We start from the raw sequence: 70,451 nt of genomic DNA on the forward strand, positions 1-70,451 counted from the left end.
GCAATGTATTTCTATGGAAAATGAGGTCACAGTCAACTGTTTGAATAAATGCACCCTGTTTTCACTGTTAAGGGTTAATTCCACATGGTCAAGGGTAGGCTTGCACAGATCGGGAGGACCTTAGGAGCATTCCTTTGGTTGAATTGTGTTTTCTGGATGTCAATATTTTAGCCCAATAAACGTCAGAGCCTGCTGATCTTCACATATGTTGCTCTTTATATGCCCCCAACCATAAACTGGAAATATATTAATTTCAACACCTTGTGTGGGCAATTGTCTTCCAAATGAATATTCCTATATAACTTGCCATTCTCCTTGCATTATGTTGTTGGGTCAGGGAGGAGGGAGGTTGAAATGCTGGGAAGAATTTCTCCACAGAAGATACACCTAGCCTCTCAACGTTTTTCAAATGAGAGTAACGTTGCCCTTGGGCACCCCTGCAGCTTTGGTGACCAGGCAGGGAGTGCAGGCCTAGAGGCCTGGAGGTCTGTAGTTCCATGGAGTAAGCTGTGCACTCAAAAACCCCCGGATAAAAACCCTGTTTTCTGCTATTTACTGGTTCATGAGGGTTGCCTAATCACATGTGACATTTTTGAAGGATGTGACCTTTTTAAGCCCATTTTAAGGCACTTCCGGTTGAAATTAACACATATCCTCATTGGGACACGCTCTTACAGAATCCTGAGTTTCAGGTCAATACATGAAGAACTGAATTATTTACAGAGGGTTGAATGCAGTGTATTTCACTAACTGCAGGGAGTGAAATCAAAACCAGGTTTGGGTCAATCTTACCACTTCCGGTTGCTCCAGGAAGTTTAAACTCAACACAGGTAATCCTTATAGTGGCCTGGTGGGTTGACAAAGAAGACAGTTTGATATGGCAATCAAAACCCACATAGGCATCAAGTTGAAGTTAGGGCAGCAGAGTGTGAATAAATGCAGCCTGTTTTCACTGTTAAGGGTTAATTCCACATGGTCAAGGGTAGGCTTGCACGGATCGGGAGGACCTTAGGAGTGTTCCTGTGGTTGAATTGTGTTTCTAGCCTCAACGGTTCTCCCGCTGTCACCCAAAAGCATATAAATTTAGGTCAGGCTTCATTTTGGGCCTTTTTATTTGCACAGTCACTGCGGTCAGCCCGAGCGAGCTACGGTCAAGTGGGGCACATCGTTGAACTCGGAGCGGCCTATAGACAACAGTGATGCCATTCATTTGCCTCTAAACAGGAGCAGAGTTGGAGCATAACCTGTAAACCAATGTTGTCAAAAGGGGGAACAACTCGGATGGGTACATTTACATTTTACATTTACGTCATTTAGCAGACGCTCTTATCCAGAGCGACTTACAAATTGGTACATTCACCTTATAGCCAGAAAACTGAATGAACCGCTGCACGCAGCTAGAATAACTCTGTGGCTTGTCCACCCCAACCTCCCCCCGATGAGGGCGTGTCTCTGTGAGACCCAGAGGCCGCAATATGTCAAATCATGTTGAAATCACTACTAGTCAGGCTTCATTACGGGCCTACTTATTTGCACAGTTGCTGCGGTCAGACCGAGCGAGCTACGGTCAAGTGGGGCACCTCGTTGAACTCGGAACGGCCTAGAGACTACAGTGACGCCATCCATTTGCCTTTCAGTGATGATTTTAGCCTGACAATTTGGTGATGGTGACTCCCTGTTTAAACAGATGGGTAATGGAGAGTGTCTGTTTGCCATATGACATATTGCCACTGCCAATATTTTATACTGCAATTGGACAGTCAGCCATCAACTCAGCCATAAGTCCAAAGAAATGTCATACTGACACCAAACAGATAGATACTGACACCAAACTCACTTTGTTCAACTCGTTTTGTCCAACTATCACATATGTCAGAGCCGGACCAAAATACATAGCGCCTTCTGTTCGAAACCATAAAAAAAACATAAAACACGTAGTTACATTCAAGCTGCGGGTCCAATTCTGACATTATGTGTAGGCCTAGCTGAGGCGAACCGGAATCCCGAGTTTCGGATTGATAGGTCATTCCGAGCCCGAGCAGCGACCTTAATTAGTGCTGAAAAATCACTTATTTCAGGGGTTGCTACGGGGTCCCTGAATGAGCTATCGGCCAGAAACGTATAGGGTCCATTTCTATGGGCAGGGGTGGTTTCAATGCACCTAGTCTTGTGATTCTGGGACTTTTCTAAATGTTGTCATTTTCGTGATGATAAAAATGAACTGAATATATTGCAAATGGACAAGGCTGTTTCTCGGCTGGAGAACCTCCTAGAGCCACGTAACTCACTGTGCAGGACTGACTTAAGCTCTAGAACAGTTTTTTTAAGTTTCAGAGCTCTAGGTCTGACGGTTCTTTGATGGTTCGAAATCAGGTAACTATTGCAGGCTTTGTGCGTCTGTAAGCCCCACACTGTATCACTCCAGCTTGACTGTGTGTGTGAGTTTTTCTCGGAGGTCTGATGGCTAGTGTGAGCACTTGTCAGGCTAGAGCATGTCTCTATGGGTGCTTTCTCTGTGTCCTGGGCTTCTGGGGTGGTTCTTTGGGTCTCAAAAGAGTACTTGTGTTAGTCTGTCCAATTGCAATATTAAATATTGGCACTGGCAATATATGTAATGGCAAATGAAAAAATGTTACCCAGAAAATCACATAAAATCACAGAGATCACGTAGAGCTCTGAAACCTGCCTTAACGGATCCGCCTTAACACGCCTCAACTGGACCTATAACTTTTTTCTACAAGAAAAATATTTGTTTTATCATCACGAAGATGACGTTGTAAGATTTCTCGTAAACTACGATAGTTAAATTGCTGGTTCAATTTTTCCTTACACCGTAGGGTCATGTACTTTGACGTGCAGCGGTCAAATTAGCGCTGTATTACCGTTTTCGACCTTTAATCCCAGAAAATGTGCATTAACTCAAAGCTGTGAGTCTTTCTGGGTAAATCTCTAAGAGCTTTCCACACCTGGATTGTGCAACATTTGCCCATTATTCTTTTCAAAATTCTTCAAGCTCTGTCAAATTGGTTGTTGATCATTGCTAGACAACACTTTTCAGGTCTTGCCATAGATTTTCAAGTAGATTTAAGTCAAAACTGTAACTCGGCCACTCAGGGACATGCACTGTCTTCTTGGGAAGCAACTCCAGTGTAGATTTGGCCTTGTGTTTTAGGTTATTGTCCTGCTGAAAGGTTAATTTATCTCCCAGTGTCTGGTGGAAAGCAGACTGAACCAGGTTTTCCTCTAGGATTTTGCCTGTGCTTAGCTATATTTCTTTTTTATCCTGAAAAACTCCATAGTTCTTAATGATTACAAGCATACCCATAACATGATGCAGCCACCACCATGCTTGAAAATATGGAGAGTGGTACTCAGTAATATGTTGTATTGGATTTGCCCCAAACATAACACTTTGTATTCAGGACAAAAAGTGAATTGCTTTGCCACATTCTTTGCAGTATTACATTAGTGCCTTATTGCAAACAGGATGCATGTTTTGGAGTATGTACAGGCTTCCTTTTTTTCCCTTCTTTTCACTCTGTCATTTAGGTTAGTATTGTGGAGTAACTACAATGTTGTTGATCCATCCTCCGTTTTCTCCTATCACAGCCATTAAACTCTGTAACTGTTTTAATGTCACCATTGGCCTCATGGTGAAATCCCTGAGCGGTTTCCATCCTTTCCGGCAACTGAGTTAGGAATGACGCCTGTATAGTTGTAGTGACTGGGTGTATTGATACACCATCCAAAGTGTAATTAATAACTTCACCATGCTCAAAGGGATATTTAATGTCTGCTTTTTTTTCTTATTTTTACATCTACCAATAGGTGCCCTTCTTTGCGAGGCTTTGGAAAACCTCCCTGGTCTTTGTGGTTGAATCTGTGTTTGAAATTCACTGCTCGACTGTGGGGTACAGAGATGAGGTAATCATCAAAAAAATAATGTTAAACACTATTATTGCACACATTGAGTCCATGCAACTTATTATGTGACTTGTTAAGTACATTTTTACTCCTGAACTTATTTAGGCTTGCTATAACAAACGGGCTGAATACATATTGACTCAAGACATTTCAGGTTTTCATTTTTTAATAATTTGTAAAAATAAAAAATAAAAACATAATTCCACTTTGACATTGTGGGGTATTGTGTGTAGGCCAGTGACAAAACATATCTATTTAATCAAGTTTAAATTCAGGTTGTGTACACAACAAAATGTGGAAAAAGTAAAGAGGTGTGAATACTTTCTGAAAGCACTGTATATGTATATTTCAACTCAATAATGGTTGAATATAAGAAGTTTAAGCTGCCTATGTTTTTGCAACCTGCGGTGTATTAGTACGGAAACCGTTTACCGTTTAAGAACCAAATGGAAGCAAACAGGGCAACACGAGAGTTTCTATTGGACAAATTCAGGTCCCTCCCCGTTTCGTTACGTTTAAGAAACATTTTGCAACAGAATCAGAGTAATGACTACGCCAGTGGACAGCCAGTGAAAAATGCGCTCTTGCAACAGCTGCATAGTGCGGATCCCAGCCTATGGAATAAAAGTTTGAGTTCCTCCCTTCTAAAATCCCCCGTGGTATTGTGCTCCATACTGTCAACAACTAGTTGAATTTAAGAAGACCAGGAGTGGGGCTTTTATTTTCTTCATGGAAAATTACCATCTAGTTTTTCACATACAAATGGCACTTTTCGGTAGTGCTCAAAGCATAGATCAAGGGGTATAACTGGAAATCTGACAGACTCAGTTTTTTTTTTTTTTATGTGAAGATATAGCCTTCATCGTATTATTATCTGTAGTAGAAAGCAATGGGTTAGAAGAAGACTACATAAGCCTACATAATCACTAACCTGCGCCTCTTAAGGTGAAAGTAATTATATTACGTTACTGAGTTTGGGTAATCCAAAAGTTATGTTACTGATTACAATTTTGGACAGGTAACTAGTAAGTGTAACAGATTACATTAGAGTAACCTAGCCAACGTAGGCTACTCGCCATAACCACCAGGGGGCGTGGCCATGTAATGCACGGCATGCTGGTTTTTGTAGTTCAGCATTCACACTCAATCAGTAAGAAGAAAATCCTCATGTGCTTTGAATAAATAGGTTTTTATTAATGTAACAAATACAGCTGGGTTGATTAACTAGTTGTGCAATGGCCAAGATGTGTGATTTATAATCTCAGCTCTTTTTCTATCAATTTCTTAATCTATACGGGTTTACACCCCTCCAAGAAAATGGTATTCTCACATTGGTTTTATCTGTCTGTGCAACAGTTGCAATAGCCCTCTCACCAATCCTAATGCTCCATGTCAATCTCCTTCCCTTTCAAATCAAATCAAATTGTATTGGTCACATACACACATTTAGCAGATGTTATTGCGGGTGTAGCAAAATGTTTGTGTTCCAATATGTAAACATTATTAAAGTGACTAATGTTCCATTATTAAAGTGACCAGTGATTCCATGTCTATATGTACATATGGCAGCAGCCTCTAAGGTGCCGGGTTGAGTAACCGGGTGGTAGCCGGCTAGTGATGGCTATTTAACAGTCTGCTAGCCTTGAGATGGAAGCTATTTTTCAGTCTCTCGGTCCAAGTTTTGATGCACCTGTACTGACCTCGCCTTCTGGATGATAGTGGGATGAACAGGCTGTGGCTCGGGTGGTTGATGTCCTTGATGATCTTTTTGGCCTTCCTGTGACATCGGGTGCTGTAGGTGTCCTGGAGGGCAGGCAGTGTGCCCCCGTTGATGCTTTGGGCAGACCACACCACCCTCTGGAGAGCCCTGCGGTTGCGGGCGGTGCATTTGCCGTACCAGGCGGTGATACAGCCCGACAGGATGCTCTCAATGGGGCATCTGTAAACGTTTTTGAGGGTCTTTGTGAGGGTCTTTGCATCTGACAGTGTGTTTGGCCTTCTACATAGTATCCCTGTTGGGTGTATTGGTCTCCATTGGCTACAGAATTCGGTACATTGTTCCGAATAGTCGGTACTTCTATCAACAATGTCTTCACATATCAAATTAGGGATGGCTCATATGCAGATATGTGTGTTCTGATCCTTACGTTAAGACAGGGGCGCAACTTTGGTTTTAGAAGTGGGGGGGACATAACGACTTTTTATCCAGTCGGATAAACACTCCAAATAGCCTACCCGAATGCTCGGAGGCATCCGCATGGTCCTAAAGGACACTGTTGCCTCATTTTGTATCACATTCCAATGATAAAACTGGGGGACAAAAATGCTATTTCAGAATGTGGGGGGATATGTCCCCCTTGTCCCCAGTGAAAGTTACACCCCTGAGTTAAGATAATATATGAATATTATATACAGTATGAATATATGGCAATCTGTGTAAAAAACAATATATCAAAATACCTGCTATAGAGATGCTCTGCTCTGGGTCAATACTCTTCTGTTTGACTGACTATTTTCTTTCTTTCTTTCTTTCTTTCTTTCTTTCTTTCTTTCTTTCTTTCTTTCTTTCTTTCTTTCTTTCTTTCTTTCTCTCTCTCTCTCTCTCTCTCTCTCTCTCTCTCTCTCTCTCTCTCTCTCTCTCTCTCTCTCTCTCTCTCTCTCTCTCTCTCTCTTTTTCAGTGACAGATCATAAGCACAGAGATCATCTTTATAACTTCCTCTCTGTGTGTCTTGGCACTCCTTATCTTCCTGTCCGCCATGGCACGTTTTGCCCTGAAGTCCTCAAATACTCTGATAACCTAGCCTTCTATCGACTGACTCACCTTGACTCACCTCACCTTTACCTGTTTATGTTTTGTAGGTTGTTGTCCAGCTAATCCCGTCCAGCCGGCTGTCTCTGAAACAATTGAGACTGGGGACAAGAGGATATTATCCTGCCAGGTCTGAGTGAAACCTAAAAATGAGGAGACATACTGGTCACCTGATAATCTTCACTTCAGCAGGCTTATCTATAATCACCTACCAACAAAACGTGTTCCGATGGCTCCTGTTTTTGCATTCTACTCCCCCTAGTGGAGATGTATAGTTATAGCCAGAAATGGTCCTATAACTGATCAATGGAAATTATCATTAATAAGAACATATCAATTACACTGTACAGTAATCAGTGGTGTCATGCCCATAGGGGGCACAAGGGCATGTGCCCCCTCAGATTTGTCTTGTTTAAAAAAGAAATAAACAAAGAATTATACTATATACCAGAGTGGCAGTTGTACTAAACTTCTAAGGCTTAAAAGTTCTTAAAGAATCGATGTGCATCATTAACTAAAATGACAATTGTAAAGAGGTATGCTTTGATCAGTGGTTCTCAAATGGGGGTTGCGATGCCCCGAGAAGGATTTGGAGGATCGCGAGTGTGAAACTGAATGGAAAAATACATATTTTAAAGTATACCATTTGTTTTTTATGTTTATAAGTTTGCCTATTCGATCTGGTTAATAACATAGGCCTACGGTATGGTACCAAATTCTTATCTCAAAAACCTCTCGTGTGCTTCAGAACCAAAACCTTTTGCATCTTGGCTGTTGACCAATGACCAGTTATCAGAATTGGCACGCAAAGGCAGGCACACATATCCAGATTAGTGACCAGAAACATCTTGTTTCATTTTCTCCGGTTTTGTTTGGCAAAAACAGAGTAGGCCTTCGTTTATATTATCCATATAAAATTCTGTTTAGCAATCTGCTATAGACTCATCTTTGCCAGAACAATAGGCTACCTGGAGATTTCAATTATCATTTTCATATTTCAGGTAAGCCTAGTTTGGCTGGCTACTGGCTATGTCTAAATACGGCTGTAACATCGCACTGCCTTCAATACATACGGGATGAAGATGTACCATATTCTGGTGAATTTATGATGATATTTTTGAGGAAGAAAAAGGCTGCTACAGACAGACCATTCTTTCCATCCGATCCCGCAACCTCCGCTGCATTTACATTTTAGTCATTTAGCAGACGTTCTTATCCAGAGCGACTTACAGTAGTGAGTGCATACATTTTCATTCGTACTGGTCCCCCATGGGAATCGAACCCACAACCCATGCTCTACCAACTGAGCCACACGGGACCAGTATGAAGGCGGTATGATCCTGCTTGCTCTGGATTCCAGATAAGTGACATATCCCTAGTAGATATTGGCAGCTAACATTAATGACTTTCAGCTCAAAATGCAGGTGTTAAACGCTGTTTATTTCTGTATCTTGCATTTTGAAAATGCATCACCGTTTATGGCTGTAATGACAGGCTACTTTTGTGGAGAAATTGTGAACGTGTGTTTGTGTGTGCATGTGTGTGCACTGTAGATTCCCACACAGTTCCATCTCTGTGGAAGGAGGCAATCATCACCCCTCTTCCCAAAAAGTCTTCTCCCAAAGAAAACACACTGTAGACCTGTTGCTCTGACCTCCATTAATGATCATGGTGTGTAAGCTTCAGTCTGACTAAACACACTGTTGGACCCGTATCAGTATGCTTACAAATACAAACGTGGCACTGATGAAGCAGTCCTCAGCATAGTACATCTCATCCTGCAACATCTGGATAACCCCAAGGCCTATGCTCAACTGCTATTTGGGGATTTTAGTTTAAAACCTTGCAGCCACACATTCTACTCAGCAACCTCAGACAGAGGTCAGTCAACACCTATACCATCAGTTGGTGTCACTCATTTCTGACCAACAGGACCCAGCAGGTCCGACTGAACAAGATCCTGTCTGAGCCCAAGGTCATTAATATAGGTGTCCCCCAAGGCTGTGTGAGTTCACCCATGCTATTCACACTGCGCAAATACATGTAGAAGTAGTCACCCTGATAACTATATTGTCCAGTTTTCTGATGATACTTCCATTCTGGGTCTAATGTATAGACACTGACACTACTGTGTATAGGTCAGAGAGACAAATGTTTATGCAGTGTTGTGATGACCACCACCTCATCAGGCAAACTGAGAAAATGTTTTTTGACCCCAAATCTGTTGTTGACCACTCACCTGTGGTGGTCCATAATGTGAACTGATTATTGTCTCATCATTTGATTTGATTTATTAGGATCCCCATTTGCCGACGTCAATGGCGACAACTAGTCTTACTGGGGTCCGACACATAACAAAAAAGACATTACAGACAAAATACTTTACAATTTACATATACTAAACAAAAATATAAATGCAACATGTAAAGTTTTTCATGAGCTGAAATAAAATATTCCAGAAATGTTCCATATGCAAAAAAAGCTTATTTCTCAAAAATGTGCACAAATTTGTTTACATCCCTGTAAGTGAGTATTTCTCCGTTGCCAAGGTAATCCATCCACCTGACAGGTGTGACATATCAAGAAGCTGATTAAACAGCATGATCATTGCACAGGTTCACCTTGTGCTGGGGACAATAAAAGGCCACTCTAACATGTGCAGTTTTGTTACACAAGACAATACCACAGATGTCTCAAGTTTTGAGGGAGCGTGCAATTGTCATGCTGACTGCAGGAATGTCCACCAGAGCTGTTGCCAGAGAATTGAATGTTCATTTCTCTACCATAAGCCGCCTCCAATGTCATTTTAGAGAATTGGCAGTACGTCCAACTGGCCTCACAACCGCAGACCACTTGTAACCTCGCCAGCCCAGGACCTCAACATCCAGCTTCTTCACCTGTGGGTTTGTCTGAGACCAGCCACCAGGACAGCTGATGAAACTGTGGGTTTGCCCATCAAATTATTTCAGTACAAACTGTCAGAAACCGTCTTAGCGAAGCTCATCTGCGTACTCGTCGTCCTCACCAGGGTCTTGACCACACTGCAGTTCGGCGTTGTAACCGACTTCAGTGGGCAAATGCTCACCTCCGATGGCTACTGGCATGCTGGAGAAGTGTGCTCTTCACGGATGAATCCCGGTTTCAACTGTATCGGGCAGATGGCAGTCAGCTTGTATGGCGTCGTGTCGGCGAGAGGTTTGCTGATGTCAATGTTGTGAACAGAGTGCCCCATGGTGGCGGTGGGGTTTTGGTATGGGCATGCCTGGAAGCTGAAACTCAAATAAAATGTGTCACATGCGCCGAATACAACCTTACAGTGAAATGCTTACTTACAAGCCCTTAACCAACAATGCAGTTCAAGAAATAGAGTTAAGAAAATATATACTCAAAAATTTAAGTAAAAAATTATATTAAAAGTAACACAATAAAATAACAAGTAAAAAATAATATTAAAAGTAACACAATAACATAACAATACCGAGGCTATGTACAGGGGGTACCGGTATCGAGTCAATATGCGGGGGTACAGGTTGGTCGAGGTAATTTGTACACGTAGGTAGGGGTAAAGTGACTGTGCATAGATAATAAACAGCGAGTAGCAGCAGTGTAAAAACAAAGGGGGGTGTCAATTTAATATTCCGGTTGGCCATTTGATTGTTCAGCAGTCTTATGGCTTGGGGGTAGAAGCTGTTAAGGAGCCTTTTGGACCTAGACTTGGCGCTCCGGTACTGCTTGCCGTGCGGTAGCAGAGAGAACAGTCTTTGACTTGGGTGACTGGAGTCTTTGACAAAAAATTGGACAAATGTCCCAGTTCTTCCATGGCCTACATACTCACCAGACATGTCACCCATTGAGTATGTTTGCGATGCTCTGGATCGACGTGTACAACAGCATGTTCCAGTTCTCGCCAATATCCAGCAACTTCACACAGCCATTGAAGAGGAGTGGGACAACATTCCACAGGCCACAATCAACAGACTGATCAACTCTATGCGAAGGAGATGTTTCACGCTGCATGAGGCAAATGGTGGTCACACCAGATAGTGACTGGTTTCCTGATCCACGTCCCTACCTTTTTTTTAAAAGGTATCTGTGACCAACAGATGCATATCTATCTGTATTCCCAGTCATGTGAAATCCATAGATTAGGGCCTGATGAATTTATTTCAATTGACTGATTTCCTTATGTGAACTGTAACTCAGTGTGTTTATATTATTGTTCAGTGTACTTTTAAAAACATTAACAGGTAGTGTGTGTGCATCTATCAGTTATACATACAGTGGGGAGAACAAGTATTTGATACACTGCCGATTTTGCAGGTTTTCCTATTTACAAAGCATGTAGAGGTCTGTAATTTTTATCATAGGTACACTTCAACTGTGAGAGACGGAATCTAAAACAAAAATCCAGAAAATCACATTGTATGATTTTTAGGTAATTAATTTGCATTTTATTGCATGACATAAGTATTTGATCACCTACCAACCAGTAAGAATTCCGGCTCTCACAGACCTGTTAGTTTTTCTTTAAGAAGCACTCCTGTTCTCCACTCATTACCTGTATTAACTGCACCTGTTAGAACTCGTTACCTGTATAAAAGACACCTGTCCACACACTCAATCAAACAGACTCCAACCTCTCCACAATAGCCAAGACCAGAGAGCTGTGTAAGGACATCAGGGATAAAATTGTAGACCTGCACAAGGCTGGGATGGGCTACAGGACAATAGGCAAGCAGCTTGGTGAGAAGGCAACAACTGTTGCCGCAATTATTAGAAAATGGAAGAAGTTCAAGATGACGGTCAATCACCCTCGGTCTGGGGCTCCATGCAAGATCTCACCTCGTGGGGCATCAATGATCATGAGGAAGGTGAGGGATCAGCCCAGAACTACACGGCAGGACCCGGTCAATGACCTAAAGAGAGCTGGGACCACAGTCTCAAAGAACCATTAGTAACACACTACGCCATCATGGATTAAAATCCTGCAGCGCACGCAAGGTCCCCCTGCTCAAGCCAGCGCATGTCCAGGCCCATCTGAAGTCTGCCAATGACCATCTGGATGATCCAGAGGAGGAATGGGAGAAGGTCATGTGGTCTGATGAGACAAAAATAGAGCTTTTTGGTCTAAACTCCACTCGCCGTGTTTGGAGGAAGAAGAAGGATGAGTACAACCCCAAGAACACCATCCCAACCGTGAAGCATGGAGGTGGAAACATCATTCTTTGGGGATGCTTTTCTGCAAAGGGGACAGGACGACTGCACCGTATTGAGGGGAGGATGGATGGGGCCATGTATCGCGAGATCTTGGCCAACAACCTCCTTCCCTCAGTAAGAGCATTGAAGATGGGTCGTGGCTGGGTCTTCCAGCATGACAACGACCCGAAACACACAGCCAGGGCAACTATGGAGTGGCTCTGGAAGAAGCATCTCAAGGTCCTGGAGTGGCCTAGCCAGTCTCCAGACCTGAACCCAATAGAAAATCTTTGGAGAGTGCTGAAAGTCCCTATTGCCCAGCGACAGCCCCGAAACCTGAAGGATCTGGAGAAGGTCTGTATGGAGGAGTGGGCCAAAATCCCTGCTGCAGTGTGTGCAAACCTGGTCAAGACCTACAGGAAACATATGATCTCTGTACTTGCAAACAAAGGTTTCTGTACCAAATATTAAGTTCTGCTTTTCTGATGTATCAAATACTTATGTCATGCAATAAAATGCAAATTAATTACTTAAAAATCATACAATGTGATTTTCTGGATTTTTGTTTTAGATTCCGTCTCTCACAGTTGAAGTGTACCTATGATAAAAATTACAGACCTCTACATGCTTTGTAAGTAGGAAAACCTGCAAAATCAGCAGTGTATCAAATACTTGTTCTCCCCACTGTACATGTCAGTACATTAATTGTTTTATTTTATTTAACCTTTATTTAACTAAGCAAGTCAGTTAAGAACAAATTCTTATTTACAATGACGGCCTACCAAAAGGCAAAAGGCCTCCTGTGGGGACGAGGGCTGGGATTAAAAATTAAAAATATAGGACAAAACACACATCACGACAAGAGAGACGACACAACACTACATAAAGAGAGACCTAAGACAACAACATAGCATGGCAGACAACATAGCATGGCAGTAAATACACACAACAAGTAGGTCACATGGGGGAGAGGCGTTGTACTGTGAGGTGTTGCTTTATTTGTTTTTTGAAACCAGGTTTGCTGTTCACTTGCGCTATATAAGATGGAAGGGAGTTCCATGCACTCATGGCTCTGTATAATACTGTACATTTCCTTGAATTTGTTCTGGACTTGGGTACTGTGAAAAGACCCCTGGTGGCATGTCTGGTGGGGTAAGTGTGTGTGTCAGTGCTGTGTGTAACAATGGTTCGTTGTAATTGTGTAAACCCTCACTCCATTCCTGATAACGATATATCAGGTTGAATTGTGGACATCTTTTTCAGAATGGGGATATCTCTGCAATGCATGCAAAGGAAAGGATATGGATTACTGAGACAGCCAAGACCATGCATCAATGTTGACAGATATCAGGCACATAGTATGTGTACTGTATATACAGGACCTGACCGTAGCTCAGTATTTGTATTATTTATTTCATAGTCTTTTTTACAAATGTTTATCAAGGGTGCCAATCATTTTGGACCTGTGAGAAACCTTGCTTTGGTGGTAATCAACAATGGTTCAGTAAGTGGAATAGAACCCGGGAAATCTCTGCAGATGGTCTCCTCGGGAACCAATTCTTTAGGGAGTTATTTTTCAGTGGTAACACAGCTGCCAATTTCTTATGGTCATAAATGTAGTGTACCATCCTTTCAGTGTTTGGTTTCTTGGTGGGTACTCAGTGATTGGTTTCTTGGTGGATACTCAGCGATTGGTTTATTGGTGGATACTCAGTGAATGGTTTCTTGGCGGATAGTCAGTGATTGATTTCTTGGTGGGTAGTCAGTGATTGGTTTCTTGCTGGGTACTCAGTGATTGGTTTCTTGGCGGGTAGTCAGTGATTGGTTTCTTGCTGGGTGCTCAATGATTGGTTTCTTGGCGGGTAGTCAGTGATTGGTTTCTTGGTGTGTACTCATTGATTGGTTTCTTGGTGGGTACTCAGTTATTGGTTTCTTGATGGGTACTCGGTAATTAGTTTATTGGTGGGTACTCAGTGATTGGTTTCTTGGTGGGTACTCAGTGATTTGTTTCTTGGTGAGTACTCAGTGACTGGTTTCTTGGTGGGTACTCAGTGACTGGTTTCTTGATGGGTACACCTGGGGCTCTGTGAGGTGCAACTGTGAGGGGCTCTCACCATTGCAGTGGTTACACCTGGGGTTCTCACAGTTGCTCTGGTTACACCTGGGGTTCTCGCAGTTGCTCTGGTTACACCTGGGGGTCTCGCAGTTGTAGTGGTTACACCTGGGGCTCTCACAGTTGAACCTGGGGCTCTTGCAGTTGCATTGGTTACACCTGTGGCTCTCGCAGTTGCAGTGGTTACACCTGAGGCTCTCACAGTTGCAGTAGTTACACCTGGGGCTCTTGCAGTTGTACCAGTTACAGCTGGGGCTCTTGCAGTTGCATTGGTTACACCTGGGGCTCTTACAGTTGCACCGGTTACAGCTGGGGCTCTCGCAGTTGCATTGGTTACACCTGGGGCTCTCACAGTTACACTGGTTATACCTAAGGGATCTCACAGTTTAACCTGGGGCTCGCCTATGTATTGACTCACATTGTGGAATGTGTTTGGTAAAATCTCTCCTATTTACATAGGTATTGGGGCAGTATGGGCGGTGAAAATGCTTTGCTGCTCTGCACTCTAAATGGCATATGAAGATCGTATGAATATTATTATTATTATTATTTTAACACTAAGTGTTCATGGAAGGGAATGCAAATAGCCTGGCTAGCCTATTTCATGGTATCATGTGTTGATGGTAGCTGCTGACCCAGCCTAATAAATGGAAGACTAAGCTTTATGTGGCTAGTATGTGTAGCTATGTGTAGCATCATTATTATTTTTCTCCCACCCAAATTAGCTGTTTTCTTTCCATACACCCACGTGAGTTGATACGCCCGTTTATGTGAGTCATGGGTTACTGCATATGTAGTGTGTCAAAGTGGGCGTTGTGAAATAAGTGGGAGGATCAACATAAGTGGGTGTATGGAAACCTAACAGGTAACTGGGCTGCTTGCTGTTTCTTTGTAGCATTTTTGATAAACCTTGACCTCATTCTCCTAGCCTTCCACGTTAATTATCCTAGCCGGCTACATTAATTATCCTAACCTGCCATGTTAGTTATCCTAACCTGCCACGCCAATTCTCCTAACCTGCCACATTACTTATCCCGACCCGCCACGCTGCTTTTGATAAACCACTACAGCCAACATTGACCATTAGAGGAGTGCTTTTCTTTTCAGCTGAAATTACCTACCTCAAGGCTAGTCTCAAGGTACTAGCTAGCTAAGCCAGTTGGTCTCGCGATCAAGTCAACGGTTGTCACTAGTTAGCACAGCCACAAAATCGTAAAAGACCATGAAAACAAACATTTGCTTTTTGGTTTTAATTTAAGATTAGGGTTAAGTTAAATTGTAGAAATAGGCGGGTTTTAGCCATAATTATAATTATGACTTTGCGACTGTGGTAACTAGTGACAACCCAAGTGGTCAACGGTCGGGTTGACCATCATCGCATTAAGTATCGAGAGGAGCGCTCAGCAGGCCGCAGGTGAGTCAAACAAGCAAGTGCAAGAATTTTGTTGTGTCCAATTCGAGTCTACAATGGGTATTTGAGCTCTTACTTTGCGGAAATACATTGTCAATTAGCTAGCAACTTTACAATGTTGGAGAATTATTTCAAGGAGTCAACACTAAAAAGTTGGCTAACGCTAATATTGGCTAGCTAAGCAAAGGTTTTAGTAGGCCAAGCTACCGCTTACTTAACATCTTCCTCTCTTCCTACTGTATATATATTTTTATAAACTGGCTAGCTAACTTTACTTAAACCAAAAGTTTGATCACTCTGGGTTCATTTCATCATTGGTTGTAGCCAATTTTATTGGCTACCACCCTATTAACTCATCTTCTTCAAAATCATCCTTGCAGAGATGGACAGCACACAGGACGGACCTGATATTGTCACCAAATCCATCATGATTCTGGGCACTGCTACCAGAGACAGAAGGTTTCTGCGCTGGGTAGGCCAAGTGCTGAAGCTGAAATGGCTGAAGAACAAGAGCCAAGAAGTGTGTTACCAAGTAGCAATTCTTATAATAATAATAATAATAATATGCCATTTAGCAGATGCTTTTATCCAAAGCGACTTACAGTCATGCGTGCATACATTTATTTTTTGTGTATGGGTGGTCCCGGGGATCGAACCCACTACCTTGGCGTTACGAGCGCCGTGCTCTACCAGCTGAGCTACAGAGAACAATAATATGGCTGATGTTCACCCATGATGATATCCACCATCTATTTCTCAGGAGGTCAAGGTGATGATCGGGGAGCTGCTGCCCTCCTTCGCCTGTGGATGTGTGGAGAACAATGACTTCCTCTCGCTGCAGGAGATCCTGGAGAGGGTGAGGATTTCTTCACCACACACAGACACCTTACACATTGTCTGAGATAAACTCCTCAAACACACACACTCTCTCCCCCTTCCTCTTGCAGATGGATGTGAACTGTGGGGACTACGATGGCACCACCCCCCTCCACAAGGCCTGTGAGAAGGGCAGGCTAGATATGGTCAAGTACCTGATGGGTAAAGGAGCCAGCACCCAGCTCGAAGACCGCTTTGGATACACACCGCTTCACCTGGCCATCAAGAACAGGTGCAGTGTGAATGCATTAGCTGTTGTGTGAATAATTAGAGGATTTGCTTTTGCGATATGAATACCAGCTGACTGACAAATAAGCATACAATTGTGTCTGTCTAAAATAATTTGAAATACATGTTCCTGGAATGACAAAGTAACCCATTGTAATTGTTCCTTCCAGGCACTTTGACATCATCCGCATCCTGCGTCTGAAGGGAGCCCCTCTGTCTCTGGAGCTTGTGAGGATCGGGCTGGAGCTGATCAAGTGAGTCTACCTCTTATCTAGCTACACGTTTGGTCACAGGATATACAGCTTGCTTATCTGTCAGTGTCTATAAGCCAATTAGGGTGTTATGCTAATCCTTAAAAATTCACTATGCAGAAATCTCTCCGTCAATTCCTGGTTGCTAAAATTCTAATGGTTTGCCTAATTTCAGTTTGTGACAAAACAATCAAGTATAGTGTAGAGAATCATTGTACCATCTAAACCGCTGTTAAATATATTTTCCATAACCAAAAATATTGTATTTTCAGCTGTTTGAAGCTGGTGAACAAAACAAAACTTTAAAACGGGAAGCATAGAAATAGCGCACATAGAACAGATCACTTAGACTTGCTTTCAATGACAGATCTATAACTCACATTAAATGTGAATTGTTAGGTCACCCAAAAAGTTACATATTGCAGCTTGAAGATATTCTGTAAAGAAAGTGTCTAGAAGTGTTTGTGTATGAAAATATCAATCAAGTTTCTTTTCAATTAAATTGTAGATTTTATGTGTGGGTACATGTCCATGTATTTGTGTTTCGATCAGGGTTGTCCAAAACAAGGACTACCAGCTGTTGCAGGCCTGGTACCTGTCTGGGGTGAACATGGACCAGAGTGACTATAACGGCCGTACAGCGCTGCACATTGCAGTCAGGCTGAGGGAGAGGACCATGGTGTCCAGGCTGCTGGATTACGGAGCCACCCCTCTGGTACTGTCTTGTCTGTAAATATGAGAAGGGTTTAGCGGTTTATTACTGCAGTGATATGGTGGCTGCAGTCCTGGGGCAGCATTAACAGCTCAATGACCTCACCATTTAGCGCTCATTGTTATGACCAATGTTAAAATGTTTCCATTCCCAGTTTGTAATCCTTTCCTACACAACCCTTAGTTTCACTCCCTCCCCCCGAAACCCTATTTGCACACTTCAGGAGCGTGACGTCTGGGGTTGGACTGCGGTGGACGAGGCCCAGAACAACAACCTACCCAGCATCCTGAAGCTGTTCCACCCCTTCACTTAGCAGTTCCTCAACAAACAGGCCTACCCGCTGCACCTGGCCAACAGGATCGTCCCAGCCACTTCCCGTCTCTACCCATCTCACATCAAATTCACTTTAAGTACACACACCTCAGGAACTTCACCCTTTTTATCCAGCCAATGACCCTAGACAGAGTTCAACATGTTCATTCTGTACATTGTTTAGGTCATACTTTTGGCAAAAGGTGTTATCGTACAATGCTTTGCCTATTGATAAAGGAATATACTGACAATCCCCTTAAGTGTTTTGTCCCCAACAGCATGACACTTTTACAACGGCTTGGTCATATACCATTTATTTTATTTACTCCAGAGAATAACTTGTACAACTGGATTTGTAATTAGGGAATGTCATCATGGAAGGGAGGGGACCAGTAAGACCAGACAACCCAGCGGAATAATTTCCTGCTCCGTGTACAGGTGACACATTTCTCATCAAGGTTGTGTTTTGTGCTCTAGTTAGTAGACGTAGTTGGCTGTGTGCAGGGACTGCATGGAAGCCTGGTCAGCGCTGCTGACCGCTGTGTACTTTCCCTTGGAGGCCAGACCGTTGCTCTGAAATTGACATTTGTGATTCAGTAAACAAAAAGGTATGTGGTTCCAGAATGAAGCTTTGAGAGAGAAAGGAGACCACAAATTGGAACCTAATTCATTCAGTAGTGAACAAGTGGCCTCCACCATACAATAGCTTGTAACCAGCACCTCTAAGCAAGGCGTCCACCCTACCCTAGAATAGCCCCGCCATCTTACCTTGGCTCTGGAGGTGAAGGCATCCTGTGCTGCCTGCTTGTTGGCGGCCATGCCTTTCCAGGCGGCGAGGGCAGAGGCCTGGAGTGCGCGGCCGTAGGAGAAGGAGAGCTTCCAGGGCCGGTGGAGGGCCGTCTGGTTCATTGCGTTCAGGTTCTGGGTGGCCTCCTCCTCGCTCTGACCTCCAGACAGGAAGGTGATGCCTGAGTGTGGGGGGGGGTGGGGGTTAAGCAATTTGGTGGTGGGGTTCATTTTGGCGTCACCTGATAGTAACCAAATATACAGTTTTTACTCCTTTAAATCCACCTAACCCATTTTTTGGGGACTCATTCTGTTGATCCCCATCACCAACCCTACAACCCGGTCTCACCAGGCACGGCGGCAGGAACGGTGCGCCTCAGGGCGGTGACAGTGGCCATGCCAACCTCCTGGGGGGTGAACTTCTTGGGGCAGGAGTGTCCAGCAGTGACCATGTTGGGCTTCAACAGGGTGCCCTCCAAGTAGACGTGGTGGTCGTTCAGAGCCTTGTACGTGGCAGCCAGGACCTGGTGAGAAGGAGGGTTGGGTTTAGAGAGGCGTTCGGTTCAGTGATGTAAATTGGAGTGTGACTAAGAAGAGATTTGGAGTGAGGGATGGGTTTGTAATTTCATGCTGTTAAACAAGTCCAGCACTGGCTTTGTGGAAGGGAGAGAAAACGATGACTGAGAAATGTGATTCAAATAACAGTTGGTGTTAACTGAAGGCCGATTTGAGAGTATAACAAGGTTATGAGCTCACCTTCTCAGTGACATACTGAGTGCGCAGCAGGTCGTGGTCGCCGTCAGGCAAAATCTCTGGCTCCACGATGGGCACCAGGCCGTTCTGACGAGAGGAGAATTAACATCACATGGACACACTTATGTAGACAAACCTGGCCATTAAGGAATTTCTCTGATCATTTGTTAGTTTTTGTGAAGTCAGGTACAGCAGTAGTACTGTGCGTCTGACAATTTCCCCTCTGGGACATTAACGTTCATCCTATCCTAGGGTACTGGGCACTATAGTTTTAGAAGGGAGAAGTTCTCATGGCATGCACAAACACCTGTTGGCAGATACTGGCGTATCTGGCGAGGACATTGGCATTCTCTGCGATGGCAAGGGCAGAGGGGCAGGTGTCGGAGATCTTGAGCACACACCTCCATTTGGCGAAGTCACAACCGTCCTTCTTGTACTGAGCACAACGCTCAGAGAGTCCATCAAGACCTGATGAGAGAAGGATGATATTATACTGAAGAAAAATAAACGCAACATGCAACAATTTCCAAGGTGTTACTGAGTTACAGTTCAATCAAAAAGTAGGGGCATGGATCAGAAAACCAGTCAGTATCTGGTGTGACCACCATTTGCCTCATGCAGCGGAACATCTTTCGCATAATTGATCAGGCTGTTGATTTTGGCCTGTGGAATGTTGTCCCACTCTTCTTCAAAGGCTGTGCGGAGTTGCTGGATATTGGCCGTAACTGGAACGCGCTGTCGCACACGTCGATCCAGAGCATCCCAAACATGCTCAAAGGATGACATGTCTGAGTATGCAGGCCATGGAAGAACTGGGACATTTTCAGCTTCCAGGAATTGTGTACCGATCCTTGCAACATGTGCATTACCATGCTGAAACATGAGGTGATGGCGGCGGATAAATGTCACGACAATGGGCCCCAGGAGCTTGTCCCAGGATCGCTGTGCATTCATTTTACCATTGAAAAAATGCAATTGTGTTAGTTGTCCGTAGCTTATACCTGCCCATACCATAACCCCACCATGGGGTACTTTGTTCACAACGTTGACGTCAGCAAACCGCTCGCCCACACGACACCATACACATGGGCTGCAGTTGTGAGGCCGGTTGGACGAACTGCCAAATTCTCTAAAATGATGTTGAGGCGGCTTATGTTAAAGAAATGAACATTACATCCCTGTTAGTGAGCATTTCTCCTTTGCCAAGAGAATCCATCCACCTGACAGGTGTGGCATATCAAGAAGCTGATTAAAAGGAATGATCATTACACAGGTGCAACTTGTGCTGGTTAAAGTAAAAGGCCACTCTAAAATGTGCAGTTTTGTCACAACACAATGCCTCAAGTTGAGGGAGCATGCAATTGGCATGCTGACTGCAGGAATGTCCAACACAGCTTTTGCCAGAGAATTGAAACAAATTTGTACATCACATTTTTGAGAAATTAGCTGTGTGTGTACGGAAAATGTCTGGGATCTTTCATTTCAGCTCATGAAACATGGGACCAACACTTTACATGTTGCATTTATATTTTTGTTCAGTCTTCTTTGCTTTCATAGTCATGCAACGCATTTAACTGACGTTTTACAATCCATCGTGTCAAACTGATTCAATGTGGTCTTGGGAGATTTGAGAAACTGGTTTCAAAGCTGTAATGATGTCATGTCATAGTATTGTGGGGACAGAGGTAGAGTTACTGGATAAGTGATTTGGTTCCACTGAGTCTACATTCCTTGTGTCAAAGTAGATTACTGATGTTTAGTTTAGGGTAGTATGATTGATGGACAGGATGTAGTGACCCGGGGGCAAAGGGTAATAACAGAGACAGTGAGGCCTATGATGGTTTCCAGATGTATGTGAAAGGAATGAGAACCAAGGGTATATAAGGTAGAGTGTCTCCTTTGTTCAAGTGGGTTCAACTGACGAAGGGCAAAGCCATGTCCGTTGGTTAGATGAACCCACGAGCTCGTGATTCAATAAATACTTGGTATGAAATCTCCACAGAATGTCTAAGTATATCCTTGCATCCTTGATTCTTTGATACCCGAGAAACTCATAACAAAAGCGTTTCAGATTTGACATTAATGGCTATAACGCATTTGTTACTTACAGAGTTGCAACAGAAATTAAGAGCGTAATCTTACCCTGTGTGGTAGTCTCTCCATCTGTTCCGTTCAGACCAGCTGTGCCTTTGTCCACCTAGGAACCAAATGTTCAAACTATAACCCCTTTCCCAGTAGTGTGTAATTGTTAGTGTCATTATATTAACATCACACATCCAATCTTGACAAGTGAAGCCAGTATAGCAGATACTCCAGTAATTAGTTGTTGGCTGGATGGGCGTGGTCATAATTGTCTTCACTCAACCAGTCTTATCAGTAGACTATGAGAAGAGAGTCATTCATTACAACTGCAGCATAGCCTCAGGTCCTGTCTGAGTACCTCTCCTGTTGTTTTCACCAATCAAACTGTCCCAGATCAAGGATGGTATTCAAAAAGGGATCTGACATTGCTGGTCTTCTCACCTTAATGCCGACCACGATGCCCTTGTCCTTGATGACCTGGGGGAAGAGGACGCCCTTGTCCGACTTCTGGTACAGCGTCTCGTGGAAGAAGATTATTCCGCCAATGCAGTTGGGGTCAACTGCAGAGAACAGGAGGTCACGGAAAGTCCGACGGTTCTCCTCGTTGTTCTCCACGTTGATCTTCTGCAGGCGCTTACCCATGGTGCCTAGCCGGAGAAATTATGGGAAAGAATGACAGATTCCTATAACTTCTTAACGTCTACATCTAATAACACTCCCCCTTCAGATGGCCAACACCGCTACTTGCTGAGAAAATACAACAGTAGTTTCTTCTCCCCCCCACTCATCCAGTCATCCATGCCCAGCATGGCCTCCTCACCTGTGGACTCATCTGCTGCTAGGATGCCCTTCCCTGGAGCCACAATCCTCTGGGCGATGTCGGAGAGCTCCTTCTTCTGCGCCGGAGAGAGGGATGGGAACTGGGTAGTCATCCTGTGGAGGAGAGAACGCAGAAGAAAACAGAATTCAATCACTTCAGTCCATTAACCTAAATCCAGTTATGTAGGCAAGTTAGTTCTGGTGGTTGTTAAAGTGTTGCATAGTCTCAGACACTGACAGTATATCCACCACCAGGACCCTTCACCCTCCCAAACTCTGTCAATATTTGGCTTGTCTGCAGTTTGAACTTTAGTCTGAAAGCTAATAAGTTACCCTCTCCCTGCCTAAGACAAATAGGTTCACAGTTCACTATAGAAGTCACTGAAATCCCTGACACCATACAGATGGTAAATATCCATCAAATGTGATCAGATTCAGGAGGACTCAACGTATATATTTTTTAGCAGTTACACAATCTCACGCTACATTAACAAGGCCATGCATGCGCTAACTAGTTACAGAACCTGTGTTTTCAATTAAACAAGTTTACATATCTACCTTAATCAGCTAAACGTGTACATTTGCCATAAAACGGGTTGCCTACAAGGCATTAAAATTTGACTAGAAGTGGCGAACATAGGCTGCAGAGTTCCGCATACCTCATGGAGCCTCAAATGTTGCAAACATCCAAGAGATTCTTGCAACATCGGGTTGAAACATTGTAACCTTAATTCCATTGCAACATTTAAGAGCCTCGGTTTTAAGCGTTGTAGCCCAGCAACAGGGGGAAACCTTTTTGCCATTTGTGAGCCTTTCCATTGATAAAAGTTAATCGTCAAAATGATGCAAGTATGAAGCTGAAAGTAAAACTTACTTGAATATATGACAAAGTTAACACCAATAGCAGAAAATGAATAGACAAACGGCCTCTCCTGCCTCCCAGTAATTAGGAATAATTGAGAAGAAGGACGATTTTTGGATACAAAGTGCTATTTATCCGACCGGTGACGGACGCTGCGTGATGTGGCACGGGCGTGCATCCCCACTGGATATGCTATTGGTCGAGACAGTCGGACGGGGGCGTGTTTGTGTATAATGCATCTTTTGTGGACTTTGAGTTGTATCAGAACTTGAAAGTATTACTTCGAGATAAAAGGGTCATCCCTCTGCAAATCCTTTGTTATACATAGCAGCGTGCGTTGAGTGCATGATGATGGTGTGTGTGCTTGCAGAGAAATGCAGGTAGTCCTTATTATCAAATCAAATGTTTATTGTCACATGCTTCATAAACAACAGGTGTAGACTAAGTGAAATGCTTACTTATGGGCCCTTCCCAACAATGCAGAATACAATAATAAAACAAGTATTATAATAGAAGAAGAAAAATTGACATGAGGAATAAATACACAATGAGTAATGACAGCTTGGCTATATAATGTTGCTTTTCAGGTTTTCATGCTGTCTTGTGTCTTTCCTGCTGTTGTGTGTGTCTGTTGGTATGTATGTCTGTACATCTCCGTAATATGTCTGGATATGTCGGTTTGTGAATGGGGTTATCATCTACAATGGATCGGTGTCAAATGACAGAATCCCCATTATGAAATGGACATGTGACTTATTCTTACTTTAATATTACAGCCCCTGACTCAGTGAATAGCTCATGTGTGTCTCTGTCTAGGTCAACACCTATTTGATATATTGCTCTCATAAGGTTCCTGTAGAATCATACGGTAGCCTACCACTTTACAACCGTTAAGTAAGACTGTAAGGTCAACTGATACTGAAGTGTACAAATGTGTGCCAACCAAACTGTATAATGTGAATGGTGTATTATTTTACTGGCAATGGACAGGGATAAACCTAAATTCCTGTTCCCTCTATAGGCATCATTCATAAAAGATGTACTCAGAGTGATGGAGATAATGGGCTAAAACAACAAAGGAGTGTTACAATGGCATTGGGAGGGGGCGCTCTGCTACACAGTAGGGGCTGTGTGAATGACTGCATCAGACAAACGTATTTGAACCCCGGGTATGAGGTAGGCAGGGTGGAACACTAACGCACAACCTATTACAAATCAAGCTTACACAAGATGGACCATGGAACCGCCAACAATGGTCTCACAAACACTCTGGGTCAGAGTCTATTCCCATCATCCTCTCATTCACTGGAGAGAGAATGAATGAAAGTGTGTGTGTGTGTGTGTGTGAGAGATCGTGAAAGCACAAATGAGGCACAAACTTTATTTCTCTACTTTGATCCTCAAAACCAGAAAATGCTGTTACAGTCTTTAGTGTTGTTTACCTGCTGCCACAAATAAAACAGAGTGAGATAATATGCCACCTGTAGCAGCTACCAACATTTATTTATACAGTACTACATACTTCACTTCTCCATCCGCAGATAACACCTACACTTTCTGCCCTCACTGACCTGGTCACATTCCTGCCCTTACGAAAAAAAGATTGCATTCAGAGTGCAGTATAACTTCAGTACATTGCTGTATAACTGCAGTTAGAGTGCATTATAACTGCAGTATCCTGCAAATACTGCGTCCAAAATAGCACAGTTTTTTTACTGCAGTAATTTTGCAGTGTAACTGCAGTTAGAGTGCAGTTATTCTGCAATTACTGCGTCCAAAATACCACAGTCGACTGCAGTTACTGCACTTTTACTGCAGTTTCAAAATTGCAATTTTTTTTGTAAGGGTGGTAGCAATATAGTAGTCTCTAGTTCTCCAAATCCAGTCTGCAGTTTAGTCTGTATGATTCTGAATGTAATTTCGTCCACCACGGGGTGGCGCTCTTTAAATTGATGAGTGGTTCGATTTTCAATGTCAGTGGCTACTTCCGTTTCCGGAAGAGAGCCAAAAGAAGCCGCAACATCAACATTCACAGACAGAATTAGTAAATAACACTATTTTAAATAAATCGGTAAGGAATTTAAATCAAACCAATGACTCTACAAGAAATAACAGATCAAATGTATTGATGTAAAGTGCCCCAGTCAAGTTTTCTGTTTAGAAAGGCTATTTTATAGCGTGTGGTATATTTGAATTAGCTAACTGGCTAACGTTAGCTACTGCTATCTTAAACGTATTTGGGAATTAGCTAGCTAACTGGTAAATTTAACATAGCCAAATAGCTGAAATTGAATTTTAATTAAAACAAATGTCTGCTCTTTCGAAATGATATAGTAAGCTAATGACTGTAGCTAGCTAACGTTATGTGGCTATGTAGCTACGTGGGGTTTCCTACACGAAGATCCAATACGTAAATTAGTGTTATCTAGCGAGCTAGAATCTCAGTGAATACGTATTTAATCTCTCCCTATATCTACTGCAGCGGTGTGACGAGCAGGATGTCGGGACAGAAGCGTCCGTGTGACTCCAGCGTCCCTTCTTCCTCGTCCGGGGCGCCCCCCGAAAAACGGAGGGAGCGAGAGGGAGGAGAGGACGGGGTTCCCGGGGTCAGCGCTACTGCTGGAGGGAGCACTGCCGTGGAAACGGTCATCAAACTCGGAGGGGTGTCCAACTCGGTGAGAGAGCTGCAAAGTACCTAGCCTGTATTTATCCTATCTATGTCTGTCTGCCTTTACATATGGTAGTTGTTGTGACTCTCAGCAGTGTCATTGATTGTGTTGTTCTCATCTGTTCGGTCTCTTTCTCTTGTGTTCAGGAGGAACAGGATGTCAAAGCTCTCCAGGTGAAGAACAGGAAGTTGGGAGAATCCCTCGATCAAAGACAGGTATTTAGTCTCTCTCTCTCACACACTCACACACAAAAACAAATACACAGGCACACACAAACCTACAACTTTTTTCACTATATACATTCATAATGAAACCGTTGCTCTGCAGGTGATTGAGGATGAGCTGAGAGAGAGAATCGAGAGACTGGAGACTCGTCAGGCTACTGATGATGCCAGCCTGCTGATCCTGAACAGATACTGGAATCAGGTAACTATTCATTCATTCAAATAATGAAGAATATGCAATTAAAACATTGCACATAGATAAACATCTGCATATTCTAAATAACATCTACTTCCGCCTCTCTCCTTCTCTTAGTTTGATGACAATGTGCGCCAGATTGGCAGGCGCTACGACCAATCAGGAAGTGAGCCTGTGGAAACCCCGTCAGGAGAGGGGAGGAGCCTGAAGCCTGACACCCCAGAACCTGACGGCGACTCCAACCAGGAGAGAGCCAAAGAGAGAGGTAAAGAGGGAGAGAGAAGTATATAGATATAGATACAGTGCTGTGAAAAAGTATTTGCCCCTTTTCTAATTTTCTTTACTTTTGCATATTTTTGATACTGAATGTTATCAGATCTTCAACCAAAACCTAATATTAGATAAAGGGAACCTGAGTGAACAAATAACACAAACAATGATTTACTTATTTCATTTATTTCATAAACAAAGTTATGCAACACCCAATGCCCCTCAATAACTGGTTGTGCCACCTTTAGTTGCAGTGATTCCAACCAAACGCTTCCTGTGGTTGTTGATCAGTCTCTCACGTTGCTGTGGAGAAATGTTGGCCCACTCTTCTATGCAGAAGTGTTGCTTTTTAACCATATTCATGTAGACTTGATTTGGATCAGTCTTGCTGCATGACCTAGCTGCGCTTCAGCTCACAGACGGATGGCTTGACATTCTCCTGTAGAATTCTCTGATACAGAGCAGATTTCATGGTTCCTTCTATTAAGGCAAGTCGTTCAGGTCCTGAGGCAGCAAATGCATCCCCAAACCATCACAGTACCTCCCCCATGCTTGACCGTTGGTATGAGATTCTTACTGTGGAATACTGTGTTTTTCGCCAGGGATAATGGGACCCATCTCATAAAAAAACAAAACATAGACCATCTTTACTCCACACACAGAGACACGTACAAAGCTCTCCCTCGCCCTCCATTTGGAAAATCTGACCATAATTCTATCCTCCCGATTCCTGCTTATAAGCAAAAACTAAAGCAGGAAGCACCAGTGACTCGGTTAATAAGGAAGTGGTCAGATGACGCAGATGCTAAGCTACAGGACTGTTTTGCTAGCACAGACTGGAATATGTTCCGGGATTCTTCCGATGGCATTGAGGAGTACACCACATCAGTCACTGGCTTCATCAATAAGTGCATCGATGACGTCGTACATACCCCAACCAGAAGCCATGGATTACAGGCAACATCCGCACTGAGCTAAAGGGTAGAGCTGCCACTTTCAAGGAGCGGGACTCTAACCCGGACACTTATAAGAAATCCCGCTATGCCCTCAGACGAACCATCAAACAGGCAAAGAGTTGAATCGTACTACACCGGCTCCAACGCTCGTCGGATGTGGCAGGGCTTGCAAACTATTACAAACTACAAAGGGAAGAACAGCCGCGAGCTGCCCAGTGACACGAACCTACCAGACAAACAAAATCACTTCTATGCTCACTTCGAGGCAAGCAACACTGAAGCATGCATGAGAGCATAAGCTGTTCCGGACGACTGTGTGATCATGCTCTCCGTAGCCGATGTGAGTAAGACCTTTAAACAGGTCAACATTCACAAGGCCGCAGGGCCAGACGGATTACCAGGACATGTACTCCGAGCATGCGCTGACCAACTGGCAAGTGTCTTCACTGACATTTTCAACATGTCCCTGACTGAGTCTGTAATACCAACATGTTTCAAGTAGACCACCATAGTCCCTGTGCCCAAGAACACTAAGATAACCTGCCTAAATGACTACCGACCTGTATCACTCACGTCTGTAGCCATGAAGTGCTTTGAAAGGCTGGTCATGGCTGACATCAACACCATTATCCCAGAAACCCTAGACCCACTCCAATTTGCATACCGCCCCAACAGATCCACAGATAATGCAATCTCTATTGCACTCCACTCCACACTGCCCTTTCCCACCTGGACAAGAGGAACACCTACGTGAGAATGGTATTCATTGACTACAGCTCAGTGTTCAACACCATAGTGCCCTCAAAGCTCATCACTAAGCTAAGGACCCTGGAACTAAACACCTCCCTCTGCAACTGGATCCTGGACTTCCTGACGGGCCTTCCCCCGGTGGTAAGGGTAGGTAACAACACATCTGCCACGCTGATCCTCAGCACAGGGGCCCCTCAGGGGTGCGTGCTCAGTCCCCTCCTGTACTCCCTGTTCACTAATGACTGCATGGCCAGGCACGACTCCAACGCCATCATTAAGTTTGCGGACGACACAACAGTGGTAGGCCTGATCACCGACAATGATGAGACAGCCTATAGGGAGGAGGTCAGAGACCTGGCCGTGTGGTGCCAGGATAACAACCTCTCCCTTAACGTGATCAAGAGAAAGGAGATGATTGTGGACTGCAGGGGGAAAAAATAGGACTGAGCACGTGCCCCATTCTCATTGACGGGGCTGTAGTGGAACAGGTTGAGAGCTTCAAGTTCCTTGGTGTCCACATCACCAACAAACTATCATGGTCCAAACACACCAAGACAGTCGTGAAGAGGGCACGACAAAGCCTATTCCCCCTCAGGAGACTGAAAAGATTTGGCATGGGTCCTCAGATCCTCAAAAAGTTCTGAGCTGCACCATCGAGAGCATCCTGACTGGTTGCATCACCGCTTGGTATGGCAACTGCTCGGCCTCCGACCACAAGGCACTACAGAGGGTAGTGAGTACGGCCCAGTACATCACTGGGGCCAAGCTTCCTGCCATCCAGGACCTCTATACCAGGTGGCGTCAGAGAAAGGCCCTAAAAATTGTAAACGACTCCAGCCACCCTGGTCATAGACTGTTCTCTCTGCTACCGCACGGCAAGCGGTACCGGAGTGCCAAGTCTAGGTCCAAAAGGCTTCTTAACAGCTTCTATCCCCAAGCCATAAGACTCCTGAACAGCTGATCATGGCTACCAGGACTATTTGCATTGTCCCACCCCACCCCCCCTTTTACGCTGCTGCTACTCTGTTTATTATCTATGCATAGTCACTTTAACTCTACCCACATGTACATATTACCTCGACTAACCGCTGCCCCTGCACATTGACTCTGTACCGGTACCCCCTGTATATATCCTCCCTACTGTTATTTTATTTGACTGCTGCTCTTTAATTATTTTTCATTTTTTACTTAACAACACTTTTTTTTTACAATTGCGTTGTTGGTTAAGTGCTTGTAAGTAAGCATTTCACTGTAAGGTCTACACCTGTTGTATTCGGCGCATGTGGCAAATAAAATTTGATTTGATTTGAAAGGTATAACATTTAAAGGACATGGGTTCTGCATGGAAGATTGGGCCAAAATTCCTCCAAAGCGATGTGAGAGACTGATCAACAACTACAGGCTGCATTTGGTTGCAGTCATTGCAGCTAAAGGTGGCACAACCAGTTATTGAGTGTAAGGGGGCAGTTACTTTTTCACACAGGGGAATTGGGTGTTGCATAACTTTATTAAATAGATAAAATAGGTATCCATTTTTTAAATTATTTGTAAACTCAGGTTCCCTTGATCTAATATTAGGTTTTGGTTGAAGATCTGATGAAGTTCAGAATAAAAAATATGCAAAAATAGAGAATCAGAAAGGGAGCAAATACTTTTTCACGGCACTGTATATAGATATATATATATATATATATATATAGATGTAGAAAGGAGGGAGGGAAGGATGGAGAGAGGAGGATACTAAGAGGTAGGGTTGCACGATATACCGAAACTTCAGTACTTTTTCAATACTAGAACATGAAAAACGGTTTGGTACTACATTTGTCTTACTTTCGGTACTTCTGTTAAATGTGTCTCTCAGATCAAGCCTGTCTATCAGAGCAGCTGACATCTTATCATAGCGCGCACCCTGCCTGCTCCACTTACTCATTGCTAGCCTGCACTGGGAGTCTGGGCTGCATCATGTTAGCTCCCCACTCATGAAGTTAACACAGTCTTGAATAATGCGACACAAAATGTTGAAACTGTTAATTACTGTTCACAAAACAATGTCCATACAGGCTAGAACGCTTTACAATGGAAGAAGATACCAGTAGCTTCCAGCTTTGTAGGCTTACTTTTCTTGCTAGCTGACAGCTAAAGCTAACATCAATTCACAACCCTAGTACTTTTGTTTGTGATAATATGCAAACCATAACTCAAAATATGCTGATTTCAAAGCTGATTGGCACCAAAAACTTTATTCATTCACTTATTCGGTCTCTCTCGCACATCTCTCCCAAAGATTATCCTATTATTATTAGCCTCAGCGAACTGACTGCCTCCTGAATGACTGCATTACTGGTTAAAGAGACGGCGCACATTTTTATAAAATAAGCTACTTCTATGCTAATGTTGTTGATCAGTCCAATAAAATATGTCCCAAATGGAAGGGAAACAGATTGTAATCTGTAACCCTATGAAATCAGCCAAAACAAGCTCAATAACTCAATGCATGCACACACTTATTGAATATGCATTCACCTGTATTGTGGATAGGCCTAGGCTACATCTTGATTTACCTAGTTTATCAATAGAGATTTACCATTAAAATAAATGATTAAAAACTAAGTCAAATGTATTGTTTGATTGAATCATTAATGCATACATGGATGTAAAAAAAAATATTCAAATGTACTGATATTTAACTCAAAAGATACCTCACGATTGAACAGAGCAGTAGCTGAGTTTATCTGTCTGGATCAAGTGCCTTTCTCTAACTTTAGCTAATACGGCTTCTTTTTTTGCTGTGGTATCGTTTTGTTATCGAGTATCGTGATGGTTTTGAGATACTAAACCTTGTATCGAAGTCAAAATTATGGTATGGTGCCAGCACTACTAAGAGGAGAGTTGGATCAGGAGTGAGGGACAGAGGAAGAGGGTACTCTGAAGCGTTTGTGACAGGGTGCCTAACACATGATGTAGTGTAGAAGACGACAATACATAGAGATTGATGAAATAAAGCCTATTTGGTAGTGAATACTAGCTCCTGTCTGCACTTTGTGGCTGTCCTCCAGGCCACCAGGGAGAAACAACCACGTCCTTCCTGGCCACGCTGGCCAGCAGCAGCAGCGAGGAGATGGAGGCGGAGCTGCAGGAGAGGGTGGAGTCCAGCCAGAAGCAGGCCAACCGCGTGGTGGAGATCTACGATAGCTTGAAGACCACCGTGGAGCAGCTGAAGAAGGACCAGGACTCTGGAGCAGGTGACGGGGGACGGGGGAGAGAGAGGGGCTGGGGGGAAGGTGGTTTGAGAGGAATGAGGGGAGTGTAGGGGGTGAGAGGAAAGAGGGAATGAGACGGGAAGGAGGGTGAGGATTGTGGGTAGGTGTGAAAAGTTGGAGGTGAGGATGGTGAGAGCAGCAAGGGTGTAAGTGTTTTTTGTTGTTGCCATTTTGGAACAGAAGCTAGTATTAGCATTTAGTAAGGTAATTGTTGTGAGAAAAGTCAGGAGTAGTAATGTCATGACATCATGTCTTGTATTTCCAGAGGGCTCTGTGTGGCAGGTCGCCGTCCAGCTCAACACCCTCCTGTCCAATGAGAACGACCGGCTGCGTCAGCTGACCGATGACCTCCAGCAGAAGCATAGTCACATGACTAGCGAGGTGATTTGATGCATAACATCAGGGATGGGCAACTTTGATGTGGGCCACAAAAAAATCTGAACTCATCATGAGGGGCCGCAGTTGCTCACAGGCCTGCGTACCCACATCCATAATATGATATCTGAATGAGACTGACTAACAAAATCAATGGGGGCACCCCGGCAGGTAATTCGACCATGATTACTAAATGTAGATTGCTAAGGTAGTCTAGCCAGCTATCTAAAACTGTTAGCTGACATGGGCTAATTGACTGACTATCAGTGACTGACATAACAACAGGAAAACTGCAGATGCACAACCACATTTCGAAATTGCACCTTGTGTATTCTACTATTCTAACTCGCAACAGTAAGTTGAGTCCCCGACTGAGTCCCTAAAAAATTAAAGGGCGGGGGGGGGGCCGCCAGTTGCCCATCCCTGTCTTACATCAACACTAGTACTGATTCTCTGTTTGTTGATCTCTACACTATGTACCTTACTAGTGGATTACCACCACTCCCACCAGCCCCCATCATATTGACAGTGACTCTGTCCCTGTAGTCTCGTTCTCTGGGCCGGGCGGTGGCGCGGGCAGACACACGGGTCAGTGAGCTGCAGGGCCTCATCGAAGAGCTCCAGTGGGACATGGAGAAGATCAGACGCAGAGAGACCCGCCTCAACACACACCTGGGAGAAATCCTGGAGAGGGTGAGACTGCCGCTGTGTGTTTTTGTGAATCCAAGTCAGACTGGGAGTCCCTCTATCTCTCTGCAGCAGTGTGTTTGACAGCCACTAGCCTATGCTTACCATTTTGTAATGAAGTATTTCTGTGTCATGTGGTTTATATACCACAGCACTATATCTATGTAAATGTAAATGTAGCGTGTTTATTCAATGTGTTATTTCTCCCAGGTGAACAGTAAAGGCTACAAGGTGTGTGGGGAGGCCAGCAGTGTGTGTGGAACCATCACCATCAACAAAAGAAAGGTATAAAACATCCTCTTTCTTCTGCCATTTGTACTTGTCAGAAACAACATGGACCTGGAGTTATAACTCTTTCATTTCCCTTTCCTCCTGCCTCCCTCTTTCTCCGCCTGCCCACTTTTTCTCTCCGTCTCTCTCTTCTCTCCCTCCGTCTGTCAGTTTGAGGAGATGAACAGTGAGTTGGAGGAGAACAGGGAGCTGGCGGAGAACCGTCTGAGCGAGCTGCAGCGCCTTCAACAGGACCTGCAGACGGTCAACCAGGAGAACAACAACATGAAGGTGAGCCTGCAGGGACTGACCCAGGGACAGACCCAGGGACTGACCCAGGGACAGACCCAGGGACAGACCCAGGGACAGACCCAGGGACAGACCCAGGGACAGACCCAGGGACAGAGCCAGGGACAGACCCAGGGACAGAGCCAGGGACAGACCCAGGGACAGAGCCAGGGACAGACCCAGGGACAGAGCCAGGGACAGAGCCAGGGACAGACCCAGGGACAGACCCAGGGACAGACCCAGGGACAGAGCCAGGGACAGGGCCTCTTCTCCCCCAACCCAGCCATTGGATTACCTGAGGTCCCACATCCTTACTCAGTCAACCAAACCAGTCAAAGGAAGGTAAATAGATGGGTGGAGGTTCTTGTTTTTCTTTGTTGCTTTGCTCACCACCACTCTGTCTCCTCTCTCTCTCTCACTCTTCTCCCTCTCTTTGCTCTGTCATTCTCTTATCTCTCTCCTTCTCTCTCTTTCTTCACCTCGCGCTCTCTCACTTCATTTCTCTCTCAATCCATTTGTCATCTACATTTCTCTCTCTCTCGCTCTCTCTGTTTCTCCTTCTCTCCCTCTGTTTCTCCTTCTCTCCCTCTGTTTCTCCTTCTCTCCCTCTGTTTCTCTGTTTCTCCTTCTCTCCCTCTGTTTCTCCTTCTCTCCCTCTGTTTCTCCTTCTCTCCCTCTGTTTCTCTTTCTCTCCCTCTGTTTCTCCTCCTCTCCCTCTGTTTCTCCTTCTCTCCCTCTGTTTCTCTCTGTTAGGTGGAGTTGTTGAGTCGTGCTGAGGGGGTGGTGAGGGAGAGCTCAGAGTACCGCTGTCTCCAGTCCCAGTTCTCTGTCCTCTACAATGAGTCTGTGGGCCTCAAGTCTCAGCTGGACGAGACGCGCACACGCCTCAACACCACCAGAACGGCACGCCTCCGACAGCTAGAACACATGGAGGTGAGTGTGTGTGCGAGCTAGAGCTATGAACTTTTTAAACGTTTAAACAAAATTAGAATCCTTAACACTATTTATGAGAAGAAAAATACCCCCCTATAGTCAATCTAATTAGCATAATTTAAAAAATCCCCATCAAAATCTGTCAGTTTAAGTTAGAGATCTACCAATGGCAGCCTTTCACATCTGCGGTGAAAGGTGGCCGAGCTACAGCGGTGTTTGTCAGACCATGAGACATCCCAAAAATTGGTCTTCTCATGAAAACGTCTGTATAGTTTGGCCTACAACGGTTTGGCCTACAAACTGTTATGACCACTCTATGGAAAGAATAGACTCTCAAGAACATGATGGTGTTTTACGACCGCCACAAGCGTCACGGGACTCGTCTGAAGTCGGTACCGCTGATCTGCCAACTTCTGTCTGTAATGTCTGAACAGTTTTTGGCTACACACTAATATGACCCCTCTGGAAAGGTGAGACTCACGAACACGTACATGTCAGTTGTTTTGCTTTAGGTCGCCCACAAGCCTCACATGTTTAAAAAAATAATAATAATGAATGGAAGTATATATGGAATGAGTTTAGTGCCAAAAAATTATTGTTAAATATGGGTAAAACAATATATACAAATTATTTCCTCATCTTCCTTATATCTCTCAGATATAGGACAGACACTTTAAAACAAAGTTTGCAAGCCAAGAAATTGCGAGATCCAGCTTCTGATTGCCGATAGATAGTCCTAGTGTACGGTTCTGACTGCCGATAGATAGTCCTAGTGTACGGTTCTGACTGTCGATAGATAGTCATAGTGTACTGTTCTGACTGTCGATAGATAGTCCTAGTGTATGGTTCTGACTGCCGATAGATAGTCCTAGTGTAGGGTTCTGACTGTCTGCCTGGTGGCCGTGATGCCTACACTGTGACCCTCCCCCCTCTCTTCGTCCCTCGCTAGCTTGCTATGAAAGATGCAAGTGTTTGTTCTCGGAAGTACGACAACTAATCAGTCTCCTCCGTTCCAAAAATACTGAATCTTGACACTCAGGAATGGGAGTTGACGCCTGGAGTGGAGGAATCAATAATTTTGGAATCCACTCTCCACCACTACGTCATCGTAGTTAACAGTTGGAAAAATGGCAGAGAAAGGCAAGTGACAGCAGGGAAGTCCTGTATGGCAATACTTTGACAAGTTAAATGACAAGGAAATGCTAACTTAGCGAGGTGAAATTGAGGTACAGTAATGATAGTACAGGTCCAATGCTTAACCATCTGAAAGGGACGCACCGTGAGACCCAATGCAGCAGGGCAGCTGCATTGTGAATTCACATGGAATTTTATAAATGTTTCTAATTGTTTTAACGGAAAACTGATAAAAAATGTCTCTACGTGCAGTTTGAAGGAAGTTGCTAACTAGCGCTAGCGCAATTGATAGCTAGCATTAGCGCAATGACTGGAAGTCTATGGGTATCTGCTAACATGCTAGTAGATACCCATAGACTTCCAGTCATTGCGCTAACGCTAGTTAGCATTGGTTCACAAAACGACCTCTAACTTCCTTCATACTGGACACAGAGACATACAAATGGTATCCACAAGTTCATCTGACTCTGGAGAATTGGATAAAGGGCCTCATTGCCAAAATCCCAAAGTATCCCTTTAAACGCAATGGGTTTGTGTGTGTGTGTAGTAACTGTCTCCTCTCTCCTCCAGAATGATGAGGTGTCTCTCCAGAGGAAGGTGCGTACCGAGGTGTTCCAGCTAGAGGACACTCTGGCCCAGGTCAGGAAAGAGTACGAGATGCTCCGGATCGAGTTTGAACAGACCCTCGCTGCCAATGAACAAGCAGGTCGGCGTCTTCACCTCACATGAAAACAAATATGGCTTTACGCTCCTCCTTACCGGCTACTGTTTACCTGCCGTTTCAGATCCTCCTTGAAAACAGCATCTCTCATCCATTTCTTCCCTCTCGCTCTCTCTCACTATCTGTCTCTCTCTCTCTCGATCTGTCTCTCTCAGGTCCTATCAACAGGGAGATGCGTCACCTGATCAGCACCCTGCAGACACACAACCAGCAGATGAAAGGAGAGGTGGTAAAATACAAGCTGAGACTGAGAGAGGCACAGACTGACCTCAGCCAGGTGAGAGACAGACAGAGGAAGAGAGAGGAGGTAGGGAGAGTGAGGCATGCAAGGAGGAGACTGTAAGAGAGACTAAGGGAGTGAAGCCCATTAAGAGAAAGAGAGAAAATCTATATCACATATCCTGTCATCTGAATTATGTACAATTCCCTCCTCTCATAGGCTCGCACTACGAAGGGCAGTGCTATCCTCCAATCACAATCCAGTACAGAGCTGGATGTGAAGGAAGAGACCACCTCTCCCCTGACGCCCGCTGCCTCTGGTGATGTCACCATCAAGGTGGAGTCTGACAACGGATCAGCCACGCCCACCAGCACTAGTAAGTGTTATTAAGTGTTTATTAACTATTTATTAACTCTTTATTAACTCTTTAACTGATATTCATCCTCTCTCTGTAGGTACCTCAGTGAAGACAGAGCCTGGGACAGAGACAGAGGGAGAAATCAAAGAGGAGGAGAAAGAGAAGGAAGTGAAGAAAGAGGAGAAGAAGGAGAGAGAGAAGGAGAGAGAGAGGCCAACCCGTGGAGGGGGTGGGGCATTGAAGGAAGAGAAGGAGAAGGCTGGGACCAGCAACCAATCGGAGGAGGTGGCTCTGGAGCGCCCGTCTGTGATTGGAGGACCAAAGAGGAAGGAGGTGGAGCAACTAAAAATTGTCAGGGCAGACCTAAAGTAAGTTTGATGATGATGACAGTCATGATTTATGATGGGGGTTATGATGATATTAATGATGAAGATGACAGTAGTGGTGGCGATGATGGTGATGATTATATTGATGATGATGTCGTCGCTGAGGAAGGCTCTGCTTTGTCCCCATGTAGGAAAGCCCAGGAGTCTCAGAGGGAGATGAAACTACTGTTGGATATGTACCGGTCAGCACCCAAAGAGCAGAGGGACAAGGTCCAGCTCATGGCCGCTGAGAAGAAGGCCAAATCAGAGGTACACACTTAGCTGACGTTACTAACAAAACAGTGAAACTTTGCTAGCAAGCATTGTGTGGGAAGTTCTTCAATTGAAGCATATAGTTGTTGATAGTATTGAATTATTTGTGTATTATTGATTGGTTAGTTATTTGAAGTGATGGTATGATAGTAATACTAATGGTAATGGTCTGTGTGTTAGGTTGTTAGTATTGAGCGGTAGTAATTGATTGATGGAATAACTGTGGTAACCGCTGTGTGCTCTGTGTATTGAGTTACTATTGGTTATTATAAACTGGGTGGTTCGTGCATACCACGGGTATGACAAAACAGTTCATTTTACTGCTCTAATTACATTGGTAACCAGTTTATAATCGCAATAAGGCACCTCCGGGGTTTGTGGTATATGGCCAATATACACTACATGACCAAAAGTATGTCGACACCTGCTCTTCGAACATCTCATTCCAAAATCATGGGCATTAATCCTTGGCGTATAATGGTCGCACCCCCGCGGAAATTAAATGAACATAATACAAAAATCCAGATCAAAATCTGTCTGTTTAAGCTAGAGATTAATTTTTTGCATGGGTTGCGTCTCAATCCACCACGTCCGCCGATATCACCCTTACGCATCTGCGGTGAAAGGTGGCAGAGCTACAGTGGTGTTTGTCAGACCATGAGACATCCCGAAAATTAGTCTTCTCACGAAAATGGTCTACAAACCACTCTGTTGAAAGCTGAGACTAGTGGGCCTCCAGAGTGGCGCAGCGGTCTAACGGCGTCACTACAGATCCGGGTTCGATCCCGGGCTGTGTCGCAGCCGGCCGCGACCGGGAGACTCATGAGGCCGCGCTCAATTGGTCCAGCGTCGTCCGGGTTAGGGAAGGGTTTGGCTGGCTGGGATGTCCTTGACCCATCGGGCTCTAGCGACTCCTGTGGCGGGCCGGGCGCATGCACGCTGACATGGTCGCCAGGTGTACGGTGTTTCCTCCGACACATTGGTGCGGCTGGCTCTCGACCTTCGCCTCTCCCGAGTACGTACGGGAGTTGCAGCGATGGGACAGGACTGTAACTACCAATTGGATATCACGAAATTGGGGAGAAAAGGGGGTAATTTTTTAAAATGTATATATATATATACACTACCGTTCAAACATTTAGGGTCACTAGGAAATGTCCTCGTTTTTGAAAGAAAAGCAATTTTTTTTACAATTAAAATAACAACAAATTGATCAGAAATATAGTGTAGACATTGTTAATGTTGTAAATGGCTATTGTAGCTGGAAAGGGCTGATTTTTTTTATGGAATATCTACATGGGCGTACAGAGGCCCATTATCAGCAACCATCAGTCCTGTGTTCCAATGGCACGTTGTGTTTGCTATTCCAAGTTTATCATTTTAAAAGGCTAATTGATCATTAGAAAACCCTTTTGCAATTATGTTAGCACAGCTAAAAACTGTTGTGCTGATTTAAAGAAGCAATAAAACTGGCCTTCTTGAGACTAGTTGAGTATCTGGAGCATCAGCAATTGTGGGTTCGATTACAGGCTCAAAATGGCCAGAAACAAATAACTTTCTTCTGAAACTCATCAGTCTATTCTTGTTCTGAGAAATGAAGGCTATTCCATGCGAGAAATTGCCAAGAAACTGAAGATCTCGTACAACGATGTGTACTACTCCCTTCACAGAACAGCGCAAACTGGCTCTAACCAGAATAGAAAGAGGATTGGGAGGCCCCGGTGCACAACTGAGCAAGAGGACAAATACATTAGTGTCTAGTTTGAGAAACAGACGCCTCACAGGTCCTCAACTGGCAGCTTCATTAAATAGTACCCGCAAAACACCAGTCTCAACGTCAACAGTGAAGAGGGATGCTGACCTTCAAGGCAGAGTTGCAAAGAAAAAGCCATATCTCAGACTGCCAATAAAAATATTAGATTAAGATGGGCAAAAGAACACAGACACTGGACAGAGGAAGATTGGAAAAAAGTGTTACGGACAGACGAATTGAAGTTTGAGGTGTTCTGATCACAAAGAAGAACATTTGTGAGACGCAGACCAAATGAAAAGATGCTGGAGGAGTGCTTGATGCCATCTGTCAAGCATGGTGTAGGCAATGTGATGGTCTGGGGGTGCTTTGATGGTGGTAAAGTGGGAGATTTGTACAGGGTAAAATGGATCTTGAAGAAGGAAGGCAATCACTCCATTTGGCGCTTGATTGGAGCCAATTTCCTCCTACAACAGGACAATGACCCAAAGCACAGCTCCAAACTATGCAAGAACTATTTAGGGAAGAAGCAATCAGCTGGTATTCTGTCTATAATGGAGTGGCCAGCACAGTCACCGGATCTCAACCCTATTGAGCTGTTGTGGGAGCAGCTTGACCGTATGGTACGTAAGAAGTGCCCATCAAGCCAAGCCAACTTGTGATAGGTGATTCAGGAAGCATGGGGTGAAATCTCTTCAGATTACCTCAACAAATTGACAACTAGAATGCCAAAGGTCTGCAAGGCTGTAATTGCTCCAAATGGAGGATTCTTTGACGAAAGCAAAGTTTGAAGGACACAATTATTATTTCTATTAAAAATCATTATTTCTAACATTATCAATGACTACATTTCCTATGCATTTTGCTATATTTCCTATTCAAACTCATTTCATGTATGTTTTCATGGAAAAAAAGAAATGTCACTGTGGTCACTTAGACATTGCTTTGTTTTCCATGAAAACATACATGAAATGAGAAAACTGAGCCTCTCACGAACACGATGGTGTTCTCCGTTTTGCTCTAGGACGCCCAGAAGCCTTACAAGACTCGTCTGAAGTTGGTATAGCCTCTTCTGCCAAGGCAAAGGGTGGCTAAATATTGATTTATTTAACACTTTCCTGGTTACTACATGATTCCATATGTGTTATGTCATAGTTTTGATGTCTTCACTATTACTCTACAATGTAAAAATAAAGAAAAACCCTTGAATGAGTAGGTGTGTCCAAACTTTTGACTGGTAGTGTATATATTTTTGATACCTTAAGGGGTCTTTAAAATTCAAAATCAAATAGATAAATGATCCTTGGGATGACCATCTTAGAACAATTCCATATGTTAGCTTAGTAGCGTTAAGATTTCCCTTCACACAACTGTGGGAAGCAATGGCGTCAACTTGGGACAGCATTCCTGTGGAACGCTTTCAACACCTTGTAGAGTCCATGCCCAGACGAATTGAGGCTGTACTGAGGGCAAAATGGGGTGCAACTCAATATTAGGAAGGTATTCCTAATGTTTTGTGGACTTAGTCTATATTGAAGGTATTTTCTAATTTTGATTGAACAGATAGTGAGAGAGAATGACTGTGGGGACAGATAGAGGTTGAATCACAGGGAAGTAGGCTGGATTCATACTGAAGATGTGTGGCGGAGCCTGTGGCATTACTGCTAGACCAGCCAGGTCACCAAACTTACTGTTGGGTGATTAGAAGTGATTTATTGATTGTGATGATGGCTGTGTTTTCTGTGTGTCAGGCGGAGGAGCTGAAGCAGCGTCTCAGGGATCTGGAGGAGAGGGAGAGAAGAGAGGGGAAGAAGATGGCCGACGAGGAGGCACTGAGGAAAATCCGCTCTGTGGAGGAACAGATCAACATCCTCAACAAGAAGCTATCCCTGGCCAAGCAGGTGTGTGTGTGGGTTGTGTGTGTGGGGGGGGGTATTTACATATGTACATTTAAGCATTTTAAATACACTAATTTCTCTCACCATCATATCCCCCCCTCTCTGCTCCTCCCCCCTCCATCCATCCTTCAACCCCACTGTCTCTGTCTACTACTCCCTCTCTACCACCCCTCCTTCTCCTCTTCCACCACCCCTCTCCCTCACTCCTGTCTCTCCCCTCCACTCCCCCCCGTCTCTCCCCTCCACTCCCCCCGTCTCTCCCCTCCACTCCCCCCGTCTCTCCCCTCCACTCCCCCGTCTCTCCCTCCACTCCCCCCGTCTCTCCCCTCCACTCCCCCCGTCTCTCCCTCCACTCCCCCCGTCTCTCCCCTCCACTCCCCCCGTCTCTCCCCTCCACTCCCCCCGTCTCTTCCCTCCACTCCCCCCGTCTCTCCCCTCCACTCCCCCCCGTCTCTCCCCTCCACTCCCCCCGTCTCTCCCCTCCACTCCCCCGTCTCTCCCCTCCACTCCCCCCGTCTCTCGCCTCTCCCTCCCCCGTCTCTCGCCTCCCTCTCCCCCGTCTCTCGCCTCTCCCTCCCCCGTCTCTCGCCTCTCCCTCCCCCCGCTCTCGCCTCTCCCCCCGTCTCTCGCCTCTCCCTCCCCCCGTCTCTCCACTCTCCATTCCCCCGTCTCTCCCCTCCATTCCCCGTCTCTCCCCTCCATTCCCCGTCTCTCCACTCCCCCTGTCTCTCCTCCCCCCGTCTCTCCCCTCCACTCACCCCGTCTCTCCACTCCTCCCTCCCCACTCCTCCCTTCCCATCCTCCCGTCTCTCCCTCCTCACCCTCCCCCTCTCCCTCCTCCTATCCCCTCCCCCCGTCTCTCCACTCCCCCCGTCTCTCCACTCCGCCCGTCTCTCCCCTCCACTCCCCCCATCTCCCCACTCCTCCCTCCCCACTCCTCCCTTCCCATCCTCCCCTCCCGTCTCTCCCTCCTCACCCTCCCCCTCTCCCTCCTCCTATCCCCCTCCCCTCTGTCTCTCCCCCTATCCCCATCCCCTCCCCCCTGTCTCTCCCCCTTCTCCCCAGGAGGAGGATGCGTTGCTGAGTGAGATGGATGTGACGGGCCAGGCCTTTGAGGACATGCAGGAGCAGAACATCCGGCTGATGCAGCAGTTGAGGGAGAAGGACGACGCCAACTTCAAGCTGATGTCGGAACGCATCAAGTCCAACCAAATCCACAAGCTGCTCAAAGAGGAGAAGGAGGAGCTCGCCGACCAGCTGCTCACGCTCAAAACACAGGTGAGAGGAAGTGATTGAAACGGTGCAGTAAAATGATTTGAGCGTCAAAATGTCAGCGGCACAAATTGAGAGATAAAGTTTGGGTTAGTGAAAGACAGTAACTTGACAGTAGCAAATAATCTCTCTCTCTCGCTCTCTCAGGTGGATGCCCAGCTGCAGGTGGTGAGGAAGCTAGAGGAGAAAGAGCGCCTCCTCCAGGGCACCATCAGTACTGCAGAGAGAGAGCTGGCTCTGAGGACACAGGCTTTAGACATGAACAAACGCAAGGTAGGTAAAACACACGCCTGTGTAAAATGACACTTATGCACACACACACACACTCTTACTAGGCTTAGGTAACTGCACAGGTAAACAAACACAGTTATAGATAAGCACCAACACAAAGAACACCTATTTCCTTGAAAAATGCCAACATACAACATATCTGCTTTCGAATCCCCCTCCTCTCTCCCTCCCTCCTTCCCCTCCTCTCTCCCTCCCTCCTTCCCCTCCGCTCTCCCTCCCTCCTTCCCCTCCGCTCTCTCTCCCTCCCTCCTTCCCCTCTCCAGACCCAGGAGTCAGCGGTGCTGTCGGAGGAAGTGCGTAGTCAGCTGGACCAGGTGCAGCAGAGACTGGGCACCGTCAGGGAGGAGGTCATAGAGAACAGCATCTCCAGAGAGAAGGAGTCCTTCAACGCGCGCCGCGCACAGGTCAGGCCACACACACACTCGCCATGTTTAGGTAACTGCCCACGTGCACATGTAACCACACACACGATTCAAATCCACTTTAACAGAATTGAACTTTGGTTTATTTAAAGATTGCAGCACCCTGCCTGACCCTGCTCTTCTTATCCTTGTTGTGTTTCAGGAGGACATCTCCAAACTGCGGAGGAAGATCGAGAAGGCCAAGAAACCAGCCGAGACCGTCCGCAACGGAGACGACATCCTCAACGAGGAAATCAATGATTACAAGGTATACCAGGTGTACTGTATGTTTAATTAAGCAATAAGGCCAGAGGGGTTGTGGTATATGGCCAATATACCACGGCTAAGGGCTGTTCTTAAGCACGTGCCTTATTGCTATTATAAACTGGTTACCAACGTAATTAGAGCAGTAAAAATAACTGTTTTGTCATACCCTCAGTGGTGGAAAAAGTACCCAATTTTCATACTTAAGTAAAGACCTTAATAGAAAATGACTCAAGTAAAAGTGAAAGTCATCCAGTAAAATACTTATTGAGTAAAAGTTTTAAAGTGTTTGGTTTTAAAGGTAAATGTAACTGCTAAAATATACTTAAGTATCAAAAGTAAAAGTATAAATCATTTCAAATTCCTTATATTAAGCAAACCAGTGTTTTTATTTATTTACGGATAGCCAGGGGCGCATTCCAACACTCAGACATCATTTACAAACGAAGCATTTCAGTTTAGTGAGTCTGCCAGATCAGAGGCAGTAGGGATGACCAGGATGTTCTCTTGATAAGTGTGTGAATTGGACCATTTTCTTGGCCTGCTAAGCATTCAAAATGTAACAAATACTTTTGGGTGTCAGGGGAAATGTATGGAGTAAAAAGTACATTATTTTCTTTAGGAATGTAGTGAAGTAAAAGTAAAAGTTGTCAAAACTATAAATAGTAATTAAAGTACACATACCCCAAAAAACTACTTAAGTAGTACTTCAAAGTATTTTTACTTAAGTACTTTACACCACTGCATACCCGTGGTATACGGTCTGATATACCACGGCTGTCAGCCAATCAGCATTCAGGGCTCGAACCACCCCATTTTATATTATGTAATAATGCAACTATAATTCACCTGTTTTATCAATCTCACTCCCCATCTCCCTCTCCCTCTCTTACTCCCTTCCCAGGCACGTCTGACGTGCCCGTGCTGTAACTCCCGGGTAAAGGACGCCGTCCTGACCAAGTGTTTCCACGTCTTCTGCTTCGAGTGCGTCAAGACGCGCTATGACACGCGCCAGAGGAAGTGCCCCAAGTGCAACGCCGCCTTCGGCGCCAATGACTTCCACCGGATCTACATCGGCTAGCGAGGGAGGAAGAAGAGGAGGAGGAAGGGGCCAACCTGACGGCAGGGAGCGTAGGGGTTAGGATAGTGGTGCCGGGAGGTCAGCAGTATCCACACACCGGGCTTTCTCTCCAGCCAAACAAAACTGTTATCACCCCTCTAGAGAGTGAGGTGGAATGAGACTAGACGTGGAAATCTGAGAGGTTTGGATGGGCATGTAATCATTACGGAAATCTATCCACCTTGCTCTCTGATAGGCTATGTGGAGTTGCTAACACCTATTCAGTACTCTCAGATCTCCACGATACTGGGGGGAGCTAAGGGTTGTTTCTGGATTGGGTGTACATTACATTGTCTTATAGAGATCATGATCATGGTTATATTTGCTGGCTGTGCACTGCCTGCCTTGCTGGAAGAAAAGCCTGTTGGAGAGACTGCCTGTGGCTCAACAATAGGATTACAGTACCTAGGGCCTTGTGTGGGGGAACAGTGAGGTTTGACTTGAAGAGATCCTCGTAGATAAGCTTTTCCATAGTTGATGTAGCTATTTAGGGGGATGTTTTTTTGAACTATCTCCTCTCACTGAGTTGGTGGAGAGAGAGATACAGACCTCTTTCACTTAATAATTCCAGTCCTGAAGGGCTGCAGTGATGTGCTGAAGACCCTGATAACCATTTTATAATGACTGATATTGTCAGCTTCACTCCCCAGTACTCCTACCCCTGGGAACTAGACACCAGATAACCTTCCTCGGGCTCTGGATTTAGACTGGTGTGTGTGGGCACGTCAGTTTACACACGTGTGAGGGAGAAGGAAAAACAGAGGAACCATTTGCTTAGATGGTTAGAAAATCAATGGTGAGAGTCCCTGGACCAACATGGACCCTTGCTCCACCTGTACTCTGTCTGTGTGACCAGTCAATGTTGTCCTTGTATTTCTCTTTTTGTATTTGAAAGCTGCCTCATCAGGCCATAGACAGACATGCTACCAATACCTTGAACTGATGCCGATGTGTAATATTGCTGCTCTGAAAGTTATTAAACTGCCATCAAATCTAGAAGCTTGTCTTGTGATCAGTTATTTATCTGTAAAGTTTGTGCATTTTTATTAGCTACAGTATATCATTTAATGTCATCATCAAAATCATCTTCATGTTCTAACCCTTAACCTACGTTATAGTGACCACAAATCCCAGCGTGCAAATCACAAATCTGTTTATGCAGCCTTCTAAACCCACCCCCTGTAGCCCCCCAGACCGGTTTGAAGGGAGATCTGTCAGATTGAACTAAACCAGAAGCCAACATCGCTTGACTGAAAGGAGCGCCCATCGAGTAGTAGCGGCTTTTTTGCAAGACAATCCATCGTGGCGTTGAAGTTGATGCAAGGAAAAAAAGAATATATAATCAAATCCGTGCGGAATACTTTAGGCAAAAAACTTTTATTGGACCCGCGCATGGTCAGCACGTCATTGATCGCGCTTGCCAAATCTTTCCTTTTATCTCGCAAACCTGAAAAAACGAGACACGTAAGATAATCACTGTCGTTCAAAAGAGACTGACTGTCCACCGCTGGAAAATTAAACATTTTTTTAAATGACCGTCGTTCTATTCTTAACCAGTTCAATACCAAATATAGTCATTGTGTTAATATGAAATGTCCTTGAACGGTGCTCTGGTTTGTGGTAAGGTTGCCAAAGTTTATAATTACAAACGCTGAGATGATATTTAGTAATTGAATCACTTGCACGTGACAAATGTTATGTTTGATCATACAACCCACGAGCACTAATTTAGAGTTTAGAGCACTAATTTAGAGTTTAGAGTATAACTCTGTTTTCTCAAGTTTGCAAGGCTCGTGTCTCCAGATTGTATTACCCCTGCAGTGCACGCCGATGTAATAGTAGGCTACATCTCGGCGGTTTTGTTTAAATGACTGACAACCGAAGCCGTTTTTAAATCTCTGATTTCTACGCCTTTTTTAAGCAAATTTGCACATACCTCGATCTGTGTACACCATATATTTAGCCGCTGATCCTATAGAAAACGTTTTTATATAATTGTCCATTATATTTATAACGTGGAGCCTAAAAATCTGATTTTCCTAAATGACTTCCTACAATCGTGCATATTCATCCTTAGTACGGGTTTTATTATCCACGCTTGTTTTGGTGCTCGGTTTGGCAGCGCGATGCGTCGGGCAGGCCATGCCTTCCGAGGAGAGCTCTCAAGCGGCCCCGGCATCAGTCAGTCTCCGGTCCCTGGTCACGGGGACCTGCGAAGATGTCCACAGATACGTGGAATCCGTGGTGGGAACCAATGTGATCGAGTCGACTGCTGAGGTGATGTTTGGAAATGAAAGGCCTACTTTATAGTCGTTATTTTAGTAAATCTAATCAGCATCTAATCCTGTTTCCTGTTATTCTAGCGTGTTCATTCATCAATTAACTATACTTAATTCATATATTCTGTCTTATTTCTAAGGGTGACCTTTGCTACCTTTAAAAGCATTGCATAATTGTGGTTTTATCTGTCTACTAAAATGGTCCTTCTCAAATATGACTGTATTCCTCTCTGCATCACCTCCTTCATTCATTCACCCCCTTTTTCCTTCCCCGTCCCCCTTCTCAGCATCTCCCCCTCTACCCTTGCCCCACTACCTGATAATCTCTCCTCTGACCCCCCCCCCCTACTCTGCCCTAATTTCATGTCTGCTTATATCCATGCACCCCCTCCCCTGCTGCCACTACTCTGTGCGCCCGGCGCCCCTACCCCAGAGTGTGCTGTTGTATCTAGAGTCAGTGCTTGGTCAAGACAACGTCTATTCCGTGGTCATGGTAAGAAACCACCAGGTTCCTCACCTGAATAACCTCTGCTCTGACATGGACCCAAAACAAAGCTCCTTATAGCAATGTATACAGGGCACGTGTCAGTCACTTCATACAGCGTGTCATACAGACAATGACTACATCACTCTGGAATTGTAGGCTACATCATGGCAGTTGTGTATATGGTTTGATGTGTTTTGTAACAGTATATAGTCTACATTCATAGCCGTATTCATGCCCATGTTTTAGATTGTCAGAGGGCCTTTTTAAAAGTTGCATGCAGACACATTACAAGCTGCAGGAGATGGAAAGATGTCTGTGTCCTGCTCTGACCCAGAGGAGGCTGGTGGGAGGAGCTATATTTGTCTGTGTCCTGCTCTGACCCAGAGGAGGCTGGTGGGAGGAGCTATATTTGTCTGTGTCCTGCTCTGACCCAGAGGAGGCTGGTGGGAGGAGCTATAGCAGGACGGGCTCATTGCAATGGCTGGAATGAATGGAACGGTATCAAACGCATCAAATATAAGCCATTACAATGAGCCCATCCTCCTTTCGCTCCACCCACCAGCCTCCTCTGTTTGACACACAGAACAGTGCTGCTTGTGTAGTAGCAACAGGTGCAGAGTAGTCTGTGTGTCCTACTACTATGACTACCATTGACCTCAGCTAAGCAGTCTGGGGGGTTGTCGGTCCAGCTGTCAAGTCTTTTTTGACGTGATAGGACAGCTTCGATCTTACACACACGTCCTACAGCATCAACAACACCCCCATTATGCCAGCTGGGATAGACACTTGTGCATAGGACTGCACTTGTATAGTAACTGACTGGCCATTGTTTAACTGACTAACTGAAGGCCTGTGTGTGATCAAAGGCAACCTGTAGATATGATTGTGGGATAAAACATACCTGAAACCCACAAAAAGATCTTGGTCAGCATTGAGTGAGACGATTGAATCAGTGACCAACCTATTTATACTGATTGACCACAGCTGTTGCTATCATTCTAATTTAATGGTATCACTTTTCAGTCGTGCTGCACTAACCCCCACTAGAGGATCATGGTAAGAAATGAATGTTACTGTACATAAGCTCTAGGCGGGGGAAATGTGGTGACTTTGTTGGTCATTTTAAAGGGAATGTCTGCTCTACTCTAGAAAGGGAATATAATATTGTTTAACCAGAGTAACAGTTATAATTCTCTCGTCATGGTACAAATATGTCAACACATGTCAAACATTCTTCTCACTCTCTCTCTGTCTCTCCCTCAGTTCTTTGAGATGTTGAGCCGGTTTCTGGCTGAGGGAGCTGCCAGCGGACTGAATATCATCGTTGTTTATGTCACAGATATCCTCAGAGTCACAGGAGTTGATGGTGGGTGACAGAGTTTGTGTTTAGTTGGAGGGAGGGAGAGAGAGAGAATCCTTTTTGCATAGAATCCATTTTCTGGATTTAAAGAGCTAAAATTGTCATGTATTGCCACCACACCACACCACTGGCAACCAGAAAATGTTCACTTTCAGGGCGTCGGACCAGTATCTGTAGGTAATTAAATGTTGTGTGCCAGGGATTTTTTTTTTTTGGCCTTGTCTGAGAAGAGCTGCTTCTCCCTCTCTGTATGGGAACTGGGAGGTGTGAGTTCTTCCTCTTGTGTCTGTGACTTGTTCTCTGTAGTAGGATCTAACAGCACATGCCATTCGGTCTCAATGATTGCTCCTCAAATTCACTCACGCCTTAAAATATATGCACTGACAAGTTCAAGAGTGAAGATGGTGACAACAAAATCATTGAATTACCCCCAGCAATATTCAAACACGCTTACCCCCCTCATCTCCCTCCCCTCCCCTCCCCCTTCTCTCCCTCCCCTCCCCCTTCTCCTTCTCTCCCATCCCTCTCCCTTTTCTTCCCTCCCATCTCTCCCCTCCCATCCCTCCCCCTTTCCTTCCCTCCCCTCCCTCCCTCCCTCCCTCCCCCTTCTCTCCTCTCCCCCTCCTCTCCCCCTCTCCTCTCCCCCTCCTCTCCCCCTCTCCTCTCCTCCCTCCTCTCTCTTCCCTCGTTCTCTCCAGTCCACCTGCCATTCCCTCACTTCACCGCAGAGGGCGTGGCCTCGGTTGGTCAGTGGGCTCTGCTGGCTCTGATTGGCTATTGGGTGCTGTCCATCGTCTTGCGCCTGTTGGTGGGCGTGGTGAGGAGGGTGTTCTGGATGCTGAAGATGGGCACGGCGCTGTGGCTCTTCGGCCTGATCGTCAGCGATGCCAAGGCTGGTTCAGACACCACAGCCGTCCGGCTAGCAAGCCTGGTGCTGGGGTGTGCCCTGCTGGGGCTGGCCGGCTCTGGATCAGAAAAGACAGTCCAAGTGGAAGACCGCATGAGCATCCTGGAGGGAAGGGTGAAGGTGGTGGAGAGGAGGAAGGGAGAGGAGTGATGAAAGGAGAGAGGGGGAGGATAGTTGGAAAGAAACGGATGGTGATGGTGATGATGGTGGTCTGTATGTGTCAGTTTCTCAAATGAAATAAAGCAACCTCCAGGATTTCTTTGATTGAAAATGCTTGTACGAAAGTGGCTTCTCAATTCTTATCCCGTTAGGTGTTTGTGTCTGTTACATGTAATATCATCTGACATCTGTGATACATGGCGAATACAGGGATTTAAAAAAACAAGGAAATGGACAAGTATTGAAGTGGTTTAATTACACTGAACTAAAATATAAATGCAACATGCAACAATTGCATTTTTTCCTGCGTTACAGTTCATATAAGGAAATCAGTCAATTGAAAGAAAGTCATTAGGCCCTAATCTATGGATTTCACATGACTGGGCAGGGGTGCAGCCATGGGTGGGCATACCCACCCACTGGGAAACCAGGCCCAGCCAATCAGAATGAGTTTTTGCCCACAAAACGGCTTTACTACAGACAGAAATACTCCTCACCACCCCCCACCTCTCCTCAGACGATCCTGTAGGTGAAGAAGTCGGATGTGGAGGTCCTGGGTTGGTGTGGTTACACGTGGTCTGCGGTTGTGAGGCCAGTTGGACATACTGCCACATTTTCTAAAATGACGGAGGCAGCTTATGGTAGAGAAATTAACATTACATTTTCTGGCAACAGCTCTGGTGGACATTCCTGCAGTCAGCATGCCAATTGCACACTCCCACAAAACTTGAGACATCTGTGGCATTGTGTTGTGACAAAACTGCACATTTTAGAGTGGCCTTTTATTGTCCCCAGCACAAGGTGCACCTGTGTAATGATCTCACTCTCAACGTCAACAGTGAAGAGGCGACTCCGGGATGCTGACCTTCTAGGCAGAGTTGCAAAGAAAAAGCCATATCTCAGACTGCCCATCTTAATCTTTTCTTTTTATTGGCCAGTCTGAGATATGTCTTGTTTTGCGGGTACTATTTAATGAAGCTGCCAGTTGAGGACCTGTCAGGCGTCTGTTTCTCAAATTAGACACTCTAATGTATTTGTCCTCTTGCTCAGTTGTGCACCGGGACCTCCCACTCCTCTTTCTATTCTGGTTAGAGCCAGTTTGCACTGTTCTGTGAAGGGAGTAGTACACAGCGTTGTACGAGATCTTCAGTTTCTTGGAAATTTCTCGCATGGAATAGCCTTCATTTTTCAGAACAAGAATAGACTGATGAGTTTCAGAAGAAAGTTCTTTGTTTCTGGTCATTTTGAGCCTGTAATCGAACCCACAATTGCTGATGCTCCAGATACTCAATTAGTCTAAAGAAGGCCAGTTTTATTGCTTCTTTAATCAGCACAATAGTTTTCAGCTGTGCTAACATAATTGCAAAAGGGTTTTCTAATGATCAATTCGTCTTTTAAAATGATAAACTTGGATTAGCAAAGACAACGTGCCATTGGAACACAGGACTGATGGTTGCTGATAATGGGCCTCTGTACGCCTATGTAGATATTCCGTTTCCAGCTACAATAGCCATTTACAACATTAACAATGTCTACACTATATTTCTGATCAATTTTATGTTATTTTAATGGACAAAAAAAGTGCTTTTCTTTCGAAAACAAGGACATTTTCTAAGTGACCCCAAACTTTTGAACAGTAGTGTGTGTGTGTGTATATATATATATATATATATATATATGCCATTTAGCAGACGCTTTTATCCAAAGCAACTTAGTCATGCGTGCATACATTTTACATCTGCATTTTCCCAGAAATCAAACCCACTACCCTAGCGTTACAAGCGCCATGCTCTACCAACTGAGCTACAAAGGACCTCTTTCGCAAGGCTGTGGCAGTGTTTGTGTTAACAGTATCCTGCCTATATTGATTCTAAATAGCTCACAGAAGACCATTATAACACAGTGCAATACATTAATGCACAAAGGCAGGATGCATAAGAAAAAGTAAATCGACAGTGTATAGATAAAACTAATACTAGTGACACTTCCACACTGGTCTGATCAGCGGTAAAGCAACATGACAATTTTGTATTTTGGCCTGCTAGAGAGACCATAGATATATAGTGGTGTATACTGCTGAGGCAATGCACCATAGAATATATGCAGCAGTAACAAAGAGGAGATCTTGGAATTAAGGCACTCGGAGAAGAGGCTGGAAAGAACAGAATAGAGGCAGTTTGAAAGGTAGCCGAAATTCAACCTGGCACCATGACCGTTATACAACAACAAGACCAAGACGAGTGCTTAGAAGAGAGTTTGGTCGACATGTCAGCATACCATACAGCAATGTGTGGTCTACAATTGAACATGATCCTATTGCTATTCCATCAAATGGATCACACTCACACTTTTCCAAATTGTTATCCTTACTCCCTTTAAAAGAAGAAAACAATTGTTTTGAAAGAAAAATCACAGGAGGCTGCTGAGGGGAGGATGGCTCATAATAATGGCTGGAATGGAGTGAAATCAAACAGATGGAAACAATGTGTTTGATGTGTTCAATACCATTCCATTCATTCAGTTTCAGCCAATACTATTAGCCCGTCCACCCCAATTAAGGTGCCACCGGCCACCTGTGAAACAAATGTTATACATTTAACAGAATAAATATATATTTTAAAACTATTTTCAAAAGAAGACACCTGATAAGAACAGTTTTAATTCATGTTAAAAACAGGCTAGTTTGGCCTGTGTTACCCAGTGGATTTTGAGTGGTGGTGATTAAATGAGGTAAGGAGTTGCCCCAACCTCAGATCTAGGATCAGATTACCACTTCCACTATTCCCAACCTTAACCATTAAAGGATGAAATCATAGCTGACCCTCTATCTGTGGTTAAGGGGCAACTCCCCTCTCAGGTTGTAGGCTGCTGCTGTCAGCATTTCATTTTGTTAGAAGAAGTTGAGTTTGTCTGAGGTTTAGACATCACCACAGGAGGCTGTGTCTGAGCTGAGGCGAGGAGTAGAGGGGTAGTTGAACGTGGGCAACTCAAACTGGGTCGCAGAGTCAGAGAGGCAGTCTGAACCCAGAGGGTAAAAAGGAGCCACATCTCCAGCAACAAGGCCTGAAACAAACACATATAGAATTAACACACTTACAATAGAATAACAATTAGGGGGGAGAGAAGGTTCTAGAGAGATGGGATAGAGAGCGTCAGGTGGAGAGAAAAACATGACACAGTAATAAAAAAAGTTCATTGATGATAGACCTACCTGGGGACTCAGACAATCTGTAGCTTCAGGGTGGATGGGGTAGCGCTGGTGCGGAGGGCTGGTCGGGGTAACTCAGTGTAGAGGGGGGTGATGTACAGATGCTGGAGGTTGACTAGGGTAACTGGAAGAAGTGCTTTGGTTGTTGAGATACTGCAAAACTACCCCAAACCATTAAGTAATCCACAGATATTGAGACACTTAAAACTGAAAAAGGACTACAGTTAATGCATCTCATCATCATCCTCGATAAACACAGTTTTGTCTAATTCTAAGTTTTCAGCAGCAGCATCTCATAACAACACTTCCAAACGGAATGAATAAAATAGTAACACAATAAAATAACAATAACCAGGACCGGTCCTTGCCCTTCTGCCGCCCTAGGCGACACCAAAAAATGCCACCAGCAAAACTAGAATAGTCCCAGTAAGCAAAATGACGTTGAAAAGACGTCTAAAATTACAATACATATTTTCCAGGACGTTGAAAATGAATCTTTTCTGGATGTTGAAAATACGTATTTTCCAGACGTTGAAAATATGTATTTTCCGGATGTTGAAATCAGGATCATTTTTGGTTCTGAATTAACTTTATAGACGTCTATGTTTGGGACAAATCCAGGCTGGTCCAGACCGGACAAAATCTATGATTGGTTCAGATTTGGTCTGGATTGGACCAAAAATCTATGTCCGTGGATGTTGAAATCAAGGCCGGTCCGTGCTTACTGAAGTGTAGCATACAGTGTTGCCTGAAATTAAATGTTATGAATGCCCATCTATGTGCTAAGCTACCGTTTGTAAAACACCAATAACAAAAAAAAAAAACGTCCGGACAGGACCAAAAAAAGACTTCCAAAAGACGTCGGCTCGTACTTACTGGGGTGTAGCCTACCATGTCGGCCCACAATGGAATTTGATGAATGCCCATCCATGTGGTAGGCCCACCATTTGTAAAGCAGGCCGTTGCATTGTCTTTATTAGTCATGATTCCTGTGACTAATCAATTAGGCTATTTAAGCTCTGAATATCAGCTACCCAACTTTATTATTTTATTTTTTCGCTATGATCAGCTTGTCAAACATTGACAGATAGAAACTTGAAACCAATGATCATAACAATGGGGTCAAACTCATGGAGAACAGTTGTGATTGTCCATCCCATATTGTCCATTTTACTTTGACCTGTCCTGTTTTTAGGATATGTTGTTTGTTAACATGACAGCGCATTTTTTATTCAATTGGGCGCCATTTAGGTTAGGCTATTTCATCGGAGAAACCTGTATGATGTAAAAAGTGTCCGCCTCAATACATTATCATACATCTCCAGCCTGTAGCCTACAGAAAAGGCCACATCCTATATCTGCTACATGATTTATGTTAGATGATTTTTGTGACGGAATGTTGGTGGAGTGCCGCAGCGATGCGTCTCTCCAACAGCACCCTGGAGAGGCGCGCTGGGAATGTACAAGCAAAATATTTTAACACAGGGCGGCATCAATACTCACCTAAAAAGCACTTATGCCACGGGTTGAGAGAAATTGTCATTGTTTTGGGGCAGAATTATGTGAGGTTTTATGTGTTGTTGTTGGAGGTGCAAGACACACCTCCCCAGGGTGCTGTTGGAGAGACGCATCGCTGGTCAGTTTAGCTCAGAAAATGTCGCCCTCGTTAATCTGCCGGCAAATCCTGCCTAATGAGCAGGCCGGCCGTGACAATAACGAGGCTATATACAAGGGGGACTGGTAGCAAGTCAATGTGCAGGGGTACGGGTTAGTCGAGGTAATATGTACATGTAGGGGTAAAGTGACTATGCATAGATAACACATTTACATCATTTAGCAGACGCTCTTATGCTCTTGTGCCTTGCTCAAGGGCACAGACAGATTTTTCACCTGGCCAGCTCTGTAATTTAATCCAGCAACCTTTTGTTTACTGGCCCAATGCTCTTAACCGCTAGGCTAATTAAAAAACAGAGTAGCAGCAGCGTATGTGTGAATGTATGTGTGTGTGTGGCGTCAATATGCATGTGTGTGTGTCCTTGTGTATGTGTGTGTTTGTCAGAGTGTCGGTGTAGTATGTGAGTGTGTGGTTAGAGTCCAGTGAGTGTACACTGAGCCTGTGAAAGAGAGTCACTGCCAAAAAATATGAATAAATATGAATAAAATAAGGGGGTCAATGCAAATAGTCCGGGTGGCCATTTGATGAACTGTTCAGCACCAAGCGGTGATGCAAACAAGTTGAAGTAAGTTTATTTGTGTTGGTACATAAGTCATGATAGAAATCTACAGAGGGTACAGATGTCGAGCGTTTGGGGTCATTTTTACAGCAGATCCTCTTCACACAGCAGATTCCTAGAAGGATGGCAGCGATCACATGGCAGCGATCACATACCATAAAAGTAGGGCTGTTCAGTATCTGTTGAGAGAGACAAAAGCTGTGCTCGAATACTCATACTAACAGCACTAACCATACTATTTGGGATGTAAACTGAGTATGTAGTATGCTTAATGGTCATAGTATGGATATAGTTAGTATGCAAAAAGTTCCAAGATGTCGTACTACATTCACCAAAATACGAAGTATACAAGCAATGGACACTATTTCCGTGCTTTTAGGGCCCATAATGCAATTCTTCAGAAAATGGGTGTGGCTTCACAATGTTTTCAGATTTGAAGAAAATGGCAGAAAATATGCAGCCGAAGTCCGACGAGAGCGGATACAAATTCATTGCTTTAACTAGTTATGACAAATGTTAAGAAAATGTTGAGCAATGTAATAAAGTAATGACTTTTCAAGTAAGTTACACGTTATGTTGGCTGACAATTTGTTAGCTACGCTATCCTAACAAACCGCATAGCATATCATTACAGTAGTATGTACCGGTATGTTAGCTAGCTATCTACCTAACGTTAGTTGGCTACTTATACATCGAACTTGCCAGTATATTAACTATATGCTATCTAACTAACTACCCAACGTTTATTGACTTGATTATTCACGTCATTCTTAGCTAAGTGGTATAGTCGTTGTGCGTTCTCAATGGACATTGTTAGGGTGCATTGGTAAATTTGCTCTGGCTATCCAGTATCCGATTTCAGAGCACTCTCGTCTGAGTGTGCCAGAGCGCAGAATTACGGATTAATTTACGAACGCTCAACACCCGTTGAATATGGCTGGTGTCAGTAAACGTTGGCACAGTTACAGTCACCAACGCTCTGGATAACATGAAAACAGCCTAACCAGCTCTGCTAGGGCGAGTAAAATGAGTGAGGTGTTCTCTCATTTGTGTCTGGAAGTAGCTAGCAAGTTAGCCAACGTTAGCCAGTTAGCTTGGGTGCTTGACTCCTCGGCCAGAGCATCCAGTGTGCAGAAGGGCAGTGCGGAATCTCTCAGGGTGATATATGAGAGAGAGAGAGAGAGAGAGAGAGAGAGAGAGAGAGAGAGAGAGAGAGAGAGCGCGTTGGGTGGGGAGGGGGGCAGTTAAAGGGAACAGCCCCCAACCAGACCTGCAACTAGGCTGCATTCTGAATGTATTTATCTTAACCCTCAGGTGTAAACGCTTACACATCCAACCCCGCTCCTGAAAAAAAAAACAGCATGATGCAAGTACAGTCTTTTGGTAGAACCTGAAAGTGTGCTTTTCTCAGAGAGAGTGTAGAGTGGATGAGTAATATGACCCTGATATTGATGATGAAATAAGGCCATGCCATAGGTAGCCATATAGAGAGTAGTCAGTGGGGCTGTGGAGATGTGAGGGTTATTCTATTCTGGGATGGTATGGACATTTGGAGATGATGAAGCTTTATGGATGGAGGCATGTACAGGCAAAAGTATGTGGACACCCCATCAAATTAGTGGATTCGGCTATTTCAGTCACACCCGTTGCTGACAGGTGTATAAAAACGAGCACACAGCCATGCAATCTCCATAGACAAACATTGGCAGTAGAATGGTCTTACTGAAGAGCTCAGTTACTTTCAACGTGGCACCGTCATAGGATGTCACTTTTCCAACAAGTCACTTCGTCAAATATCTGCCCTGCTAGAGCTGCCCCGGTCAACTGTAAGTTCTGTTATTGTGAAGTGGAAATGTCTAGGAGCAACAACGGCTCAGCCACGAAGTGGTAGGCCACACAAGCGCGTAAGCATACAATGACATTCTAGACGATTCTGTGCTTCCAATTTTGTGGCAACAGTTTGGGGAAGGCCCTTTCCTGTTTCAGCATGACAATGCCCCCATGCACAAAGCGAGGTCCATACAGAAATGGTTTGTCCAGATCGGTGTGGAAGAACTTGACTGGCCTGCACAGAGCCCTGTCCTCGAACCCCATTGAACACCTTTGGGATGAATTGGGACACCGACTGCGAGCCTGGCCTAATCGCCCAACATCAGTGCCAACCTTACTAATGCTCTTGTGGCTGAATGGATGTAAGTCCACACAGCAATCTTCCAACATCTAGTGGAAACCCTTCCCAGAAGAGTGGAGGCTGTTAAAGCAGCAAAGGGGTGGACCAACTCCATATTAATGCCCATGATTTTGGAATGAGATGTTTGACGAGCAGGTGTCCACATACTTTTGGTAATGTAGTGTATTTGAGCGTTCCACGTCAGATCTGCAACCAAGACCAGGTTCCCATCCTTGTCTATGAGCGTGAACTTGCCTTTTTATCTTAAAATCCTTGGTGAGGAGCTGGAGCCGGTCATCACAAAACCGCCTCTCCACCAGCCTCCCCCACTCCATCAACTTAACAGGGCCCAAGTCCTTTGAGCGGGTCTCGGTGTGGTATGTGAGGTCCATAGAGGAGGGATCCACAGGGAAGGAGATGGTGAAGTCCTCACCAGCGCTGAGTGTTTTACTGATACGCCACTCAGAGAGAGAGAAAGAGAGAGAGATAGAGGAAAGGCATGGACTTCCTCCATAGGACTGCAATTCAAATGTGACCCAGAACTGACCCCTGCCCTGTTGGAGTAATCACTCCCCCTCACCTTTAACATGGATCCGATATCTCTCCAAGAACTTCTCGTCTTGGAATCTGATGGTGTAGTGGCCCTGGTCAACCTGGGTAAGTTTCTGCACTAATAAGCTACCAGCCATCCTGTCCCTTGTCTCCTCAAAACCTCCACCTGCCGCCTTGACTGGTCTTGGGGTCGGTGCGGTTCCACAGGGACAGGGAGTCGGTGTCGGAATGCAGAAGAGTCTATCAGGTACGCAGCTCTGGACACTATAGAGTTCCTTACCATAAAGCACTGTCACCTCCTTAGAACAATCTAAGAGGTGAAGAGAGAGAGAGAGACCCAAAGTCAGAGAGCGTCTCAGCACCTGAAAAGAGAACATGTTACTTATTGGCTCTATCTGACCTTTGACTCTGAAGCTGAACACATCGAATGTGTTGTTGTTGAAAGGGAGCGAGACAGAGTACTGGCCCTCATCTTTATCGGTCACATCTAGGGCTGTGGCGGTCACCAAATTTCGTCAGCCGGTGATTGTCAAGCAAATAACTGTTGGTCTCACGGTATTTGACCGTTAATTAACATAAACACATTTAGCATCTCCTGGCTTCCACACATAGCCTACAAGCCATTTAAAAAAGTATAATAAATCCATGTAATATAGCCTACACCTTCACAATAAATCTATTATTTATTTTAGACAAGTCTAAAGAAGCATGATATGAAGAAAATGTAGTCTATTTCAGAAGAAAATAATAGCATACTCTGAGTTGTCCTTATGTTAGGTCCTGATGTGGCGGCTGTGGCTATGCCAAAAGGCTGTGGGCTACACTAGTTCATTTAGCAGACAAGATTTGCTTATAATTCTATGGCATTATTTTATAGTATGAAGAATACAATTGAACAAAGCTGAAAAAATATTAATATTTTCTCCAATCGATTTGAGGGAGTGCTCCAAACGACCGAGTCACTGGTGCTTCCTGCTTTAGTTCTTGCTTATAAGCAGGAATCAGGAGGATAGAGTTATGGTCAGATTTGCCAAATGGAGGGCGAAGGAGAGCTTTGTATGCGTCTCTGTGTGTGGAGTAAAGGTGGTCTAGAGTTTTTTTCCTCTGGTTGCACATTTAACATGCTGGTAGAAATGAGGTAGAACGGATTTAAGTTTCCCTACATTAAAGTCCCCGGCCACTAGGAGCGCTGCCTCTGGATAAGCGTTTTCCTGTTTACTTATGGCCTTATACAGCTCATTTGAGTGCAATCTTAATGCCTGCATTGGTTTGTAGTGGTAGATAGACAGCTACGAAAAATATAGAAGAAAAGTATCTTGGTAAATAGTGTGGTCTACAGCTTATCATGAGATACTCTACCTCAAGCGAGCAAAACCTTGAGACTTCCTTAGTATTAGATTTTGTGCACCAGCTGTTGTTTACAAATATACACAGACCGCCACCCCTTGTCTTACCGGAGTCAGCCGTTCTATCCTGCCGATGTAGCGTATATCCCGTCAGCTGTATGTCGTCGTTCAGCCACGACTCGGTGAAACATAAGATATTACAGTTTTTAATGTCCTGTTGGTAGGATAACCGTAATCTTAGGTTATCCAATTTGTTCTCAAATGATTGAACATTGGCTAATAGGATTGATGGAAGAGGCAGTTCACTCGCTCGCCGTCGGATCCTTACAAGGCACCCCAACCTACGTCCACGATATCTCAGTCTCTTTCTCATGCGAATGACAGGGATTTGGGCCTTGTCAGGTGTCTGTAGGATATCCTTCACGTCCGACTCGTTGAAGAAAAAATATTCGTCCAATACGAGGTGAGTAATCGCTGTCCTGATATCCAGAAGCTCTTTTTGGTCATAAGAGACGGTGGCAGAAACATTATGTACAGAATAAATTACAAATAACGTGAAAAAACACATAATAGTACAATTGGTTAGAGGGCTGTAAAACGGCAGCCATCTTCTCCGGCGCCATGGGATTTCTTATAAGCGTTCGGGTTAGAGTCCCGCTCCTTGAAAGTGGCAGCTCTACCCTTTAGCTCAGTGCGGATGTTGCCTGTAATCCATGGTTTCTGTTTGGGGTATGTACGTACGGTCACTGTGGGAACGACGTCATCGTTGCACTTATTGATGAAGCCAGTGACTGATGTGGTGTACTCCTCAATGCCATCGGAAGAATCTCAGAACATATTCCAGTCTGTGCTAGCAAAACAGTCCTGTAGCGTAGCATCTGCGTCATGATGTGTATATTTTTTGTAATTACAGGGCTCATCTGTAAAAGAGACCTTGGTCTCAGCATGACTCCTTGTCAAAATAATGGTGAAACTTTCACTTTTAAAAGTTATATTATGTTAACTCATACCTAGATAATGTTGTTGACTGATCCTATACTTGTATTTGAGGCCAAAGCATAAATTGGAGAAAAACCCCACCTCAAACTTGTATCTCAAACAGACCATTTCATTTTTTTATTCTATTTCCTCATAGAACATGACCTCACGTTGGCTAATTGGCTGAGCTGGCCATTCAGCTGTCTACTCATGTAACATTTTTAATGATTGTTATATGCCCACGCCATTCTGTTGGGGCATGTTCACACCATTCAAACATAGAAAAGCTGCTTTTTAACATACTTAACTAAAAAATGTTTAAGGAAAACTACTTCACTCAATGTAATTTATTATAGCATATTTAATAGAACTCTGGAAACACTGGACAGTTACAAAAAAAAAAAAACGGTTAAGAAAAGTATTTATTGACATCACTAGAACCATGTAAAATACATTAGGGACAGTCTCATATACCCAGATTAAGCCTACTCCTGGACTAACCATGTTCAATGAAGCATCACTGTTGAAAGTGCTTTTAGTCCAGGACACACTGTATAGAGTGGCAGGCCTAATCAACAGTGTCATAGCATCAACTCACCTTCACTGGGAGAGAGAACAGACAGCAGGATCCAGAGGAGCATAACCTACATGGGATACAGTATAGAATGTTTATTATTCGAGATTAGCCATTTGCAGAACGCAGTGAACTGGGTGCAGTTGGTGGTAAAAGATTTGTAGGTTGAATATGATGTTGTGAATGTCCGTTTTAATTTCTTCTTGAAGAAGCGGCATTTCAACGTTTGGTGAGCATATGACCGTACGTAATATATGATTTGCCTCAATACAGGAGACTTTAACAAATACAAATATAGCGTCATTTCATTTAAAACTCAATGTGTGTACAGTTTCAGTAATCTTTGAGGGTAGTTAGGACATTCATAACCAGGAAGAAATCGAAATGCATCCTGTTCCAATCAGGCGTAGCCTTTCCAACTGTAAACTAAACGTGCGCACATTGCGTGATTGAATATTCCAATCAACTCCAGCCCAAGGCACACATTTTTACAATCGATTCCGCCAGTTTTCAAACTCTTCTCTATGATTCAACGGTCTCTGTCGAATTGGGGCGTCAATGTCCCGTTTATTTCCTACATTCCGTAACCAAGACCCAGTACAGAGCATAGGTACGCTGAACAGCCGCTTGTGGTCGCTATTTACTTGTCTTTGACGGTCGTGTGTTTTTCACCCGGCCTTCCCCCTTTTCCAGATATTTCTGCGTTAAAATGTCAGTTTTCACCCCACCCAGTAGGTGGCGGCAATACACATTCTTGGTTTGTAGTCCGCCAATAAAAACTCAGAGAAGAAGAAGGAGCTTCCTTCAAGCTTGCATCCGCACCAGAGCTGCGTTAAACACGGTTAATATTCCTGCAACACAGAGAACTTCAGCGAAGCAATCATCATGCCTATGTTTTTGGTAAATACTAATGTGGCGAAGAGTGACATTCCGCCTGCACTGTTGTCTGAGGCCACAGAGGAACTGGCCAAGGCGATGGGCAAACCTGTGCAGGTGAGTCTTTCAAACTTGGCACAGCAATGCCTTTTTTTGCCCCAGTTGTAGATAGTTGCTTTGATGCTGGTGCATTTTTCTGCACCGAAAATTGCATTGCAGGGTACCCCTTTTGTTGCAGTTGAGAGACCTCTTTAGTCTTTACCAATCTATAACAGAACCGTTATACAACTGGGCATGTGCAGATCGTAGTATTCCAAAAATAGAACAGGGTTACAGTGCGGCAGATCTGCTGTATTTTGATAGGTCCAGGACAGAAATACTGTAATGCGCAATCCAATAACTAGTTCTTATTTATTACAGGTTTACATGAGCAATTTCACTGTCATGGTTGGAATTTCTCAGGCCTTGTTCCAGCTCCCACTGACTGTATGTTCTGTTTGTGTGTGTCTCTCTCAGTACCTCGCTGTGCACATAATCCCAGACCAGTTGATGATGTTCGGAGGGAAAGGAGACCCCTGTGCCCTCTGCTCCCTTCACAGCATTGGAAAGATCGAAGGAGCTCAGAAACAGTACTCTAAACTACTGTGTGGACTGCTCAACAAACACCTGGGCATCTCCCCTGACAGGTAATGGAGACATACACATCCATATGAAGTGTTCATGCAGTATATTAACCCATTCCTCTTGTGTCTCTGTGTCAGGATCTACGTGAACTTCTTTGACATGGAGGCAGCAAATGTGGCCTGGAACAACTCTACCTTTGGCTAATCAGGGGATCTAAACTTCAATGGGAGCTGACCCCTCCTTTCCCCCACACCTTAATAACGGTAGTACAGCATTAGAGTAGGCTGTGGAGAGATGAGCAGAGATGCCCAGTTGCTGTGCTGACGTAGAGCAGCATTGATAAATGCACTTAAATGGACCCTTGCTTTATAACAGACCCTTGATTTGCACTGGACCCTTGGCTTTGATGTTCCAATAAAGTGATTCCCATTGATTACAACTTGTTCTGTTTTTCCTTTGTCTTTGACTTGTTTTACTGGATGCTTTGCATTGTGTTAATTGAGAGCATGCATGAAGCAATTCAACATTACCTCACACAGACAATCTATTGTGTTCAATTGTTAGGTAAAGTTCAAGGTACAGAAGGAAAAAAAAGTGAGATAGCCTCCTAGCCAAATGTAAGCCACTCTGCTGGTGGAGTGATTTGCTAGGTGTGTATATTTGCCTTTTGTACGTATGTAAATAATTTGACTTCGTATATGATTGAATGTATGGTACAGAGTGCCCATGTCACTTGATGTTTACCCTGCAGTCCTTGTCCACCAATAGAGGACAGCAATGGAAACATGTCTTGACTTTTTGTGTATTTATCCTCTGCAATTTCTGGTAATTGCCTGATGTAACGTATTTATGTATTTTAAGATGTCAAGTCAAAGATTGATGTATTCACGCTCCACCTGCGCTATACATACAACCATCAACAGGTGATGACATCTAGCTGGTCATCACACTTCCACCCCATCACATCTGTGGTGCCTTGCACCTTTTCTGGGGTTCAATCAGGGTCACTGGATAGAATGGTATCAGAATACATTGGAGACCATTCTGAATTGAGATTATAGTACTGATATTAGATTAATAACACCTTCTCTTGTGATAAGAAGTATGTTGCCACTGGTGGATGAAAAACACTTCGGCCGCCACAACTCATATGCCCACACAGTTGCCTAGCGTGTAGAAAGGGAAACTGCATGTGCTGAGGACCAATATGTCTTGCTCTTGCTTCAAGTAAACTTACAACCATGCCAGTTTTCATGGTGAACACAATGTAGCCAAAGTTTCCATGCCTGCTGCACTTCTATCTGCAGCCTGGTATCATAGACTAGAGGTAACTTAGTAAATATAAATCCAAGACACTCAAATTAGTTTGATATGTTACGTTTGGTATGGTTACATAAAACAGAACTCTACTTAAGGCAAAAGTGAAAGTAGGGTGGGTGGGTGTATAACGCAAACATCTAGCAACCCAAAGGTTGCGTGTTCGAATTTAATCATGGACAACTTTAGCATTTTAGCTAATTAGCACCTTTGTAACTACTTTTTAGCTACTTTGCAGCTATTTAGCATGTTCGCTAACCCTTCCCCTGACTTTAAACCTTTTAGCTAACCCTTCCCCTACCCCTTTAACCTTAACCCTACCCTAGCTAACGTTAGCCACCTAGCTAACCTTAGCTACAACAAATTGGGATTCGTAACATATTGTACCTTTTGCAAATTTGTAACATATTGTACGAATTGCAATTTGTAACATTGTACTAATTGCAATTCGTAACATATCATACAAAATGGATGATGGACATCCACAAAATAATGCACTATATGTACAAAAGTATGTGGACACCCCTTCAAATTAGTGGATTCGGCTATTTCAGCCACACCTGTTGCTGACAGGTGTATAAAATCGAGCATACAGCCATGCAATCTCCTGACCAACAGTGGAGGTAGAATGGCCTTACTGAAGAGCTCAGTGACTTTCAACGCGGCACCGTCATAGGATGCCACCTTTCCAACAAGTCAGTTCTTCAAATTTCTGCCCTGCTAGAGCTGCCCCTGTCAACTGCAAGTGCTGTTATTGTGAAGTGGAAACGTCTAGGAGCAACAACGGCTCAGCCGCAAAGTGGTAGGCCACACAAGCTCACAGAACAGGACCGCTGAGTGTTGTAGCGCGTAAAAATCGTCTATCCTCGGTTGCAACACTCACTACTGAGTTCCAAACTGCCTCTGGAAGCAACGTCAGCACAAGAACTGTTGGTCGGAAGCTTCATGAAATGGGTTTCCATGGCCGATCAACCGCACAGAAGCCTAAGATCACCATGCGCAATGCCAAGTGTCGATTGGAGTGGTGTAAAGCTCACCGCCATTGGACTCTGAAGCAGTGGAAATGCGTTCTCTGGAGTGATTAATCTCGATTCACCATCTGGCAGGCCGACGGACTAATCTGGGTTTGGCGGATGCCAGGAGAACACTACCTGCCCGAATACATAGTACCAACTGTAAAGTTTGGTGGTGGAGGAATAATGGTCTGGGGCTGTTTTTCATGGTTCGGGCTAGGCCCCTTAGTTCCAGCATACAATGACATTCTAGAGGATTCTGTGCTTCCAACTTTGTTTGGGGAAGGCCCTTTACTGTTTCAGCATGACAATGCCCCCTTCCACAAAGCGAGGTCCGTACAGAAATGGTTTGTCGAGATTGGTGTGGAAGGACTTGACTGGCCTGCGCAGAGTCCTGACCTCAACCCTATCAAACACCTTTGGGATGAATTGAAACGCCGACTGCGAGCCAGGCCTAATCGCCCAACAACAGTGCCGACTTCAATAATGCTCTTGTGGTTGAATGGAAGCAAGTCCCCGCAACAATGTTCCAACATCTAGTGGAAAGCCTTCCCAGAAGAGTGGAGGCTGTTATAGCAGCAAAGGGGGGACCAACTCCATATTAATGCCCATGATTTTGGAATGAGATGTTGTCCACATACTTCTGGTCATGTAGTGTACATACCATACGAAGCGTAACATATCATACTAAAAGGAGTATCTCGGATTTACATACAAAATAATATGATATGCTCTGAGACCAGGTTGCTATCTGAAACTACTGGAACTGTCCAAAGCCATGGGAAATCCAGGACCTGAGGTGAGTAAAGAAAATAACTATAGCGCTAATTGTTAATGTACAGAACCCATTTCAAATAGTGTTGTATACCGTGTCTTAACTTTTCCATAGCTCACAAACACATGTAGTAGGAAGGAATGAATTAAATGGAACTAAAATCTACAGCTATAATCTGTACCTAAAACACTTGTGGACCAGCACTAGCTCTTAGAACTGAGGGACTTTTGAGAAGAATGGGTGTGACTGACTGACTGTCAACATACTATTAATCATTCACATTGTGTTAAGCCATTAAACAAAGTAAATAAAAGCGTATTGACACGGCTTGACATTATGGTAGATACAAATCTTTTGTTTTCTGCAGTACTTTTTCGTTCACATCTTTCCAGACCAGATGATGACGTTTGGGGGAACCACTGCCCCCTGCACACACGGTTCTGTCCACAGCATTGGAGCTATCAGTGAGGAACATAACCTGCAGTATTCTAAACTACTGTGTGAACTGCTCAACAAACATCTGGGCATCGCTCCTAACAGGTACATAACACGCATGCATGCTTGCATATATACACACACACACACAAATTGAAAATTGTGACCCATTCCATTTGTCTGTCTCAGGATCTACATTAACTTCTGTAAAATGGAGGCCCAAAACGTGGCCCGGGACAACACAACATTCAGCGCTGTTCTTTCATTGAGGAAATGAAAGAAGAGTGGATGAATAAACGGCATTGATGTTGCATCAAAAGTGAACTCTTGATTATTGTGTTGTTTTGAGTATTAATTCTATAAATATGAAAGGCAAGCAAGAAGATAATCATTAGTATAACAGTCCATAGTCAGTCTAAAAGTCTCTTATCAGGGAAATATAATTGTATATCCGCTCCTGAAGTCAGTCATGGACAGGCAAATGCAGCTGGTTCTTTACGTGGGTGTTATATAGCAATGTTGAGAATGTTGAGCAATTGAGAGAAGAGCACTGCGCCCACTCTAGTGGCAGGAAGTAAGCAGTAGTATCATGGTCCATTGGCAGTGTATAGAGCGCCTATAAACGAATCATGTGCGGTTCGCGAACGATTCATTATTTTTGAACGACTCTTTTTCAATTTTTCTGAGTGAGTCGTTCATTTTAGTCGTTCGTTCTCAATGAATCCTACAGCAGGCTTAATACACGCTCCTCTGGCTCAGCGGCTCCAGAGACGTGCTCGCAGGGAATAGATCACGAGTATAGGGAAGAATAATACATGTTTAGAACTAATAATTGATCGCATGATGCAATAATGAATGCAATTAATTGATTATTAAATGTTATGATGGACACAGCTTTGAGCTTTGCAGAACCAAAACATACACAACCTCTAAAATCTGCTCAACTCCCTCTCGAGAACGAATCGTTTGAGGGGCTGCAGTTCGCGGACGACATTGTGCTTATCACCCAGTCATTTAAGCAATGCATTCCACCAAGAGTCGTTCACAATCTAGTCCGGTTGCGGCTACAACTTTGTTTAAAATGTATCAATAATTAATCTTATTTGTATGCCTAGCAATCAACAAATGTATATTGTTTAAAGCACACGTTTACATGTCTCAGTCACAAATGACAGCTCCAATAAGCCCTCTATTGTGAACGAGAGGCTTCCAGAATCATGACTCTTTCGAGTTTTCAGTTCATCGTTCGCCGGCAGGCGTCCTGTGTGCTCTGGGCATTACTCACTCAAATGAACGAAATTAGTCGAAAGATTTGTTATTTTGACTGAACGAGTCGAAAAGATTTTCAGTAAAAAGAGCCGAACTTCCCATCACTACTATAAACGCAACAATGGCAAATTACTTCCCGCTAAGGAGAGACTTGCATTTCAGAGGCCACACCCCACTCGCATGCACAGAATGGTCGAAACTTTTTAAAACACAGTAAAGGTAGTGTACATTTCCTGTGTTAAAGCTAGTATCCCTAGTTGCTACATCCATTTTTGGACTTTAATAAATTAATGATAATGTACTAGGGGATAACTAGCCTCCTCTTAGAACAATGTCTAATTGCTGACACAAAAAAAGCAATGTTTGGGGAAAAAAATTGGTATGTGGATGAAGGTCATGCTTAGGCGAATAAACTATAAAAGGAAATAAATGGCTACAGATAACACTGTTATAGTTATTTCATGAAATTTTGTTTTTAGAAAAGGGACGTTTTTTAAAAGTAAAGTGTGTTAAAATTAATTTAATCCGTTTTATTTAGAAATTCTTTAGTAAATCATACTTCAAAGCCAAAATATATGCTTGTTTTACTCCAATGTTTGTAAACAATACAAATGTAAACAAACACTGTATTCTGCATAGCCTCAAAACATGGTTAAAACCAATGTTCCCTCCAATTTCAGTTTACTGTGAACACTGAGGCTGTACCTGCTTTAAACAGTGGTGTAAAGTGCTTAAGTAAAAAATACTTTAAAGTACTACACTACCAGTCAAAAGTTTCGACACGCCTACTCATTCAAGGGTTTTTCTTAATTTTTTACTATTTTATAAATTGTAGAATAATAGCGAAGACATCAAACTATGACATAACACATATGGAATCATGTAGTAACCAAAAAAGTGTTAAACAAATCAAAATATATTTTATATTTGAGATTCTTCAAATAGCCACCCTTTGAAATTCAAATGCTTAGAACCCTAATCACCTCTCATTCGGATTAGAAATGCAACATGTACTTACGTGTAGCTGTCCTCGATAGTTGAGTTGATGATGTAGGACTCTGGTTTGCCCACCAGAGATCCCAATGTCCTTGGTAGGGTTTCTGGTCATAGTGGTGGTTAGAATGGATACTTCAGCGTATCCTGTAGTTTGTAGAGTTTATCTGTTAGAATACAGTCATGGTCAAAAGTTTTGAGAATGACACAAATACTAATTTTCACAAAGTCTGCTGCCTCAGTTTTGATGATGACAATTTGCATATACTCCAGAATGTCATGAAGAGTGATCAGATGAATTGCAATTAATTGCAAAGTCACTCTTTGCCATGAAAATGAACTTAATCCCCCCAAAAAAACATTTCCACTGCATTTCAGCCCTGCCACAAAAGGACCAGCTGCCATCATGTCAGTGATTCTCTCATTAACACAGGTGAGAGTGTTGACGAGGACAAGGCTGGAGATCACTCTGTCATGCTGATTGAGTTAGAATAACAGACTGGAAGCTTTAAAAGGAGGGTGGTGTTTGAAATCATTGTTCTTCCTCTGTTAACCATGGTTACCTGCAAGGAAACACGTGCCGTCATCATTGCTTTGCACAAAAAGGGCTTCACAGGCAAGGATATTGCTGCTAGTAAGATTGCACCTAAATCAACCATTTATCGGATCATCAAGAACTTCAAAGAGAGAGGTTCAATTGTTGTGAAGAAGGCGTCAGGGCGCCAGCAAGTCCAGCAAGCGCCAGGACCATCTCCTAAAGTTGATTCAGCTGCGGAATCGGGGCACCACCAGTGCAGAGCTTGCTCAGGAATGGCAGCAAGCAGGTGTGAGTGCATCTACACGCACAGTGAGGCGAAGACTTTTGGAGGATGGCCTGGTGTCAAGAAGGGCAGCAAAGAAGCCACTTCTCTCCAGGAAAAACATCAGGGACAGACTGATATTCTGCAAAAGGTACAGGGATTGGACTGCTGAGGACTGAGGTAAAGTCATTTTCTCTGATGAATCCCCTTTCCGATTGTTTGGGGCATCCGGAAAACACCTTGTCCGGAGAAGACAAGGTGAGCACTACCAACAGTCCTGTGTCATGCAAACAGTAAAGTATCCTGAGACCATTCATGTGTGGGGGTTGCTTCTCAGCCAAGGGAGTGGGCTCACTCACAATTTTGCCTAAGAACACAGCCATGAATAAAGAATGGTACCAACACATCCTCCGAGAGCAACTTCTCCCAACCATCCAAGAACAGTTTGGTGACGACCAATGCCTTTTCCAGCATGATGGAGCACCTTGCCATAAGGCAAAAGTGATAACTAAGTGGCTCGGGGAACAAAACATCGAAATGTTGGGTCCATGGCCAGGAAACTCACCAGACCTTAATCCCATTGAGAACTTGTGGTCGATCCTCAAGAGGCGGGTGGACAAACAAAACCCCACTAATTCTGACAAACTCCAAGCATTGATTATGCAAGAGTGGGCTGCTATCAGTCAGGATGTGGCCCAGAAGTTAATTGACAGCATGCCAGGGCGGATTGCAGAGGTCTTGAAAAAGAAGGGTCAACACTGCAAATATTGACTATTTGCATAAACTTAATGCAATTGTCAATAAAAGCCTTTGACACTTATGGAATGCTTGTAATTATACTTCAGTATACCATAGTAACATCTGACAAAAATATCTCATAACACTGAAGCAGCGAACTTTGTGAAGACCAATACTTGTGTCATTCTCAAAACCTTTGACCACGACTCTTCAGATTGTCCTTCCAAACTTGTGTCTTTAGTGAAAGTTCTCTAGACGACTACACATGCCAGCTGCAGACTGGTAATGCTACAGTCTAATGAGTTAATTCTTCTTGTGTAGAGATTGAGAGTGTCAGAGTTTCTCACCATTTCAAACGTGTGGACTAACGTCTTCTGGTCTTTCTGGTCTAACCATTTTAAGCCATGTATCTTCCTGGTCTTTCTGGTCTAACCATTTTAAGCCGTGTAGCTTCCTGGTCTTTCTGGTCTAACCATTTTGTAACGTTTAGCTCACGCTTCACATCTGCTGGTCTAAAGATTGATTTGTTTTTCAAAGCTTTTTATGCTCGGGTAAAAAGGGGTGTTCTATCATGCCGACCCAATGTCTGTGCTTACTTGGGCATGGTTACTGACTGGCAAAAGTTTCTTTGAAAAAACATTATCTAATTTAAAAGGTTAAAATCACATTGCTATCTTCACAAACATATTCTCATACTTAATCATATATCTTATACAACATTTAGAGGCAAACCTGATAACTGCAATGTGTACACTTCCAGAGATACAGTTATTTAGTAATACCATCCTTAATGACATCACAAAACAATAAACAATATGACATGATTATTCTTTAGATCCCCACCAACCATTCCAACCACTTAGATGTCAGAAACAACGTTCCAATGTCCAATCTTTAGGAGAAAAATGTTTTGCCGGCTATCTGTCCCTGTAACACAGAGACATTCAGATCGCCAATACCAGGGACCAACAAGGAGTCGTTTGTTGCAAACCATTTAGGAAAGGCGCGAGGGGTCATAAAAACCCCCACATCAATCAATCCTGTGTTCATAAAAATGACCACGGGGGAGAGAGAGAGAGAGATCTGTAGACTGTTGCTTCTCTGTATTCTGATCTTGGGCTTCTCACGTGGGACCATCACATGAGCGTCATGACACAAGAGTGTGCAAAGCTGTCATCAAGGCAAAGAAAGGGTGGCTATTTTAAGAATCTCAAATATAAAATATATTTTGATTTGTTTAACACTTTTTTGGTTACTACATGATTACATATATGTTA

At 44.0% G+C, this 70,451-nt stretch overlaps 5 protein-coding genes across 7 annotated transcripts; 4 read left to right on the top strand and 1 right to left on the bottom strand.

The window, feature by feature from the left end:
• Window positions 1-14,648: 14,648 nt before the first annotated feature.
• On the top strand, window positions 14,649-18,084 carry si:dkey-74k8.4 (L-asparaginase). The gene is made up of 7 exons (XM_041894789.2): window positions 14,649-15,457; window positions 15,835-15,974; window positions 16,215-16,310; window positions 16,402-16,562; window positions 16,729-16,812; window positions 17,362-17,524; window positions 17,745-18,084. The coding sequence occupies exons 2-7, from the start codon at window positions 15,837-15,839 to the stop codon at window positions 17,832-17,834; spliced, it is 732 nt and encodes a 243-aa protein (XP_041750723.1). The 5' UTR covers window positions 14,649-15,457; window positions 15,835-15,836; the 3' UTR covers window positions 17,835-18,084.
• A 47-nt stretch (window positions 18,085-18,131) lies between these two features.
• Window positions 18,132-23,310, bottom strand: LOC121579853 (fructose-bisphosphate aldolase B). Its single transcript, XM_041894788.1, has 9 exons — window positions 23,148-23,310; window positions 22,275-22,387; window positions 21,896-22,101; window positions 21,515-21,569; window positions 19,680-19,840; window positions 19,376-19,459; window positions 18,969-19,143; window positions 18,602-18,801; window positions 18,132-18,406 (listed from the first exon to the last, which is right to left on the bottom strand). The coding sequence occupies exons 2-9, from the start codon at window positions 22,384-22,386 to the stop codon at window positions 18,311-18,313; spliced, it is 1,089 nt and encodes a 362-aa protein (XP_041750722.1). The 5' UTR covers window position 22,387; window positions 23,148-23,310; the 3' UTR covers window positions 18,132-18,310.
• Window positions 23,311-25,119: 1,809 nt separating this feature from the next.
• rnf20 (ring finger protein 20, E3 ubiquitin protein ligase) lies at window positions 25,120-45,076 on the top strand. Of its 2 annotated transcripts, none has more exons than XM_041894790.1 (22): window positions 25,120-25,206; window positions 25,618-25,810; window positions 25,951-26,019; window positions 26,132-26,230; window positions 26,342-26,489; window positions 31,257-31,442; window positions 31,726-31,841; window positions 32,382-32,528; window positions 32,733-32,807; window positions 32,964-33,083; window positions 33,834-34,013; window positions 35,718-35,853; window positions 36,024-36,145; window positions 36,308-36,464; window positions 36,544-36,814; window positions 36,964-37,081; window positions 40,586-40,735; window positions 41,798-42,010; window positions 42,152-42,277; window positions 42,559-42,699; window positions 42,860-42,964; window positions 43,865-45,076. In XM_041894790.1, the coding sequence occupies exons 2-22, from the start codon at window positions 25,634-25,636 to the stop codon at window positions 44,039-44,041; spliced, it is 3,033 nt and encodes a 1,010-aa protein (XP_041750724.1). In that variant the 5' UTR covers window positions 25,120-25,206; window positions 25,618-25,633; the 3' UTR covers window positions 44,042-45,076. The 2 variants fall into 2 exon arrangements, with proteins under 2 accessions (XP_041750724.1, XP_041750725.1); XM_041894791.1 differs by having other exon boundaries at window positions 41,801-42,010.
• A 200-nt stretch (window positions 45,077-45,276) lies between these two features.
• LOC121579856 lies at window positions 45,277-49,384 on the top strand. 2 transcript variants are annotated; one of them, XM_041894792.2, is made up of 4 exons: window positions 45,277-46,357; window positions 46,793-46,852; window positions 48,110-48,212; window positions 48,905-49,384. In XM_041894792.2, the coding sequence occupies exons 1-4, from the start codon at window positions 46,124-46,126 to the stop codon at window positions 49,261-49,263; spliced, it is 756 nt and encodes a 251-aa protein (XP_041750726.1). In that variant the 5' UTR covers window positions 45,277-46,123; the 3' UTR covers window positions 49,264-49,384. The 2 variants fall into 2 exon arrangements, with proteins under 2 accessions (XP_041750726.1, XP_041750727.1); XM_041894793.2 differs by lacking the exon at window positions 46,793-46,852.
• An 11,723-nt stretch (window positions 49,385-61,107) lies between these two features.
• Window positions 61,108-62,270, top strand: LOC121580323 (macrophage migration inhibitory factor). Its single transcript, XM_041895378.2, has 3 exons — window positions 61,108-61,327; window positions 61,727-61,896; window positions 61,972-62,270. The coding sequence occupies exons 1-3, from the start codon at window positions 61,220-61,222 to the stop codon at window positions 62,036-62,038; spliced, it is 345 nt and encodes a 114-aa protein (XP_041751312.1). The 5' UTR covers window positions 61,108-61,219; the 3' UTR covers window positions 62,039-62,270.
• The last annotated feature ends 8,181 nt before the right edge of the window (window positions 62,271-70,451 follow it).

Source organism: Coregonus clupeaformis, chromosome 2, assembly GCF_020615455.1.
Source record: "Coregonus clupeaformis isolate EN_2021a chromosome 2, ASM2061545v1, whole genome shotgun sequence".
Lineage (NCBI taxonomy): Eukaryota > Metazoa > Chordata > Actinopteri > Salmoniformes > Salmonidae > Coregonus > Coregonus clupeaformis.

Bases quoted from the DNA above. Each gene is read 5' to 3' on its own strand.
- LOC121580323 (XM_041895378.2), top strand. From the start codon at position 61,220: ATGCCTATGTTTTTGGTAAATACTAATGTGGCGAAGAGTGACATTCCG. The intron at 61,328-61,726 runs GTGAGTCTTTCA...TGTCTCTCTCAG, and splicing joins CGATGGGCAAACCTGTGCAG to TACCTCGCTGTGCACATAAT. The intron at 61,897-61,971 runs GTAATGGAGACA...TCTCTGTGTCAG, and splicing joins CTGGGCATCTCCCCTGACAG to GATCTACGTGAACTTCTTTG.
- si:dkey-74k8.4 (XM_041894789.2), top strand. From the start codon at position 15,837: ATGGACAGCACACAGGACGGACCTGATATTGTCACCAAATCCATCATG. The intron at 15,975-16,214 runs GTGTGTTACCAA...TCTATTTCTCAG, and splicing joins TGAAGAACAAGAGCCAAGAA to GAGGTCAAGGTGATGATCGG. The intron at 16,563-16,728 runs GTGCAGTGTGAA...TGTTCCTTCCAG, and splicing joins CACCTGGCCATCAAGAACAG to GCACTTTGACATCATCCGCA.
- LOC121579856 (XM_041894792.2), top strand. From the start codon at position 46,124: ATGACTTCCTACAATCGTGCATATTCATCCTTAGTACGGGTTTTATTA. The intron at 46,358-46,792 runs GTGATGTTTGGA...CCCCTACCCCAG, and splicing joins TGATCGAGTCGACTGCTGAG to AGTGTGCTGTTGTATCTAGA. The intron at 48,213-48,904 runs GTGGGTGACAGA...CGTTCTCTCCAG, and splicing joins CAGAGTCACAGGAGTTGATG to TCCACCTGCCATTCCCTCAC.
- LOC121579853 (XM_041894788.1), bottom strand. From the start codon at position 22,386: ATGACTACCCAGTTCCCATCCCTCTCTCCGGCGCAGAAGAAGGAGCTC. The intron at 19,144-19,375 runs GTGAGCTCATAA...CCTTCTCACCAG, and splicing joins CTCAGTATGTCACTGAGAAG to GTCCTGGCTGCCACGTACAA. The intron at 18,802-18,968 runs GTGAGACCGGGT...CCCCACACTCAG, and splicing joins CGTTCCTGCCGCCGTGCCTG to GCATCACCTTCCTGTCTGGA.
- rnf20 (XM_041894790.1), top strand. From the start codon at position 25,634: ATGTCGGGACAGAAGCGTCCGTGTGACTCCAGCGTCCCTTCTTCCTCG. The intron at 35,854-36,023 runs GTCGGCGTCTTC...TGTCTCTCTCAG, and splicing joins CGCTGCCAATGAACAAGCAG to GTCCTATCAACAGGGAGATG. The intron at 42,278-42,558 runs GTAGGTAAAACA...TCCCCTCTCCAG, and splicing joins TAGACATGAACAAACGCAAG to ACCCAGGAGTCAGCGGTGCT.